Genomic DNA, 72089 nt, shown 5'->3' on the forward strand with positions numbered 1-72089 from the left:
GTTGGCCGAGGAACAACGCCATACTTTGGGGACAGAAAAGAAACAGCCAGGACATCGTGCAACGTGTCTGCATCAGCAGCCTATTGGAAGTCGGACACAATTGGGTAGCCTGAAGAATCGCCCGAAGGATGATTGGTTGTGCACGCAAGACTGTGCTGCCATCCAGCAAATTCAAGAGCGTCCCTCACTGCTCACACGAGAAGACGCAAACTCACCAAGTGCTGCAAGAATCGGACCCAAGATTACAGAACGGCCTTCCCAGCAAAGAAAACCTGAACGTCAGGACCACGGTGTTAGAAGTACAGGTGGAACGAAGCAGCACCGGCGCCATGCGCTCGCTGCGTCGAACTTCGGTTCCTCCGCGCCGTCACGCCGCGAGTTGGCAGGAGCGGTCGAGAGGCTCACAGCGGCGCGCGCCGGCCTCTCTTCCGACAAAGCCACGGTGACGAAGCAGTTGTCGCCACATTGCTTCCTCGTTTAATTCTTTTTGTGCGATGGCAGGTCATGCTATTCGAGTGAGAAAGCCGTGAAATGGGCAAAAAGTGTTTTGTGCCGCGGTGCAACTCTGTGTACAAGACCTGCATGAAAAGTCGAGTTTTCTGCACCCCGAGATGCGGAACGCCTGAATGTTAGGCGCCATGCGATTCCGCGCAAGGACCGCGTGCTGCAGTCGACTGATTACGTGTGCGAGAAGCACTTCGAGCCGAGGTACATAACGAAGACGTGGGAAGCAGTGAACAAAGGGCACGTTCTTGTAAGCACACCACGAAAGGCGGCTCTGGCTAATGACGCCGTGCCGACGAAGTTTTGAGTTCGTTTTGAGTTCATCGTCTTGAGTTCATCCACGCCGTGAGTTGGCCCGTTTTTATAACACCTATGTGCGTATGCAGTCTTTCTCTCTCCGTGCGAAAGCTACGCTTGTTAACAATGAGAATATCTGGGGTCTTACGTGCTGAAACCACGTTATGATTATGAGGCACGCCGTAGCATAGCTCCACAAATTTCGGCAATGTGGTGTTATTTAACATGCACTGACATCGTAGAGTACACGGGTCTCTAGCATGCCGCCTCCATGAAAATGCGACCGCCATGGCTGGGATCGAACTAGGGAACTTCGGTCAGCAGCCGAGTACCGTAACCGGTGTACCATCGCGGTTGACTGGCTACGGTCGTAAAGACTCCGCACACCGCGATCGACGTGTTCCTTGAAAGACGAAGTAGTAACGCTGTCTTCGGGTGACTATGCGAGACATAAACAGTGAAATATATTCCTCAGTTGGCAACAGAGAAGAATCGGAAACATATATCAACCATTCATAATGTCTCCCCTTCTGGCACTGCCAAACCAGGATGCTTTTTCATATCCTTCGTCGGTGCCTCAAACTTAGCTACTGGCATTCGCTAAAATTCAGTATTTTATGCACGACCAGCTAAAAAGTCGTATTCGTGACACATCTTTTTTATCCGCGATCAACGACCGCAAATTACTTCGAATGTTCGCGACAGCAAAGACTGTGTGCATTTTCTGTTGTAATACTACGGCTAATGCGGTATTTTTTCTAACTATCTAAACTATACTTCTACAAATAGAACTAATTTTTGTCATATTTCAGCGTGACGTCACTGTCATATCTTTAATTGTCCGAATGAGGAAAGCATATGTTGAATTTGCCACCGCCAACCTTCGCGGTGGCAAATTCAAATATTCAACAGGTAGCGGCTGTATCGTCCAAATTTCAATTTATTCGAAGCTGTTATCTATTTATTTATTTTTGCGCTCGTTATAGCGCGAACGCACAGTTTTTTATTCATTTCGAGGGGCGGTCGCGGCTCCGAAGCGACCACGCCTGATACCGCTCTTGAGCCACCAGTAGTGTAGCGCCATCTAGGGCTCTGTGAACAAGACGCCACAAACTGCGGACAGAAGTTCGCCGCTTCCGGAGGCGCCGTCGGTCCACCTATAATACTTCTAACACCGTGGTCAGGACATCGCTGGACCGTTTTGGCAACAGATGCCTGCTGCTGAAACCGTCGCAGCACCATGTGCTGAGAGCCCTGTGGACCTGCTCGCCTACATCCGCGAGCTGGCAGGAGAGGACGTCTTCAGTTTCCATGCCAAAGCACGAGAGAAGCTTCGGCAACTAAAGGAGGAGTCCGAAAATAGAAGGCTGACACCTTGAGGCCACGTCGAGGAAGCGGAAGGATCGACGCGTACGGAGGTGATACAGCAAGCGCCTGACCGTACAGACGAGACACCACTGCGCGGCCGGGAATGTGTTGAATTTCCCGCGTTCAGCTTGCTGGACGAAGAAGACGAGCTTTGGGCCAGCGAGCTCGTGCGCTCGTTCTACCAGGAACGAAGGAGCCATCTTGACGTTCTGCGCTCATGCGGACGCTAATAAACGTCTGTTTGAACTTGTAAGTCCGCGTCGGCAGGTTTTTGTGCCACATATTTTACATTAGCGTCCGCATGAGCCCAGAACGTCAAGATGGCTCCTTCTCTCCTGGTAGAACGCGCTCACGAGCCCAGGCGGATGTTGTTTTTCTTCTTCTTCTTGTGGGATGAGCGCGGGGAATTCAACACATTAATTAGACTTAATCTTCCTCGTCTGTAAATAACCATCATCAGTCATTGACTCGGCCATCTTCTTTGTCAGCGCCATCTTGCTTTTGGTGCAATGAAGCGTCGGCTGAACCGCTTTATTTCAATATAATTAACGGAAATATCCAACAAGTAATCGCAATTAATTAACTTAACGTCGTTAAAACATTTCGGATACATGCGGTCGACTCCGGAGTCGCGTAAGACAGGGCGCCATCACATCCCTCAGTGAGCGAATGCCCATCCCACTGCGTTCGCCGGCGCGGCAGCGCTACGTCTGATGGGTCAAAGCCTGACGGAACTCACTGCAGAGGACGCATATCTCAATCAAATATTCGTGGCGCAAGTGAGACAAGCAAGAAAACAAGCGAAGAGAGGATAGGACGCAAGACATTCAACTAGTTTTTTTCCTCACATCACCCAAATATATATGCTTCCGGAGATGCGCACAAAGAGGGGGCGCAGCACAAGCGACTATCACGTAGCACAACCAGAAAAAGCCCAAAAATAAAAAGCCCTATCTCACAGCGCTATTTAAAAATATGCATTCATTCTTGTACAGAGATATCGACGGGACACTGCCGCATTCATCCTCCTTCTTCGGTATGTGATACGCCTCAAGTACTTCACGTGCTAACGTGTGCCTCCTTCGTCCTATCACAAGAGTTCCTCCGAACAGTGGTGCGCAGCCACACGAAGCACAATAGAGCGGCAGGTGTGAACCCACACCATTCCTAACTTATAATATGCTTTAGGAGAGTGTGACCTTGGGAGAGATGATGCATAGCTGTGTAAAATATGTGTGGACCAACTGAGACAAGCTAGAAAACAATAGAAGACAGGATAGGGCGCCCGGCATTCAAACAGTTTATTTTTCTCACATCACCCAAATATACGTGCTTTCAGATACGCGCACAAACTATGCACCAACTCGCCCAACGTCCCGCTCTGCTAACGCACATCTCAACTGCGGTAACAAGCACGAAGTCGAGAAAGCGCAGAAAAGATAGCGCAATCTTGAACACCGAGTTTGCGACTATCCCTAACATTGTTCTCGTACCGGGACATTCCAGCATGCTTACATCAAACACTGGCGCCACCGACGCTTTGGTAAACCGAGCAGCGGGAACTCTACGAACGATAATCGGTGGGTACGCACTTCCTCAGGTTTCACAGCAATGGAGCTGCCATACGTTTTTTTTTATTATTCTACGTCCCGTTCTTATGCGCGCTGTAAGTTTGCCATAGCGACTATCACCATGCCAGCAGATGGCATATTAACGGAGTCCTGCAGCACCTTGAAGTCCTCACAGACGGCCCATACTTACCTGTGTCATGAATATCCTGGTGGAACAATTTCTTTCAAGTCATCAAATATAAGACGAGTTGTATACACTAAATGCGCTCTTAGCCTCTTTCGCTTGATGATATTCGTGGTAGGGAAGTGGCAAGAAAATGATGCTAGGCCCAAAAGGCATATTGCCTCGCGTCATGGCTTGTCATGGTCTTGAGCATAATATTTATTTCTACCAATCATCATGGGAATCGAACCCACGGCTAATGTGCGTACGTTAGGCTTATTTACATATTTCGGTCTATAAGGCCCGAATTCTGTAAGCTGAGCTGACGATTTACAGGCAGTGCAACATATGCCGAGTTCATGTTGACAGAAAAACGCAGACGGTGCATGCTAAGTGCTTACTTATGGCACATCTTGTTGTTCTCGTACCTACATTCTTATTTTCACTGACGCGGAAACTCATGCGTGTCTCTGGGACGCGTAAGTCGAGTACAATCAATACCGAGCTACATGGAAGAGACCCCGCAAGGAGCAGTCGGTTTTATAGTACCTCGGGTGGAATCATTGGGTCTCATCGCCTGACTACATAAATCCGAAGTATTGAGCAGCCTTCAGATTGTGGTAAAAACTCAAATTCTGGTAAAACTCGTCTAAAGAGTAAGCACGTTACGCATCTCAGGCATGTAGGTGCAAGAAAACGACAGTACTGGCGGCATCATCAAAAACTGAAGCAATCTAGCTCATCACATGAATAGGCAACAAGAGACAAGGGGTAAAATAAAAAAATTTATGCAAACTCGCGCAGCTATTTCTGTTCAGGAGAACCAGATATGCGCGCACAAAACTCGAATCAACACCGGGCGGAAAACAAGTAATGTACGGATTAATAACGCAAGCCTAAAAAGGAGCCACGGACTACCCATCAGGACGCTTAACGAGAAGATATTACAATTAGGAATACACAACACCTTGAACGAACTCGCGAAGGCCCACTCAGGCCCACGAGAGCTAGAATTAACCTGAACGGCTGCCGGTAGAGTTATGCTAAAATCTGCAGACAAAAAACACTGAAAACTTGGTGGGTGACGTGCTGAAACTCTCTTTAAAGATCGGGAAACACAGCTATCCTCTACGTCAAATTAAGCAAATCCAACGCATCTGGGATCAATTACATGCGATGTATTCAGTGAGTAGTACCTGTACGGGATTGTTTGCTTGGAGCAAGTGCTACAAGGTGTATTGGCGTCTTTATGTAAAATGAGTAGTTCTGCCCATTTTGTAAGCTCACCAGGCACGCCGTGTACACTGAGGTGTAAAGCGCAGCTCGTGGTCTGACACGACGTCAGCGCCCACGTTAGAGCATACACGCCAGTTTTATTGCCTAGAATTGCACGCAACGGTTCGATCATGTGCATTCAGGAGTAAGGGCCCATGTGCATTCGCGCTACGCTTGACGACAGCTTGCGGAGTTATAGGCAGGCATAAGTATTGTTATAAATTATTATCAAAGGGTATATCACACACTGTAATCAAGTTAAGCCTTGTTCTGAGATGACAATTGTACGTGATCTTTTAGAGCGCCGTTCTTAGCCACCCGTTCCTGCGTTGAGCGGCGTAGCCGTTGTCGTTGGCGTCGGTGGCGTAACCGATAGAGCGAACAAGGGCGAAACAGAACAAACACGGAGTCTGTCGATATCACGGAGTCTCTAACAGCGCTATCTTCCTCCGTCACGTGCGCTGGCCCCTCGGTCGGAGCTCGGGCGCATGCGGGGCTGGCACGAATACTACGGCTGCCTTAGCTAGTGACGGGGCTGTCGGCGTATCGCTTGTTTTGGGACGCCTGCTATGCAGAGGCTGGTGTGCGTAGCACTCGAGCGCTGTCGGCATTTCGCTTAATATGAGTAAAAGTTTGTGATGATCGAGTTTGAAGGTATGATCATATAAACACACGAGTCTTATGCATGGATTGCTGCAGAGTTCAGTAATTCGGCGTGTGTTTCCAACCGAGCCATCTTTTTACGAGCACCACCTTTGCCAAACCAACATGCAGTCGCGTTTGTGCAAAGGTAACAGGCTTGGCAGTGAACGCCGAGTTATTGACATCCGCACGAACATATGCATGGCGCCCTTTGTGACCACCAGAAGCTTCTGTTTCGGCCAATACACATGATGGGAAATGAATGGTGGACACCCTTCGATCACTAATACAGAAGGGTGTTAATACGGGCTAGCAGCCCAACACCCCATAAAATTTTTCTGAACACACTTTGTCTAGAATGCTGAATTAACACGCTAACATAAGGGTGTAGGCAACAACACCCTTATGGTGTTCGTCTGGAGAGAAAGCGATTGAAACCCTTAAGGGTGTACTATGTTTAGTGAGGACGCTCTGTGGACGCAGTCAAGTGTGTGAAACAGGAGCCTGTTTATTTTGTGAATGCCCACTTTAGGTGTCCCAACGATAAAGCTGACTTCGGCGATGTCAGGAAATAGTGTGGCAGCAGTATGTGAAATGGATATCTTGTCAGCAATGCCCGATGATGCAATATCAACAATTGCTGCAAGAGCAGTTATAGATTTTCTTAAGGGCACAGGAATGGACTACAGCCTGGTGCGAAGCCAGTATGTCATGTAGTTATTGCATATTCACACCGCTTATTCCTCCCACATCATGATCCTTCATCGCTATTTCTTTCCCCTTTGCCTCCTCCCCTCAACACAGTAGCAGGCTAAGGCGCTCAGGCTTCCGCTGGCCACTCTGTCTTCTAATATGTTCTCTGTCTCTCCATCAAGGAACCAGAAAAAGAACTCCCAGTATCTCACTGATTTAGATATTAGTTTGGTTGTCAATATAGATCATATTTGTCAAAAAAAAATTCGAGAAACATATACTTCAAACCACTGTAAAAACATGGGAACATAAAAAACAATGTGCTGCCTATTGCATTTGACATGGTGTTTTCTGTGCTAATTCGGCCCTAGTGAATATTGTAACGACGCGGGATCGACGATCAAAAGGAAAACGACCAACAAATACGCTTTATCAGTAGCTGAAATGACAACAACGTCTTCTTCGTCCCTGCACCGGGGCCAGTGTCCTCGCGCTGCTTCATTGTCGACGCTACTGGCACATACGCGCGGCATTATTCCCCCTTTAAAAAAACATCGTCCCGATGATGAAAGCCCAGAAAACAGGGTAAAAAACACTGCGCAGTTATTCACTGAAAGTATGGCTTCATCCGAAGCACGTGGACGATTTCTGGTGAATGTCTTCGGCGCTTGGAACACTGAGGGCCGCCCGGAACAACCTCGTAATTGACGTCACTGATGCGTCGGAGGCCTTCGTAAGGCCCGAAGTATCTCCGCAACAGCTTTTCAGAGAGCCCACGACGACGAATAGGTTCCAAACCCACACTTTGTCGCCCACGTTGTATGTGACGGGTCTGTGCCGGAGATTGTAGTGCCTAGCGTCGTAGTCCTGTTGTTCGGTGATTCGCAACCGGGCAAGTTGCCGAGCTTCTTCTGCTCGCTGCGTAAATTCTTCAGCGTCCGTCTCTGTGTCATCATTTTCATGAGGGAGCATCGCGTCTAACGTAGGTTTAACTTCACGGCCGTAAACGAGACTGAAGGGTGTCTTCCGAGTGGTCTCCTGACGAGTCGTGTTATACGCGAATGTGACGTAGGGTAGGATGTCGTCCCAGTTCTTGTGCTCTACATCTACGTACATGCTTATCATGTCAGCCAGGGTCCTGTTGAGACGTTCGGTAACCCTTTGGTCTGTGGATGATACGCCGTTGTCTTCCTGTGGGCGGTACCACTTAGTCGCAGAACGGTGTCCAAAAGCTCGGACATGAACGCAGTACCTCTGTCAGTGATAATAACTGCGGTGGCACCGTGCCTTAAAACGATGGCTTCGATAAAAAATCGCGCCACTTCAGCCGCTGTTGCCCGTCGCAGAGCTCCTGTCTCGGCGTATCGGGTGAGGTAATCGGTGGCGACGATTATCCATCTATTTCCAGTAGTAGACGTTGAGAAGGGGCCCAGAAAATCCATGCCGATTTGTGCAAATGGCGTCGTCGGCACATGAATAGGTTGCAACAGGCCGGCTGGCTTGATGGATGGCGGCTTGTGGCGCTGGCAATCTAGACATGTCTGCACGTAAGTTTTCACGACCGTGGCAAGTTTCGGCCAGAAATAGTTCTGCCTAATCCTTGCCAATGTCCGAGTGTAGCCCAAGTGACCTGCGGTCGGCTCGTTGTGGCAGGCGTGCAGGACCTCACGTCGAAGCGATGAGGGAACGACGAGTAAGTAGCTGCTGCCACAAGGTGAAAAGTTCTTTTTGTAAAGAACGTCGTTGCGCAAGCAGTACGACGCCAGCCCCCTTGCAAATAATTTCGGCACGCTATTGGTTCGTCCTTCAAGGTAATGAATGAGCGGCAGCAGTTTAGCGTCGTCCCGCTGCTGTCGTGAAAAAGCGGCAGTGTCCACGACTCCCAAAAAGGCCGTGTCGTCGTCGTCTCGGTCTGCTGTTTCAACGGGAGACCGAGAATGACAGTCGGCATCGGCGTGTCGTCTTCCCGATTTGTAGGCAACAGTGAAGTCGAACTCTTGGAGCCGAACACTCCAGCGTGCGAGACGGCCGGATGGATCTTTCAAATTAATTAACCAGCAGAGTGAATGGTGATCGCTGATAACGGTGAACGAGCGAACGTACAAATACGGGTGAAATTTGAGGACTGCCCATACCATTGCGAGGCATTCTTTCTCGGTCGTAGTGTAGTTGGCTTCTGTTCGGGACAGCGTCCTACTGGCGTAAGCGATCACCTTTTCGCTGTCGTCCTGCCACTGTATGAGTACTGCTCCAAGGCCCACATTACTAGCGTCTGTGTGCAATATCGTTGGCGCGTTTTCATCGAAGTGGGCGAGCACGGGAGGCGTTTGCATGCGTTGGCGAAGCTCGTCAAATGCCCGTTGCTGGTCTTCGCCCCATGCGAATGGGATATCTTCCCTGGTGAGCTGGGTCAATGGCCATGCGATGCGCGAAAAATTCGCAATAAATAGCCGGTAATAGGCACAAAGTCCCCAAAAACGTCGCACTGATTTTTTGTCCGATGGGGTCGGAAAATTCGCCACGGCAGCAACTTTATCCGGATCGGGCCGGACTCCTTGGCTGCTGACGACGTGACCTAGGAATTGAAGTTCGTGAAAGCCAAAGTGGCATTTTTCGGGTTTTAATGCGAGACCGGCCGAGCTTATTGCGTCAAAAACTGTTTCCAGTCTTCTTAAGTGCTCCTCGAACGTTGCAGAAAAGACAATCACGTCATCGAGGTACACCAGGCAGGTTTGCCACTTAAGTCCCGATAGTACAGTGTCCATGAGACGCTGAAACGTTGCTGGCGCCGAACACAAACCGAAGGGAAGCACCTGAAATTCATAAAGTCCGTCGGGCGTGACAAAGGCGGTCTTTTCACGGTCTCTCTCATCCACCTCAATTTGCCAGTAGCCGCTTTTTAAGTCCATTGACGAAAAGTAACGGGCGTTTCGTAGTCTATCCAGGGAATCATCAATACGCGGCAGAGGATAAACATCCTTTCTTGTGATCTGGTTGAGCTTCCTGTAGTCGACGCAGAAACGCAAGCTGCCGTCCTTCTTTTTCACGAGTACTACAGGCGATGCCCAAGGACTGTTAGATGGCCGAATAACGCCATCTTCCAGCATCGTTTTCACCTGTTTTTGAATTGCCTGACGCTCCTTTGGGGCAACGCGATAAGGGTTTTGCCGGATGGGTCGGGCATCGGAGTCTGTGATGATGCGGTGTTTCGTGAGTGGTGTTTGACCAACTCTGGAAGTGGATGAGGAGCAGCCGTGAAACTTGTGGATCAGCGCAAGAAGGTGGTCTCGCTTGATGGCCGATAATGTCGGACTAACGTCAACAGGTGTCGGTGTATTGATAGTAGACGGTGCCACCTTCTCCACCAGATGGCAATCTTCGATTTGCGCAAGTTCATCGAAATAGGCAATGGCAGTGCCACTAACGATGTGTCAGCGTTCCTTGCTGAAATTCGTCAACAAGAGTTCAGCGCATCCATCGCTGATATTGATGACGGCCCTGGCAATAGAAATGCCGCAAGTGAATGTTATCTCACTGATGTGTTCAGCGACGCCAGTGGCGCTCTGCAGGCTGTCGCAGCGCACGGGCACAAGGGAGCAACTGCGTGGCAGGAGCATAACGTCGTCACCAGCGATACGCAAACGAGGTCGCTGGTTTCCCTCATCGTTAGCAGTGCCCGAGTGTGGAGCAAATGTTACGCTCTTGTCGCGGATGTTAATCACAGCCCCGTATTCGCGCAAGCAATCCATTCCTAATATGAGCTCTTTACAGCATTCACGAAGAATCACAAGGGCGGTGACGAAGGTTGAACCCGCGATGATGAGTAGGGTCAGCAGTCGAGACCACCATCTGCCTAGCTAGCTTAGTTGGTTTGGCGTCGGGCGCTTACCGTCGAGGTAGCAGCGTCCTGGGTTCGATTCCCAGCGGCGGATTTTTTGTAGCGTTAGCTACAGTTGCCTAGCCGGCACCGATTTCGCGTGGATCCTCACGAGCCGTGCCTGGCATGCACGAGGATCAGTGATGTCACACAGCTGCCTCACCGGAGCCGGAATCTCACGAGCTCTCCGCCACCGCCGCGTGCAACTCGCCGCTGCTGGTCTGCGCGTTCGGGAGGAGTGGCGTCGTAGCTATGGCAGACACACTGGGGCCGGCGCGCGCACAGCTATTCGCCTTCGCTGTGCAGTCGCCGTCTGACACCGCGCTAGAGCCGCTTGATAGCGATTCTGACTAGCGTTTGCAGGTGGGTAACGCCATGGAGAAGGAGAGCGCAAATGCTGCTTAACGGCGCAGAAGAGCCGAGAAACTTATTTCATCGGATCCCGAAGTAGTTGCCTGGCAATTAGCGGTTCAGTGTACGAAGAACGAAGAGAAGAAGGCTAATAATCTTAGACAATCTCAAAAGCTAAGATTAATCAGCTGAACCTTTGCTAACGCTACGTATATCCTGGCATTCTCAGCCACTGCAAATATTTTCTTCGTTTTTTTTCTGTCTCACCCGTTGGCGTCCATTTTATGAACGTCATATCCGGTAACGGAAGTACTTGGTGGACCCCGGCATAAAAGTCTTTCGCGTTAAAAAATCAAGGTTCCGAGTTTTCTTTTTTCATTTAGACGAACTCCCACACCATCTGACCAAGCTAGAAATTAGTCTACAAGGTTTCCAATGAAGAAATTTTCCAGTAAAATAAACTTAGATAACCCTTAGGAAATACCCCTGGCAACCACAAAAGAATGTGCTGCACATTTGTCACTGTGCTTCTTGTGCTGCTTCCGCCCAAGTGAATATACTTTGTATGCAGCAGTTGAGCGAAATCTCTCATTGCTACGCACTGAACAAATACGAAGGTAATTTGAACAGCTCAGCTGTTTAGCAGACTGTTCGTTGTGAGTGGATCGTAGAAAGCCATCATCCTGACGGGTATGCACCACTGAGCGCTTACCTGAGAACGAGTACAGAGAGAGAGAAAGAGGGCCAGAAAGAAAGACAAACAGACAGAGAGATGGAAAGAGAGATATTAGGAATAAAGAACAATTCTTGTCGAAAAAATTCTTCACTAGGCGGGATGTGAACCCGCGTACCCTCGACCCAAATACGGTCGTTTTAGCCACTCGGGTATCCAGACACACTAGCAGAGCATAGCATAGTCTTGTATAGCTTAGCAAGGCGATGGGAAAGGGAGGTCAGCTTGATGAGAAATCTGAGGGCGAGGAGGAGCGAAAGGAGGAGGGGAGAGAGGAAAGCATGGCAAAGAAAGAATGATAAGAGAAATAGAGAGAAAGAAATGCTGAAAAGAATAGCAAGGGAGCCAGACAGAACATCGACGAAAGGGAGAGAAAAAAGTAAAGAAAGAGGAAACAAGCATCGCGTCGTCTAGCGACTAAGTACCGCACGACCTGGCACATGCGGAGTTGATAAGCCGCGCTTACCGACGGAGGCATCGCGCGCCGCCTCCGTTTCACGTTGAATTGAAGTCCCTGGATATTTTTGGGAAAGCACCCTCTTTCTTTCAACCAAGCCGCCACGCCGGGCACCCTCCTCTCCCACCTTCCACCACCCCGCTTCACGGGCCGTCGCCCGGGAAACGCTGGCGTTATCAGCGTGACATAGCATTCTTGAAAGTGGCGCGAGCCGGGTTATAGGGCCGGCGCCCGCACGGTGGCCGTTTGGGAGAGGATATAGATAATGTTTGGACACTTGGGAGAGGAGGGTTGGACACTTTGGAGAGGATATAGAGGAGAGTAACGCTACTTTCTATATATTAGGGATTTTACGTTGAAATAAAGTCCCTTGATATATAGAAAGTAGCGACGCTCTCCTCCATATCCTCTCCAAAATGTCCAACCCTCCTCTCCCAAGTGTCCAAATCGTATCTATCTCCTCTCCGAAACGACCACTGGGCGGGTGCCGGCCCTATAACCCGGCTCGCGCCACTTTCCTATCAAGAATGCTATGTCACGCAGATAACGCGCGCGTTTCCCAGGCGACGGCCCGTGAAGCGGGGAGGTGGAAGGCGGGAGAGAAGGGTGCTCGGCGTGGCGGCTCGGTTAAAAGAAAGACGGTACTTTCCCAAAAATATTCAGGGGCTTCACGTTGAATAGCCTCGTTGCGCACTCTCGAGGAGGGAGCTGCGGATCTCGAACCTCTACGTGTCGGTCGACGCGGAGTACGAATGGTGACGGGTCCGTCCTCCGCTGTACCAAGCTTTGCGCGACCTAATGCAAACTGCCCGCAATTTTAAGCAATCAAATAATTTTCCAATTTGTCCCTCAGTACGCACCCGTTATTGTATTTGTTCGCAATTTCCTGCACAGCACGTAGCCGCTTTGCAACTGCCACTTAGCACTGGTGGCGGTCAATTAGGAGCTGAAATACAGCGGCTCGTGAGCCTTCCAAAGTCTTGTCGCCCTGATGTCGGCTACAACATGGAATCTGCGTTAAAATGTGAGCACGCCTGTGAGGTTCAATGCAAGATATAGGCGCTGGAGAAGATATTCCAAAATCCTTGGCACACTGTGCGACAGAATCGCATCCGCAACTAGTATACACATAACATATATACGAGCGGGGTTATTATATTTTGTATGTTTTAATATAGAGGTTTCTAAAATCCCTCTCCTCGATATGAACACTGCGAAAATATTATCGGGTGCCATGACCGCCCCAGCCATCATGCCGCGGCACTTAGATCGACAACTTCAGTCCGGGCTGACGTTTGCAGTCTACAGCACCCACCAGTTTTCAGTTGGAGCGAACAACATAATGTAGATGACTGAAGTGCATCGCATGAGCGCTCAAGTTAGCCCGAACAAATGGGAACAACGAGGGCAAGCGGACAAACTTAATATCGCATTGTCAGCGACGTAATCATTTTTGTTTCGCAAACCACGAATCGAACCTATTGTGACGTAGGCGAGAGACCGATGTAATAATTATTTACACCCGTAATGCTGTTCGTCTCATTGTGAACAAGGCTCCTGTGTGGCAAATGAAATGTCACTCAATATTTTTCACCTTGGTCGGCGTCCACCAATGCTTTCACCAATAAGGTAAACAATTAAAGCGGCAGGAAGGCCACACGCGCAAGCGTTTTGCGTACACTACAGTGAAATAAACAGAGTTCTAGTTCGGCATAGCGCAGACCCATAATATTCATCGCTTAGGAAAGCCCCGTAGCAGCTCATGTCCGTACCGCTCGATACCATAACTCTCCTGCGCAGGAAGCGTCAACACGGCGCTTGCTATGACGACGCCGACCTAGCAGATCAATGTGGTTTGGGTCTGAAAAAACACAGACAGCTACGCTGTGAGAAAAAAATACTGACAGAGTTGCTAATGCTCTCGCCTAAGATGACTCGAAGGCGAATGCCACTTTGTTCTTCATTTTTTTTTCAGTTGATGCATGAATTCCCCACTCAGTCGCCTTCGGAAGCATTCGGCCCCAAACGTGGTTTTGCACTGCCTCAGTGATCAGAGCCATTGCAAGCTTTGCGCACCTCAACTGGCTCTGCACTGCATCTGTGTAAGCTCACCTTTGACCAAGTGACAATGTCAAGTGATGATAACATGGGCACATGACATATTTGGCTAATGTGGGCTAACGTGTGACGTCATCAGGTGGGAATGACTTTGGATCTGTGAGCTGACTCCGGCGACGCTTGCAGTCAGATTTCGCGTTTAGTGAGGCATACAGGGCTTCCGCCATAGGCTAAGATTACGAAACACTCGCCTAAATTATGCTGCCATTTTCCGCACAGGAGTTCGTAGCATGCTTTTCAGAACAAGAGCCTTAATATTTATATTGCTGTACGCGTTATCACATGTAAAAGCGACAGATGCGTCGCTACTTGAACACTGCAAGAACCTCCTAAGGAGGTTAAAAAAATTGCTGGAGTGACGCTTATTGCGCAAGAGTGAAGCCGTGCCCACGAAAAAATGGCGGCTGCGCCCGCCATCTTGATAGGGGCACGATTAATCATCGGCGTTTGGCGAAGGAAAGCGAACGTTTTCTTCGCACGCCAGACGAGTTTAGTATGGCAGCTTTTACAGGCGAGATACTGCTCCAAGTGTGTCTTTGTGTTACTAGTTTCCGTTAGTAAGCCTGAAAGTCACGGCAAACTTTATTGGAGATCTATCGCCAATACTCCACTTGGCGGGTTACGTTTGTCATCAACAACGATCTCTTATTTTATAAATCACGTGGTATTTACTCTAACAGATCAAAGCCTTTTGATCTCTAAGTAGGAAACACCGGAAAAATGCAAGTTTCCAAGTTCTTTGGTGGGCAAAAGCTGGCTTCACTTTGCTGGTAAGGCGTTGCGCGAGCTTCCACTCCACAATTTTCAGATGCGAAGTATCTTATGGCGGAGTTCAATCCGGTGGTGGTGGTGGTGGTGGTGTGCGACGTGACCACCCTTACTGCGCATGCGCATACCCTCTCCACTCACCCTCTCCCCTTCCCCTCTCCACTCACCCTTGCCCCTCTCCACTTTCCCTCTCCCCTCCCCCTTTCCACTCTTCCTCTGAAACGCGGGCTAGACATGCCGAAATTCTCTCCTGCGCCACGCCGCGATGAGCACCACCGCATGCGCGTCCCCTCCCCCTCTCTCTCCTCTCCTGCCGGCCGCGTTCCGCGCTCGCCCTCTGAGAATTAACGGACAGACTAGAGGGAAAACAAGAAGCGCGTAGCGTTCCTCTTCGCGTTCCACGACGCGAGGTCGGTAGCATGACCAAAGAACGCCAACGGAACGCATTGGTGCAAGTTCTCCGGCTTCGCATCGCCACATGGTCCCCTTTAGCGGGAAATGGTGTAAATTTTTTGTAAACCCCCTAGACGCCTTCGTATTGCCAATGGAGCCAAATCATTGCGCGAACGGTTACAATCAGCTATACCGAGAAGGCATCTCATGAAACGCAGGTATTGTCTGACTTTCAACGAACAAATTATGTGAGAAGATTTTGTTCAACAAAGCGAGGCTTTAGTAGTGGGATAGCAATTTGCAAGCGGAGTACATCTTCTAGTTTTTTATTTCAATATCTACCATTCTCTTATTACAAAGTCTATTTGATCTACTTTTATTAATGCAACTTCACCTTGAAGCAGTAGATTCACTTTGTTGTTGACTAAGGCGGACGGGACACGATTTCCTAAGATAATTCTTTACATAAAGCGTTGGTCCATGCTACCTAATTAACATCAGGAGACAATGGCAATTATCTTGCAAGGTGTTCTTTATCAACCAAGCATCATGATGATCGAACTGCGGGGTAATGTGGATAGTCTTGGCGTATTTACCATTTCGTTCTCAAAAGTTTCAATTCTGTAAGCTGAGCTGATGATTCCCTGCTACTGACTTGCGCCAACTTTAGGTTAGCAGGAAAACGCAGACGACGAAGGCTATGTGCTCCTCACTGCTGGGCGCATCTTATTACATGTCTTGGTGATTCGCATCAACTTTGTTATTTTCATTGACGCTGGTGCTCAGGTGTTCAATGTAAGTACATGCTTTATGTATTCATCACGAAAATGAAAGTGTGACTTAGAAGACATTTGTTTAATGTTTTCTTCATACTTTCGTTGATTCGGAATTTGCTTAATTCGGACATTTCTTCCGGTCTCGAGAAATCCGAATTACAGAGTTTTTACTGTATATCATTAAACAGCAAGACACTTTTTTCGTAAGAAAAATGCGATAGATAAAAGAGCAGCCTCTAAGCGCACTTATTCGCAAAAAATATACCTGGGGGACCCTTAAATTCCCGCTTTAAAAGTTTAACGCGTTAGCAATATCCGCACGCATGCACGCGCCTGCGTGTAGATATCGGCACATACACGCACGCACGCACGCACGCACACACACACACACACACACACACACACACACTCACACACACACACACACACACACTCACTCCAATAGTAAAGGTAATATTTCCGACCCTCTTCAACTGCACTTTTATGACAACAGTATTTTCTGTGTCCAAAGTAGAAGACAGTATTGTGCGTTGGTGCACTGTATGGGAAAATTATACACATAACGCTGCTCCTCTGTTCCCTCTGCATTCGTTCGCGTTCACTTCAGACACTGCACACAATGCACTGACAATTTCAGTCACTCCAGTGAAAGTCATTGCGAATGCACAGACTTCATCACAAGTGTGTCAACAACTAGGTGACGTGAGGGTAAGTCTACGCGCCTGACATTTTTCTCGCAGTATCAGGAAACATGTACAGGTCGGTCCACTGTTAAAGGGAACAATTGCGTTCAGGGCATGTCAGGATATCGCTCTCTTGCAACAGTACAGTGGCTTAGATTTACATAAGACTACTGGTGGTTGACAGTTCCGACTCCCTTTGACAGACCAGTACCTTGAACGAACAACGTTTCCACATCCATTTGGAATGAGGGGGCCAGCAAAATGAAGGGGGCTCATTCGAGTGTTCCCTTTAACAGTGGACCGACCTGTACGTGTGCTTAAGAGAATGCGCGTAGATATGTGTGTGCATTTCGTTATGGGTAACTAGCGATGCAGCCCACGTGTTTTAAAGCGAAAATCGGCGCGGCGTGGTCACGCCATCTCTTAGAACCTGCAGGAAAACCGCGGCGCACCATCGCAACACCTCCAAGAGGTGGTGCGACCCCACCGCGCGCCCTTCTCTTCGGGAGGCGGTGGCAACAATAGTAGAACGCGATAGCGCGATTGGATCGTGTTCCTATTACCTTCCCAATCGCTAGCCGGTCTTCACGTTTAGTCTGACGGCGAATGCTCATCTTTAGTATGTACGTACATGGCTGTTTCTTTCTTTTTATCGGTTATTCTTTCGTGCGGTTTTTTTTTCGTTCGTGCTATATTCATTTATGCGGTTATTTCATGTGTTGTATTGTTTGTTTTCCGATTCTTTATTCGTATTATATAACGAAATTTGGTTGCGCTTTACCGGAGCGCCATTGTAAAGCGTTACTTTTTGACACAACTAGCCTACGGCTATGGGACCCTCACAGTGTTTCCTAACTTTTTAAAAAAAGAGACAAATAAAATTCAATTGAATTTTTAAGCGAAAAAATAGCCCTGAGCCAGTCATGTATTGCGTAGGACAAACAACCCGTGGTTGGTTAGAACAAGGTAGTGGGTACCCAGGGAAAGAAAGAGAGGTCGAGGAGGCCAGCTGGTGCAAATTAAGCAGAATTAGGCAGGGGTAAAGTGGAATCGGCTCCAACAAGATGGGATGAACTGTGATCATTGGGAGATGTTTTTGGCCGGAAGTGAACACAAATAGGCTGATAATGATCATGATGATAAATAATAAGGCAAAAATATGATTCCTACAGCGCCAACCGGTATGTATTGCACCACTAGACTCCTGAGCAGCGCAGCTGCTCTAATAGGTGAGATTCGGGAGCCCACTGTACCGAAATGGCTCATATTGCACATTTTATTGCGATAGCAATTATATAGACACTCTCGGCTGATTTTTGCTGTCGCCGCCACCGTCATGCCCCGGATATATATATATATATATATATATATATATATATATATATATATATATATATACATATATATATAGAAAATACACAAAGAGTAATAAAGCAGAAGAAAAAGTTCCGAAGCAACCGACTGGGGATTCGAACCATCGACCCCTCGCTCCGTAGCCCGCTGCGTTATACAACTCAACCATGCCCCTTGCATGCGCGGGGGAAATAACGGCGAGCTATTTATATACACCATTTGCCGGTCGTGGTAAGCAAATCTTGAAGGAGCTTCAGCACGCAACGCTTCTAATTTCCTTTCAATTTGAAACTGCCCTTGAGATGCTTACAACAAAGTGGGCCTTTTCTGTACCCACTTACGATGTAGAAGAAAAAAAAAAGAACAACCGGTACAGCTTACATCAGGCTGCCTCGTGTACCAGGAGACGAAAGGGGTCACTCCACGCGCCGCAGTTTAAAAGAAAAAGAAATGTCTAAGCGCGTCTCATTCTCCATTGTTGACACTTGCAGACGCAATGCTTCTAATTTCATTCAAATTTCAAAACTGCCCTTGAGACGCGCACGACATAGTGGCGCTTTTCTGTGTCCGCTCGTCATGTCGAAGGAAAAAAATCGCAGCATATAGTCAAAGTGAATGATGATGAAGGAGCTTGCTCCAGAGGTTAAATCCGGTAAACATTGAATCCTCTGTACATCTGCTCAATCATCATCATATAAAGAAGTAACACAAGAGCTGTGGTGTGAATGTACATACACAACGTTTATAACACAAGTTTATTGCACATTGTTATGTGCACAATGTTTGTAATTTACACACCAATGCACGATATACATAAATATACATATTGCTGCAATATATATGTGGTGCTATGAATGAGAGACGTCCAGCGGCACAGACGCCACACTTTTATTCCATTGCACGCGCACTTCTTCGTCGGCTTCTACCAGCTCTCACTGCCTTCTTGCGTCACAGGATTCCCCCTCCCCCTGAAAGCATGCGTGAGTTACAATTAACAAGGAAATTAACGAGGAGAAGCTGATAAGTGAAAAAAATGTCAAAGTGTGCAGTAAGTCCCATGTCCAAGAGAAGTTTCTTAAACTCTCAAAAAGAAATGTTCTCAGTAGAGGGTGCAGTCCGGTGGCATCTACAAGAGCTCTGGCGGGAGAGGCTCGCTGTTGCGCTGTGGACAGCATAAGCATGCCTTGCGCATTAAGAGTGACGAGAACTCGGTTCGTGGACATGTCACAGCTGAGTAATAATGGAACACCTTGAAGCACAGGAAGCTTGAGCGTTGTAGGCGTCGGATTCCTTGTTGTGACTGGCACACAGGCTCTTTCAGTTTCCGTGCTTGTTGACGGAGACTGATGGGACGACTTCTATGCCCTTTGGAAATGCAAAAGATGCTTTGGTGCTCTTTTTGTCGTTTTCTGTGGTGTCTGACATGTGCACCAGTTGTGTCACAGGATTCCCCCTCCCCCTGAAAGCATGTGTGAGTTACAATTAACAAGGAAATTAAACAAGGAATCGAACGTGCAGTCCTGATCTCGGACGTTCAAAGTTCGACGCTCCTTTCTGGCGATGCTCTTTTCTGACAATATGCCTTGAATTTGATGTCTTGTTTATCTTGGCCGATACATCTGAAATTTGTTTTCGCTTCAGTTGGCTCGCATGCCAACGTCTTTCTTTAAGCCACGAATGTATTTCTGATATTTGTAGTTGTCCTTGTCGGAGTGCCTGTTGTCGCTTAATTTGGTCGATTTGCTTGTGCTGGCCTTGATGCTGATGCTGCAGAAATTGCTGAGGTGGTTGCACTTTGGGAAAATGACACTGATTTTCTTGGCAACTTGATGTAGTGTCAACTAGGTAGCTGGTGCTATGCTTTTCGGGCACTGAAGTTGGTGCGAGCTCTACAGAGGCTGCTTCGACGCCGTTAATTACAGACGCTTGTGGCAGCCGGCAACGTTTGAGGTTTGATGCACCTGAGCTTTCTGTGTTGTTTCGACTCTCAGGTATGTGTGACCTTGACGATGATGCCGTAACAGGAGTGGCTTGGTCAGTCTCCGATTGCAAATCTTTGTTTCTATGCGCACCTACCGAGCGAAGCTGTTCTGATGCATGAATCCGTACGGAAGGGACGTGGCTTGGTCGAGTATCTCTACAGTTCCTCAGCTCTAACCCGACCGTGTGAGGTGAGCGTTGAGAGCTACTGAAGATCCACATGATGCAAGACCAGGTGGTGGCCTACGTATGCAAGATGAATAATCAAGTCAATTGGGTGGGTGAATAATGGCTTGATCTTTGTGCTGCAGTGAAGAGACAAGCGATGGCGATATTAGCGTGGATGGGAGACCTGGTGGAAGGTTGGATCTTGTAGGGAAACGGCCGTGATGTCTTTCCGTAAGCAGATGGCTGACTTCATCTGGCAGGAGTTGTGGATTTATGCTCTGTGCCCGAATGCGCGAGGCTGCTTGTGACTGTCACGACTGAGTTCGAATGCATCGAGAAGGCGGGTTATAATCGAGTCTTCATTATATTTTTTAAATCGGACGATAATTTCCTCTTTGATTTTCTCTCATGATTCGTTGTTTTCGTATATGTGTGTCAGGTAAAAGTTGAATGCCTCACCGGTGACGTATTCGTTGAAGTTGGCGACCATCTCCCGTTCCGACCATGATGCAGCGGTAGCGTGGAGAGCTCGAATAGGTCGAAGCAGTCCTGTACGGTTCCATCGCCCGCTGATCCGGTGTACTTGGAGATGTCAAGGTCAGCCGATGGTTCTGCCATGATGCTGGTCGCTGTGTGCAGCAGGCTCTCCTTCGGTGGTCTGCATGTGGTCATGCTGTATTGCTGATGGCTTTGCTGGTGATGTGCGGCTGATGAGTCGGCTGCCAGGTCCTGTAGACTTGTGTGACGCTATGAATGAGAGACATCCAGCGGCACAGACGCCATACTTTTATTCCATTACACGCGCACTTCTTCCTCGTCGGCTTCTATCAGCTCTCACTGCCTTGCGTCACATATACATATTGTGCAAGAGCTTATTTACGGATCAGATAACCTCGGGGAAACGTCTTCCTTTTAGTATAATTGCTTCTTCTGCTTCGCGGGCTCAGCTCGGGGTCCGCTTGTGTTTGCGACAGCTTCGCTGCGGCCTCGTGGGGCACGTGCCGCCTCCGGGTCCGCTTGTCGACGAGCCCGTTTAGCTTCGGCATCGCGAGACATCGCTGCTGCCGCTGCCTCGATGCTGGTAGTCGCTTCTGCTTGCTGCCGGCGCTGGCGTCTCTGTTCGGCCTCGCGAGTTCTCGCTGCAAGGTCTCGGCGGTGAGCCCGCGCTGCTGCTGCATTGCGAGCCATCCGCGCTTCTGCCTTGGCTTCTTCGGCATCTTTTCCTCCTTCTCGGCGTGCTCCACCAAGAGCGGAGCACGTGCCTTTGAATCGTGCACTTGAGCGCGTGCTCCACTCTGAGAGAACTAGAGTACGCGGCAGTATGGACGAGAGACAAACCCCCAGCAAAAGGAGCAAGCTCCTAAAAAAACAAAGATAACTGGGGACACCTTGCATCACACGTCCCGGCAGGAAAAGCAGGGGGTCACTGCACGAGCCGCGGTTTAAAAGAGAAAGAAATATCTATGAGCATCTGGTTCTCCATTGTGGACACTTGCATTGCGTTCCTCAAGCACAAAGAATTAACTACTGCGACAGTTGTCAGTTCACGCTTGCCATGTGCATGCCTTTGCATTCTTTCCAGGCGTCCTTTGCTTTCAGCGGCGCGCTGCAAGTATAGAGCTGCTTCCCGTTCTTTTTGTGACCTTCCAATTTCTTTCTATCGCATTCATTGATTCGCCTTTGCGGCGAAACTGACTTTTTCTCACATAGGGCAAATGTCACATAAAAGCAGTTTAATTATTAAGTGTTTAATGCTACATTGTAAGGTATTGCGGAGATCAAGAGTGATATTTACTCGCCAAGGGTTTTTTATGAAACGTTAGCAAATTAATATATGAAACGGCGGACGGTAATCTCAAAAGCGACACTCATAGCCCCATGCTTTATCTACACAAACAGGATGGATTGTCATCATATGTTAGTATGGAAGGACTGCTTATGTGTTGCCAGTTCATTGCCCAAAATTGTCACCTTGCACATGCTACACGAACCAGTTGCCAATTTGGAGGAATCTCCACACGGAATGAATCTACGTGCAATTTCCTTTGTCATTTTCGTGTGCTCTCAATGTCCCTGTCTCGAAACAGCCCAGTTTCCTTCAATAAATGTGCCTGAGCGCTTTGTCTTGGGTGCGCCTATAGACCACTCACTCCTTGTGCAATTCACACGTCTCGACGCCTGGCCCGATTCTACGCTTCCCTAAAACAACATTGCAAGCGTTAAGGATACTTCTCGCATTACATGACATTGGTGGAAGTTTTTTTTTTCGATGTAGTACCAAGCAATGGCGTGGCTCTATGGTAGAACAGCTGCTTGCCACGCAGAAGGTCTGGGTTTGAGTGCCGCTCGAATCAAAGCGTTTTTATTTTACTTGATTCGCATCTATCTCAAATTTTCGCTGAAAACCAACGACGCCGATGTCGACACCGATGCCATCACCGGATGTTATGCATCAACGAGCTCTTTAACGCAAATACTGCTTGGCCGTATTTGCCGCAGAAATTTGGCAAGCCCCAACCTTCACGACTAGTCCACTGAAGATGAAGTCCTCCGTGGGCAAAAACGCTTGAGACACAGAAATTGACCAAATTCCACTACTCACCGTTGTTTCAATAAAAATGAAGAAAACTACACATGAGCGGCAAACGATAAAATTATTTTTAATAGACTTAGCCACTAATTGAGAAAGACATTGAGGAACCGTCGAGATTAACTAAGCGACAAACACCGAAGCCGCGCGTTTCCGCTTCGGAGTTTCCCCATCCGTGAGGATGGCTTTGGTGGTGATTTTTTAAATGTCGAGGTGTCACTTTAACTTGTATGTGGTAAGAAGCCTGCACATTGTGGGCACCTCTTTCATTATTATTTCGAGCATCTTGGTGTTATTTTGTTATGTGTGTTATAAAGAAAACAGCGTGTTCTGTGTCCTAGCAGATAAAAGCTACGAAGCCGCGGATTGTGTGTTCGAGCGTCACCGAATTCTTCTATACACCCGTCATCATTATACTAGCAAGTAGTACTATTATACGGTCCTTTACAAGTTTGTCCCTGCTCATTTATTAGCAACGCGGCCTATTCAAGATAATGATGCAAACGAGGTGCAAATACCACCTGGTTCTGACCGTTCCACAACGTCTCACGTTCTAGCAGCTGTGTACTAAGTGCTGAGAACATATTCCTTCTTAAATTATGCTTCATTAGGTGTGATGGGATACGTCACCACAGAGATATTCTTAGGTAGCAGACTGAAGAAACTTGCCTTCGTAAATCATTTTCTTATCTTAATGCATAAATATACCAGGTGTGCCGCTTTAACTTCCGGTCATGAAATAAGCTGGAGTCGCTCTTGAAGTAGGTGTCTTGTGGAAACACATGCGCCGCTAGCAGCCATGACGGTGAGTGTGGAACACTCTTTTTTTGCCTGCTAGCGTCACGAAGCACGTGGCTACTAGTGGCGCTGATTACCACTTCCGAGTTTAAAAATGCACATGCGCACTGTGTACCCCATAAAATGGACGGGGTATGACCGCCGCCGAAGCTCATTTGGTATAGCATCGGACGATTTATTAGAAGCTCGCCGGTTCGGTCTCTGCCAGAGGCAAGTTATCTTTTCTTCCACTTTAATTTGCTGACATTTACATCATAATTACTACAAAACAGCCTACCCTAAGCTTTCCTTGGCTGTCTGGTCTGTAAGTTCTACTTAGAGTATCAGGGGCGTAGCCAGGGGGGGGGATTCGGGGTTCAACCCCCCCCCCCCCGAAAATTTTGAATTTTGCTTGCTTATTATACACGCACACATAAAAACGCACGCACGAACATACAAAAAGTTTGGTTGAACCCCCCCCCCCCCCGAAAAAATTTCTGGCTACGTCCCTGTAACTGTGTATAGTTCCCTACAGCGCCCGACCATGATCTTCGTTAAGGACAGCCTCGTAACAAATAATCTCCGCACCACTCGATAGCATAACTGCTGCGGTGCAAGCGTCATCACGGCGGTTGCTATGATGACGAGGACCTATGAGACGAATGTTGTCTGAGACTGAAAAAATCACAGACAGCTTCGCTCTGACAAAAAAAAGCTGACAGGGTTGAATATGGACTCGCCTAAGATGACTATAATGCGAAAGCGACTTTGTTATTCTTTTTTTTTCTTTTCAGTCGATGTATGGATTCCCCACCCTGACGCCTTCGGAAGCTTTTGGCAATCCAATGTTGTTTTGCACAATCTCAGTCATCGGAGCCATTGCAAGCTTTCCGCACCTCTACTGGTTTTGCAGTGCATCCGTGATAGGGCCGCCTTTGACCATGTGACAATGTCATGGGATGATATCGTGGAGACATCAGAAATTGCGGGCATGTGTGATATCATGGGACGTCATCAGGTGGTGACTATTTCTTGCGTCGTCGAGATGACGCCGGTACTCAATTTTTGCTTTTGGCGGGGCATTAAAGGCGTTCACCGTGGCATGGCTTAGATATAAAACACTTCACCAAAGGCGAATGGTAAGGTGCCATTTTTCGCATAGGAGTTCATAGCAAGCTTTTCAGAAAAGTCTAAAATTTAGAATTTTGTTTGCGATATCATAGAGAAAGAAAAAAAAGTTAAGAGTGGACACTCCCATAGACCCCAGCGGCCCAATCGACCCTAGCGCACCTGGTGGTTGGTGAGAGCAAGTGGCCTGCGCTTCCTGTTTCGGTTTCACTGCCGCGATTTTTGAATTACTGTGCATAACCACGTTTCGCTATGTCGAAAGTTACTTATTTCTTCGCCCAAATGGCAAAGCTATTATTTGTCGTTTTCAATTTACGATTCCCTATTTTGTATAGTTCAATGATTCGTGCGAATTGATGTCGTGACGTAATTTTTTTTATTAAGTTATAATAAAAGAGATGCAGGAAATCATAATTCACTACGGCTTCATTTATCGCGCTCGTGTTTTCTATTAGAACAAGCGCTCAGTCTACATATCAATCAGAGACACAGAGTATCCACAATGTTTTTATTACAAGGCAAGGTAGAGGCTGAGCATATAAAAGCACACAATGAGAACAGCACCGCACAGACATGCAAGGTAGACAACAAATGCCTCTCGGCTTACAAATAAATTGTAACAAATACAGAGAGAACACAGACAAGGCACACATCGCTAGAGTTCGCAGAAGCTGGTGAAGTATGACACACTGGGCCGTAAGGATCTCTGGCAAAAACACAGCGCACAAAGTTGAAGAAGGAAGAAGTTAAATACACATAACAATGAAGTCGCGAGTCGCGACTGCGTTTCACCGAAATAATGCACTGAAAAAAAAAGCGTACAGAAACCACACGACCAGGATTTATTCGTGGTCCGAGGCTTCGGGAAACGCACCGTGAAGCATGCGAGGACCAGCGAACGCTCCTCAATATTTAGCACCGAGCTCAGCGCACAGACGCTCGCATCGGTGGCAGACGCAGCACGCGTCGCCTCGGCTTGACGCATACATTGCACAATGTTCACGTCTAGCTGCCGCATAGAGCCGCAAACTGAATTTTAGCGAACCTCGCCGTGTTTACAATCTTCAGAAAAAGGTTGAAACTGCGCGAATAAGACACCAGGCAAGAAACAGAAACACGCACACACACGAAGAGCAACGCGCGTGTGTGTGCGGGTTTCTATGTTACATGGTGTCTTATTTGCACAGTTGTCACCTCTTTCTGAATAAATGACCCAACTAGCCCAACAAGAACGTCATTCTACAAGCTTTTCTTGCAGACGTGCCTCACCTGTTGTCTCACACACGAAAACACCGACGCAGCCGACGTGGACGAAACCTTCCCGCTGTCATGCATGGGTTTGTCGCTTTGAGATGGTTTTTATGACAGTACGGCTGAATAAAAATAACCAAGTAAGGTGTGCTGAGTAAATTGTTTTTATGTATAAAGAACCTGTCAACTTTGGGCGCATAATTATTATTTTGCAAAAACAATTTTGTTGGATTGATGACAACTTTTTCTTTTTTCGCGCTTGCGTCCATTGGCGTTTGGTGAGAGCACTAGTTCGTTACGTAGTCCTGACGTACTTCCTGAGGCCAGATTTCGCGGAGTGTCCTCTCTTAACTTCTTTCTTTCCCTATGGCGATATCGTATGCAAGAGGGGCAGATGCATCGCTGTTTCACTTGCAAAAGGTCACGGCAGTACACATTGTCGACTGTCAATGGAGCCGTCACTCAACTACAACCTACGATGACCTATGCTGATAAGGCATAGCATGAAGCACAGGTATTGCCTAACTTTCAACGAATAAATTATGTGACAGAAATTTGTTCAAGAAAGCAAGGCTTTGATAACAACTTTACCATGGAGTACGGCTTTTATGTTTTTATTTTCATAGCTGCAATTCTCTAATAATAAAGGTGAACTGCTCTATTCTTAATCATGAAACTTCATCTTGAACAGCAGAATAACCTTGTAGTTTGCTAAAGCGCAGGAGAACATGCTTTCTCAAGATTATTAGCTTGTTGAATTAGCTTGCTGATATTTAGCTAATTATCTTTCTCAAGATAAGTAGTGTTGTTTCCTGCTGCTTATTCGCATCACAAGATAATGATAATTGTCTTCCAGACTGTACTTCTGAGTGCGTAGCACAAGGGGGACAGCCTGTCGTCCATCTATGCATCTCAAGTGGCGTGTTTATTTTTGCAGTAATGCGCCCAATACAGGCCATAACAAGGCTAGAAATGCTCAATGTCGGGTTATAATGCACGATAAGGCCTAAAGTAACAAAACATCAGGCCTTCTTCTACGCCCATGCTTCGTCACTCGGACAGACCACAGTTGCGTCTCATCGTATCAACTGTGATGGTCACAATATTGTACGCTGTCGTCCCTATCGAGTCTGCTTGGCCGAACGCAAAACCATCGAGGAGAACGTGGCCGAAATGCTAAAAAGCAACATCATACCACCCTCTGCCAGTTCTTGGCTATTACCCGTTGTATTGGTACAAAAAAAAGGATGGATTGGTACGATTTTGTGGGGATTACCGCGCGCTCAACAAGACCACCCGAAAGGATGTATATCTGATGCCCCGTATAGATGATGCACTTGACTCTTTGCAAGGCGCGCAGTACTTCTCCATCCTTGACCTTCGTTCCGGATATTGGCAAATTCCAATGGACGAAGCGGACAACGAAAAGACCGCCTTTTCTACGCCGGATGGTCTTTACGAGTTTAACGTAATGCCCTTCGGCCTATGTAATGCCCCCGCCACATTTGAAAGGATGATCGACGCAGTTCTTCACAGCCTCAAGCAGAAAACTTGCCTATGCTGTTTGGACGATATCGTCGTGTTTTCCTCCACTTTCGATGACCATATGCAACGCCTCGACGAAGTGCTCACATGGCTCTCCAATGCTGGCCTTCAACTAATAAAGAAGTGCCACTTCGGTAACACAACGATCAAAGTTCTCGGACATCTCGTTAACAAAGATGGCATGCAGCCTGATCCGGACAATATTTCTGCAGTGCTCAACTTCCCGCGCCCATGTCGTGCAAAAGAACTGCGCATCTTCCTTGGGCTCGCATACTTCCGACGCATCATCCGGAACTTTGCCGCCATTGCCTCGCCTCTCCACAAGCTCCTTGCTAGTACCGCTTCCTTTGATTGGAATGATCAGTGCGAAGCCGCATTCTAAGAGCTCAAGTGCGCACTGACATCCCCACCGGTTCTTTGTTTTTTCGATGACAAGGTACCTACGGTACTACATAATGACGCTAGTGGACAGGGAATTTGTGCTGTACTGCTACAGCGCGACCGTGAATTTCACGAGAAAATTGTCGCGTATGCAAGCCGCACTCTGACCTCTGCAGAGAAATACTTGATAACCGAACAAGAGTGCTTGTTGTCTGGTCCATCCAAAAATTTCGTACGTACCTCCATGGTCGACATTTCACTGTTGTGACAGACCACCATGCGCTATGCTGGCTGTCGACAATCAAAAACTTGTCGGACGCCTTGGCCGGTGGATTCTCCGATTACAAGCATATGGCTTTGATGTCATTTACAAGACCAGAAGGAAACATCAAGATACCGATGCTCTATCACGATGCCCATTGCCGCGATCATCGGAGCACATCACGTGATCTTGTCAAATTGACCGCACTGAGGACGCATCGTAGATTACATCGATTTCTTCCCTGTCTTCATCCATCCGCACTTCTGTGCTTTCCACTCACCAGCGTGCCGATTCTTATTGCAGTGACATCATCAGTCGCCTAAGTGGCACTTCGTCCTCTCCTAATGCCTGGCTACCGAAACAGCTCAAGCTATTCAAGTTTGAAGACGGTGTACTCCATCGGTACAATTTTCACCCGGAAGGCCATCGATGGGTTCCCATTGTACCGTGCACTCTTCGCGGTGAAGTTCTGTGTGCTTCACACCACGGCCCAACGTCCGGCCTCTTTGGCTGCCACAAAAGCCACGAGCGCATCCGCAGCCGATTCTTCTGGCCAGGTCTTTTCACGAACGCAGCTGAATATATTGCCTCGTGCGTGCTTTTCCAACACCGCAAGCGGCCTACTACTGTCCCAGTCGGGACCCTACAACCACTTCCTTGCCCAGCAGAGCCGTTCTCTGTCGTCAAAATTGACCTCTTACGACCCCTCCCAACTACCCCAGGCGGCAAGAGATGGATCGTCACCGCTGTGATCACTTGACCCGGGACGCTGAGACGGCCTCGATCACTTCAGGAACTGCTTCCGAAGTAGCAACCTTCTTCTTCAAAGCTATCTGCCTATGGCACGGGGCATCTCAGTTCTTTTGAGCGACCGAGGCAAGGCATTTATCTCAAGCACGCTCAGTGAAGTTCTCCAAGCGTCAAACAAAGTACGCTAGACAACGTCTAGCTACCACCCACAAACAAATTGTTTGACGGAGAGAATTCATCGCACGCTGTGCGACATGTTGTCCATGTATATCCAACCTGACCATCACAACTGGTATGCGGTTCTCCCGTTTGAAACATTTGCGTATAATACATTTGTTCAACGGACCACAGACTACTCTCTGTTTTTCTCAGTATACGGACGCCAGCCAACCTCATCACTCGACGTTTCTTTCTTCTCTGGACCCGTCAACTCTTCACCATTCATTTGCGACCAGTTTCTGTACCGGGTTGCCCAATGCAGTCGTCGCACCCTTATAAACACCGAATCTAGCCAAGAAGATCGCAAAAATTGCTACGATGCCACTCACCGCGTCGTTTTCTATCGCCCTGGCGACGCTGTACTCCTATAGACGCCTGCACGCACACCTGGTTTATGCGAAAAGCTTGAGCCTCGCTATATTGGTCCCTACGAAGTTATAGACCACACCTCGCCGGTGAACTACGGTGTCACACCTGTTCATGCCTCCACTGACCAACGCTGCTGTGGCTCAGAGGTCGCGCACGTTTCGCGTCTCAAACCCTTTCATCTGCGTTCCACAATATATTTCGCGGCCAGGCTGGCCGTTTTCGTCAACGGGGGAAATTAGCGTAGGCACTAATTAGACTTAACCTGCCTCGTCTGTAAATAACCATCATCAGTCATTGACTCGGCCATCTTCTTTGTCAGCGCCATCTTGCTTTTGGTGCAATGAAGCGTCGGCTGAACCGCTTTATTTCAATATAATTAACGGAAATATCCAACAAGTAATCGCAATTAATTAACTTAACGTCGTTAAAACATTTCGGATACATGCGGTCGACTCCGGAGTCGCGTAAGACAGGGCGCCATCACATCCCTCAGTGAGCGAATGCCCATCCCACTGCGTTCGCCGGCGCGGCAGCGCTACGTCTGATGGGTCAAAGCCTGACGGAACTCACTGCAGAGGACGCATATCTCAATCAAATATTCGTGGCGCAAGTGAGACAAGCAAGGAAACAAGCGAAGACAGGACAGGACGCAAGACATTCAACTAGTTTTTTTCCTCACATCAACCAAATATATATGCTTCCGGAGATGCGCACAAGGAGGGGGCGCAGCACAAGCGACTATCACGTAGCACAATCAGAAAAAGCCCAAAAATAAAAAGCCCTATCTCACAGCGCTATTTAAAAATAGGCATTTGTTCTTGTACAGAGATATCGACGGGACACTGCCGCATTCATCCTCCTTCTTCGGTATGTGATACGCCTCAAGTACTTCACGTGCTAACGTGTGCCTCCTTCGTCCTATCACAAGAGTTCCTCCGAACAGTGGTGCGCAGCCACACGAAGCACAATAGAGCGGCAGGTGTGAACCGACACCATTCCTAACTGATAATATGCTTTAGGAGAGTGTGACCTTGGGAGAGATGATGCATAGCTGTATAAAATATGTGTGGACCAACTGAGACAAGCTTGAAAACAATAGAAGACAGAATAGGGCGCCCGGCATTCAAACAGTTTATTTTTCTCACATCACACAAATATACGTGCTTTCAGATACGCGCACAAACTATGCACCAACTCGCCCAACGTCCCGCTCTGCTAACGCACATCTCAACTGTGGTAACAAGCACGAAGTCGAGAAAGCGCAGAAAAGATAGCGCAATCTTGCACACCGAGTTTGCGACTATCCCTAACATTGTTCTCGTACCGGGACATCCCAGCATGCTTACATCAAACACTGGCGCCACCGACGCTTTGGTAAACCGAGCAGCGGGAACTCTACGAACGATAATCGGTGGGTACGCACTTCCTCAGGTTTCACAGCAATGGAGCTGCCATACGTTTTTTTTATTATTCTACGTCCCGTTCTTATGCGCGCTGTAAGTTTGCCATAGCGACTATCACCATGCCAGCAGATGGCATATTAATGGAGTCCTGCAGCACCTTGAAGTCCTCACAGACGGCCCATACTTTCCTGTGTCATGAATATCCTGTTGGAACAATTTCTTTCAAGTCATCAAATATAAGACGAGTTGTATACACTAAATGCGCTCTTAGCCTCTTTCGCTTGATGATATTCGTGGTAGGGAAGTGGCAAGAAAATGATGCTAGGCCCAAAAGGCATATTGCCTCGCGTCATGGCTTGTCATGGTCTTGAGCATAATATTTATTTCTACCAATCATCATGGGAATCGAACCCACGGCTAATGTGCGCACGTTAGGCTTATTTACATATTTCGGTCTATAAGGCCCGAATTCTGTAAGCTGAGCTGACGATTTACAGGCAGTGCAACATATGCCGAGTTCATGTTGACAGAAAAACGCAGACGGTGCATGCTAAGTACTTACTTATGGCACATCTTGTTGTTCTCGTACCTACATTCTTATTTTCACTGACGCGGAAACTCATGCGTGTCTCTGGGACGCGTAAATCGAGTACAATCAATACCGAGCTACTTGGAAGAGACCCCGCAAGGAGCAGTCGGTTTTATAGTACCTCGGTTGGAATCATTGGGTCTCATCGCCTGACTACATAAATCCGAAGTATTAAGCAGCCTTCACATTGTGGTAAAAACTCAAATGCTGGTAAAACTCGTCTAAAGAGTAAGCACGTTACGCATCTCAGGCATGTAGGTGCAAGAAAACGACAGTAATGGCGTCACTATCAAAAACTGAAGCAATCTAGCTCATCACATGAATAGGCAACAAGAGACAAGGGGTAAAATAAAAAGATTTATGCAAACTCGCGCAGCTATTTGTGTTCAGGAGAACCAGATATGCGCGCACAAAACTCGAATCAACACCGGGGGAAAAACAAGTAATGTACGGATTAATTACGGAAGCCTAAAAAGGAGCCTCGGACTACCCATCAGGACGCTTAACGAGAAGATATTACAATTAGGAATACACAACACCTTGAACGAACTCGCCAAGGCCCACTCAGGCCCACGAGAGCTAGAATTAACCTGAACGGCTGCCGGTAGTGTTATGCTAAAATCTGCAGACAAAAAACACTGAAACCTTGGTGGGTCACCTGCTGAAACTCTCTTTAAAGATCGGGAAACACAGCTATCCTCTACGTCAAATTAAGCAAATCCAACGCATTCTGGGATCAATTACATGCGATGTATTCAGTGCGATGTATTCAATACCTGTACGGGATTGTTTGCTTGGAGCAAGTGTTACAAAGTGTTTTGGCGTCTTTATGTAATTGAGTAGTTGTGCCCATTTGTAAGCTCACCAGGCACGCCGTGTACACTGACATGTAAAGCGCAGCTCGTGGTCTGACACGACGTCAGCGCTCACGTTAGAGCATACACGCCAGTTTTATTGCCTAGAAGTGCACGCAACGGTTCGATCATATGCATTCAGGAGTAGCGGCCCTGGTGCATTCGCACTACGCTTGACGACAGTTTTGCGGAGTTATAGGCAGGCATAAGTATTGTTATAAATTATTATCAAAAGGTATAGCACACACTGTAATCAAGTTAAGCCTTGTTCTGAGATGACAATTGTACGTGATCATTTAGAGCGCCGTTCTTAGCCATCCGTTTCTGCGTTGAGCGGCGTCGCCGTTGTCGTTGGCGTCGGCGGCGTAACCGATAGAGCGAACAAGGGCGAAAGAGAACAAACACGGAGTCTGTCGATATCACGAGCCATTAGTCTCTAACAGCGCTATCTTCCTCCGTCACGTGCGCTGGCCCCTCGGTCGGAGCTAGGGCGCATGTAGGGCTGGCACGAACACTACGGCTGGCTTAGCTAGTGACGGGGCTGTCGGCGTATCGCTTGTTTTGCGACGCCTGCTATGCAGAGTGTGGTGTGCGTAGCACTCGAGCGCTGTAGGCATTTCGCTTAATATGAGTAAAAGTTTGTGATGATCGAGTTTGAAGGTATGATCATATAAACACACGAGTCTTATGCATGGATTGCTGCAGAGTTCAGTAATTCGGCGTGTGTTTCCAACCGAGCCATCTTTTTACGAGCACCACCTTTGCCAAACCAACATGCAGTCGCGTTTGTGCAAAGGTAACAGGCTTGGCAGTGAACGCCGAGTTATTGACATCCGCACGAACATATGCATGGCGCCCTTTGTGACCACCAGAAGCTTCTGTTTCGGCCAATACACATGATGGGAAATGAATGGTGGACACCCTTCGATCACTAATACAGAAGGGTGTTAATACGGGCTAGCAGCCCAACACCCCATAAAATTTTTCTGAACACACTTTGTCTAGAATGCTGAATTAACACGCTAACATAAGGGTGTACGCAACAACACCCTTATGGTGTTCGTCTGGAGAGAAAGCGATTGAAACCCTTAAGGGTGTACTATGTTTAGTGAGGACGCTCTGTGGACGCAGTAAAGTGTGTGAAACAGGAGCCTGTTTATTTTGTGAATGCCCACTTTAGGTGTCCCAACGATAAAGCTGACTTCGGCGATGTCAGGAAATAGTGTGGCAGCAGTATGTGAAATGGATATCTTGTCAGCAATGTCCGATGATGCAATATCAACAATTGCTGCAAGAGCAGTTATAGATTTTCTTAAGGGCACAGGAATGGACTCCAGCCTGGTGCGAAGCCAGTATGTCATGTAGTTATTGCATATTCACACCGCTTATTCCTCCCACATCATGATCCTTCATCGCTATTTCTTTCCCCTTTGCCTCCTCCCCTCAACACAGTAGCAGGCTAAGGCGCTCAGGCTTCCGCTGGCCACTCTGTCTTCTAATATGTTCTCTGTCTCTCCATCAGGGAACCAGAAAAAGAACTCCCAGTATCTCACTGATTTAGATATTAGTTTGGTTGTCAATATAGATCATATTTGTCAAAAAAAAATTCGAGAAACATATACTTCAAACCACTGTAAAAACATGGGAACATAAAAAACAATGTGCTGCCTATTGCATTTGACATGGTGTTTTCTGTGCTAATTCGGCCCTAGTGAATATTGTAACGACGCGGGATCGACGATCAAAAGGAGAACGACCAACAAATACGCTTTATCAGTAGCTGAAATGACAACAACGTCTTCTTCGTCCCTGCACCGGGGCCAGTGTCCTCGCGCTGCTTCATGGTCGACGCTACTGGCACATACGCGCGGCATTATTCCCCCTTTAAAAAAAACATCGTCCCGATGATGAAAGCCCAGAAAACAGGGTAAAAAACACTGCGCAGTTATTCACTGAAAGTATGGCTTCATCCGAAGCACGTGGACGATTTCTGGTGAATGTCTTCGGCGCTTGGAACACTGAGGGCCGCCCGGAACAACCTCGTAATTGACGTCACTGATGCGTCGGAGGACTTCGTAAGGCCCGAAGTATCTCCGCAACAGCTTTTCAGAGAGCCCACGACGACGAATAGGTGTCCAAACCCACACTTTGTCGCCCACGTTGTATGTGACGGGTCTGTGCCGGAGATTGTAGTGCCTGGCGTCGTAGTCCTGTTGTTCGGTGATTCGCAACCGGGCAAGTTGGCGAGCTTCTTCTGCTCGCTGCGTAAATTCTTCAGCGTCCGTCTCTGTGTCATCATTTTCATGAGGGAGCATCGCGTCTAACGTAGGTTTAACTTCACGGCCGTAAACGAGACTGAAGGGTGTCTTCCGAGTGGTCTCCTGACGAGCCGTGTTATACGCGAATGTGACGTAGGGTAGGATGTCGTCCCAGTTCTTGTGCTCTACATCTACGTACATGCTTATCATGTCAGCCAGGGTCCTGTTGAGACGTTCGGTAACCCTTTGGTCTGTGGATGATACGCCGTTGTCTTCCTGTGGGCGGTACCACTTAGTCGCAGAACGGTGTCCAAAAGCTCGGCCATGAACGCAGTACCTCTGTCAGTGATAATAACTGCGGTGGCACCGTGCCTTAAAACGATGGCTTCGATAAAAAATCGCGCCACTTCAGCCGCTGTTGCCCGTCGCAGAGCTCCTGTCTCGGCGTATCGGGTGAGGTAATCGGTGGCGACGATTATCCATCTATTTCCAGTAGTAGACGTTGAGAAGGGGCCCAGAAAATCCATGCCGATTTGTGCAAATGGCGTCGTCGGCACATGAATAGGTTGCAACAGGCCGGCTGGCTTGATGGATGGCGGCTTGTGGCGCTGGCAATCTAGACATGTCTGCACGTAAGTTTTCACGACCGTGGCAAGTTTCGGCCAGAAATAGTTCTGCCTAATCCTTGCCAATGTCCGAGTGTAGCCCAAGTGACCTGCGGTCGGCTCGTTGTGGCAGGCGTGCAGGACCTCACGTCGAAGCGATGAGGGAACGACGAGTAAGTAGCTGCTGCCACAAGGTGAAAAGTTCTTTTTGTAAAGACGTCGTTGCGCAAGCAGTACGACGCCAGCCCCCTTGCAAATAATTTCGGCACGCTATTGGTTCGTCCTTCAAGGTAATGAATGAGCGGCAGCAGTTTAGCGTCGTCCCCGCTGCTGTCGTGAAAAAGCGGCAGTGTCCACGACTCCCAAAAAGGCCGTGTCGTCGTCGTCTCGGTCTGCTGTTTCAACGGGAGACCGAGAATGACAGTCGGCATCGGCGTGTCGTCTTCCCGATTTGTAGGCAACAGTGAAGTCGAACTCTTGGAGCCGAACACTCCAGCGTGCGAGACGGCCGGATGGATCTTTCAAATTAATTAACCAGCAGAGCGAATGGTGATCGCTGATAACGGTGAACGAGCGAACGTACAAATACGGGTGAAATTTGAGGACTGCCCATACCATTGCGAGGCATTCTTTCTCGGTCGTAGTGTAGTTGGCTTCTGTTCGGGACAGCGTCCTACTGGCGTAAGCGATCACCTTTTCGCTGTCGTCCTGCCACTGTACTAGTACTGCTCCAAGGCCCACATTACTAGCGTCTGTGTGCAATATCGTTGGCGCGTTTTCATCGAAGTGGGCGAGCACGGGAGGCGTTTGCATGCGTTGGCGAAGCTCGTCAAATGCTTGTTGCTGGTCTTCGCCCCATGCGAATGGGATATCTTCCCTGGTGAGCTGGGTCAATGGCCATGCGATGCGCGAAAATTCGCAATAAATCGCCGGTAATAGGCACAAAGTCCCCAAAAACGTCGCACTGATTTTTTGTCCGATGGGGTCGGAAAATTCGCCACGGCAGCAACTTTATCCGGATCGGGCCGGACTCCTTGGCTGCTGACGACGTGACCTAGGAATTGAAGTTCGTGAAAGCCAAAGTGGCATTTTTCGGGTTTTAATGCGAGACCGACCGAGCTTATTGCGTCAAAAACTGTTTCCAGTCTTCTTAAGTGCTCCTCGAACGTTGCAGAAAAGACAATCACGTCATCGAGGTACACCAGGCAGGTTTGCCACTTAAGTCCCGATAGTGCAGTGTCCATGAGACGCTGAAACGTTGCTGGCGCCGAACACAAACCGAAGGGAAGCACCTGAAATTCATAAAGTCCGTCGGGCGTGACAAAGGCGGTCCTTTCACGGTCTCTCTCATCCACCTCAATTTGCCAGTAGCCGCTTTTAAGTCCATTGACGAAAAGTAACGGGCGTTTCGTAGTCTATCCAGGGAATCATCAATACGCGGCAGAGGATAAACATCCTTTCTTGTGATCTGGTTGAGCTTCCTGTAGTCGACGCAGAAACGCAAGCTGCCGTCCTTCTTTTTCACGAGTACTACAGGCGATGCCCAAGGACTGTTAGATGGCCGAATAACGCCATCTTCCAGCATCGTTTTCACCTGTTTTTGAATTGCCTGACGCTCCTTTGGGGCAACGCGATAAGGGTTTTGCCGGATGGGTCGGGCATCGGAGTCTGTGATGATGCGGTGTTTCGTGAGTGTGTTTGACCAACTCTGGAAGTGGATGAGGAGCAGCCGTGAAACTTGTGGATCAGCGCAAGAAGGTGGTCTCGCTTGATGGCCGATAATGTCGGACTAACGTCCACAGGTGTCGGTGTATTGATAGTAGACGGTGCCACCTTCTCCACCAGATGGCAATCTTCGATTTGCGCAAGTTCATCGAAATAGGCAATGGCAGTTGCCACTAACGATGTGTCAGCGTTCCTTGCTGAAATTCGTCAACAAGAGTTCAGCGCATCCATCGCTGATATTGATGACGGCCCTGGCAATAGAAATGCCGCAAGTGAATGTTATCTCACTGATGTGTTCAGCGACGCCAAGTGGCGCTCTGCAGGCTGTCGCAGCGCACGGGCACAAGGGAGCAACTGCGGTGGCAGGAGTATAACGTCGTCACCGGCGATACGCAAACGAGGTCGCTGGTTTCCCTCATCGTTAGCAGTGCCCGAGTGTGGAGCAAATGTTACGCTCTTGTCGCGATGTTAATCACAGCCCCGTATTCGCGCAAGCAATCCATTCCTAATATGAGCTCTTTACAGCATTCACGAAGAATCACAAGGGCGGTGACGAAGGTTGAACCCGCGATGATGAGTCGGGTCAGCAGTCGAGACCACCATCTGCCTAGCTAGCTTAGTTGGTTTGGCGTCGGGCGCTTACCGTCGAGGTAGCAGCGTCCTGGGTTCGATTCCCAGCGGCGGATTTTTTGTAGCGTTAGCTACAGTTGCCTAGCCGGCACCGATTTCGCGTGGATCTCACGAGCCGTGCCTGGCATGCACGAGGATCAGTGATGTCACACAGCTGCCTCACCGGAGCCGGAATCTCACGAGCTCTCCGCCACCGCCGCGTGCAACTCGCCGCTGCTGGTCTGCGCGTTCGGGAGGAGTGGCGTCGTAACCGCGGCAGACACACTGTCGCCAGCGCGCGCGCAGACTCTGCCACCGCCGCGCGACTCGCCGCTGCTGGTCTGCGCATTCGAGAGGACTGACGTCGTAGCTATGGCAGACACACTGGGGCCGGCGCGCGCACAGCTATTCGCCTTCGCTGTGCAGTCGCCGTCTGACACCGTCGCTAGAGCCGCTTGATAGCGATTCTGACTGGCGTTTGCAGGTGGGTAACGCCATGGAGAAGGAGAGCGCAAATGCTGCTTAACGGCGCAGAAGAGCCGAGAAACTTATTTCATCGGATCCCGAAGTAGTTGCCTGGCAATTAGCGGTTCAGTGTACGAAGAATGAAGAGAAGAAGGCTAATAATCTTAGACAATCTCAAAAGCTAAGATTAATCAGCTGAACCTTTGCTAACGCTACGTATATCCTGGCATTCTCAGCCACTGCAAATATTTCTTCGTTTTTTTCTGTCTCACCCGTTGGCGTCCATTTTATGAACGTCATATCCGGTAACGGAAGTACTTGGTGGACCCCGGCATAAAAGTCTTTCGCGTTAAAAAATCAAGGTTCCGGGTTTTCTTTTTTCATTTAGACGAACTCCACACCATCTGACCAAGCTAGAAATTAGTCTACAAGGTTTCCAATGAAGAAATTTTCCAGTAAAATAAACTTAGATAACCCTTAGGAAATACCCCTGGCACCACAAAAGAATGTGCTGCACATTTGTCACTGTGCTTCTTGTGCTGCTTCCGCCCAAGTGAAATATAACTTTGTATGCAGCAGTTGAGCGAAATCTGCTCATTGCTACGCACTGAACAAATAGGAAGGTAATTTGAACAGCTCAGCTGTTTAGCAGATTGTTCGTTGTGAGTGGATCGTAGAAAGCCATCATCCTGACGGTATGTACCACTGAGCGCTTACCTGAGAACGAGTACAGAGAGAGAGAAAGAGGGCCAGAAAGAAAGACAAACAGACAGAGAGATGGAAAGAGAGATATTAGGAATAAAGAACAATTCTTGTCGAAAACATTCTTCACTAGGCGGGATGTGGAACCCGCGTACCCTCGACCCAAATACGGTCGTTTTAGCCACTCGGTATCCAGACACACTAGCAGAGCATAGCATAGTCTTGTATAGCTTAGCAAGGCGATGGGAAAGGGAGGTGAGCTTGATGAGAAATCTGAGGGCGAGGAGGAGCGAAAGGAGGAGGGGAGAAAGGAAAGCATGGCAAAGAAAGAATGATAAGAGAAATAGAGAGAAAGAAATGCTGAAAAGAATAGCAAGGGAGCCAGACAGAACATCGACGAAAGGGAGAGAAAAAGTAAAGAAAGAGGAAACAAGCATCGCGTCGTCTAGCGACTAAGTACCGCACGACCTGGCGAAGCCTGCGGAGTTGATAGCCGCGCTTACCGACGGAGGCATCGCGCGCCGCCTCCGCTTCACGTTGAATTGAAGTCCCTGGATATTTTGGGAAAGCACCCTCTTTCTTTCAACCAAGCCGCCACGCCGGGCACCCTCCTCTCCCACCTTCCACCACCCCGCTTCACGGGCCGTCGCCCGGAAACGCTGGCGTTATCAGCGTGACATAGCATTCTTGAAAGTGGCGCGAGCCGGGTTATAGGGCCGGCGCCCGCACGGTGTCCGTTTGGGAGAGGATATAGATAATGTTTGGACACTTGGGAGAGGAGGGTTGGACACTTTGGAGAGGATATAGAGGAGAGTAACGCTACTTTCTATATATTAGGGATTTTACGTTGAATTAAAGTCCCTTGATATATAGAAAGTAGCGGACGCTCTCCTCCATATCCTCTCCAAAATGTCCAACCCTCCTCTCCCAAGTGTCCAAATCGTATCTATCTCCTCTCCGAAACGACCACTGGGCGGGTGCCGGCCCTATAAACCGGCTCGCGCCACTTTCCTATCAAGATGCTATGTCATGCAGATAACGCGCGCGTTTCCCAGGCGACGGCCCGTGAAGCGGGGAGGTGGAAGGCGGGAGAGAAGGGTGCTCGGCGTGGCGGCTCGGTTAAAAGAAAGACGGTACTTTCGCCAAAAACTATTCAGGGGCTTCACGTTGAATAGCCTCGTTGCGCACCGTCTCGAGGAGGGAGCTGCGGATCTCGAACCTCTACGTGTCGGTCGACGCGGAGTACGAATGGTGACGGGTCCGTCCTCCGCTGTACCAAGCTTTGCGCGACCTAATGCAACTGCCCGCAATTTTAAGCAATCAAATAATTTTCCAATTTTGTCCCTCAGTACGCACCCGTTATTGTATTTGTTCGCAATTTCCTGCACAGCACGTAGCCGCTTTGCAACTGCCACTTAGCACTGGTGGCGGTCAATTAGGAGCTGAATACAGCGGCTCGTGAGCCTTCCAAAGTCTTGTCGCCCTGATGTCGGCTACAACATGGAATCTGCGTTAAAATGTGAGCACGCCTGTGAGGTTCAATGCAAGATATAGGCGCTGGAGAAGATATTCCAAAATCCTTGGCACACTGTGCGACAGAATCGCATCCGCAACTAGTATACAATAACATATATACGAGCGGGGTTATTATATTTTGTATGTTTTAATATAGAGGTTTCTAAAATCCCTCTCCTCAATATGAACACTGCGAAAATATTATCGGGTGCCATGACCGCCCCAGCCATCATGCCGCGGCACTTAAGTCGACAACTTCAGTCCGGGCTGACGTTTGCAGTCTACAGCACCCACCAGTTTTCAGTTGGAGCGAACACCATAATGTAGATGACTGAAGTGCATCGCATGAGCGCTCAAGTTAGCCCGAACAAATGGGAACAACGAGGGCAAGCGGACAAACTTAATATCGCATTGTCAGCGACGTAATCATTTTTGTTTCGCAAACCACGAATCGAACCTATTGTGACGTAGGCGAGAGACCGATGTAATAATTATTTACACCCGTAATGCTGTTCGTCTCATTGTGAACAAGGCTCCTGTGTGGCAAATGAAATGTCACTCAATATTTTTCACCTTGGTCGGCGTCCACCAATGCTTTCACCAATAAGGTAAACAATTAAAGCGGCAGGAAGGCCACACGCGCAAGCGTTTTGCGTACACTACAGTGAAATAAACAGAGTTCTAGTTCGGCATAGCGCAGACCCATAATATTCATCGCTTAGGAAAGCCCCGTAGCAGCTCATGTCCGTACCGCTCGATACCATAACTCTCCTGCGCAGGAAGCGTCAACGCGGCGCTTGCTATGACGACGCCGACCTAGCAGGTCAATGTGGTTTGGGTCTGAAAAAACACAGACAGCTACGCTGTGAGAAAAAAATACTGACAGAGTTGCTAATGCTCTCGCCTAAGATGACTCGAAGGCGAATGCCACTTTGTTCTTCATTTTTTTTCAGTTGATGCATGAATTCCCCACTCAGTCGCCTTCGGAAGCATTCGGGCCCCAACGTGGTTTTGCACTGCCTCAGTGATCGGAGCCATTGCAAGCTTTGCGCACCTCAACTGGCTCTGCACTGCATCTGTGTAAGCTCACCTTTGACCAAGTGACAATGTCAAGTGATGATAACATGGGCACATGACATATTTGGCTAATGTGGGCTAACGTGTGACGTCATCAGGTGGGAATGACTTTGGATCTGTGAGCTGACTCCGGCGACGCTTGCAGTCAGATTTCGCGTTTAGTGAGGCATATAGGGCTTCCGCCATAGGCTAAGATTACGAAACACTCGCCTAAATTATGCTGCCATTTTCCGCACAGGAGTTCGTAGCATGCTTTTCAGAACAAGAGCCTTAATATTTATATTGCTGTACGCGTTATCACGTGTAAAAGCGACAGATGCGTCGCTACTTGAACACTGCAAGAACCTCCTAAGGAGGTTAAAAAAATTGCTGGAGTGACGCTTATTGCGCAAGAGTGAAGCCGTGCCCACGAAAAAATGGCGGCTGCGCCCGCCATCTTGATAGGGGCACGATTAATCATCGGCGTTTGGCGAAGGAAAGCGAACGTTTTCTTCGCACGCCAGACGAGTTTAGTATGGCAGCTTTTACAGGTGAGATACTGCTCCAAGTGTGTCTTTGTGTTACTAGTTTCCGTTAGTAAGCCTGAAAGTCACGGCAAACTTTATTGGAGATCTATCGCCAATACTCCACTTGGTGGGTTACGTTTGTCATCAACAACGATCTCTTATTTTATAAATCACGTGGTATTTACTCTAACAGATCAAAGCCTTTTGATCTCTAAGTAGGAAACACCGGAAAAGTGCAAGTTTCCAAGTTCTTTGGTGGGCAAAAGCTGGCTTCACTTTGCTGGTAAGGCGTTGCGCGAGCTTCCACTCCGCAATTTTCAGATGCGAAGTATCTTATGGCGGAGTTCAATCCGGTGGTGGTGGTGGTGGTGGTGTGCGACGTGACCACCCTTACTGCGCCTACCCATACCCTCTCCACTCACCCTCTCCCCTTCCCCTCTCCACTCACCCTAGCCCCTCTCCATTTTCCCTCTCCCCTCCCCCTTTCCACTCTTCCTCTGAAACGCGGGCTTAGACATGCCGAAATTCTCTCCTGCGCCACGCCGCGATGAGCACCACCGCATGCGCGTCCCCTCCCCTCTCTCTCCCTCTCCTGCCGACCGCGTTCCGCGCTCGCCCTCTGAGAATTAACGGCCAGGCTAGAGGGAAAACAAGAAGCGCGTAGCGTTCCTCTTCGCGTTCCACGACGCGAGGTCGGTAGCATGCCCAAAGAACGCCAACGGAGCGCATTGGTGCAAGTGCTCCGGCTTCGCATCGCCACATGGTCCCCTTTAGCGGGAAATGGTGTAAATTTTTTGTAAACCTCCTAGACGCCTTCGTATTGCAATGGAGCCAAATCATTGCGCGAACGGTTACAATCAGCTATACCGAGAAGGCATCTCATGAAACGCAGGTATTGTCTGACTTTCAACGAACAAATTATGTGAGAAGATTTTGTTCAACAAAGCGAGGCTTTAGTAGTGGGATAGCAATTTGCAAGCGGAGTACATCTTCTAGTTTTTTATTTCAATATCTACCATTCTCTTATTACAAAGTCTATTTGATCTACTTTTATTAATGCAACTTCACCTTGAAGCAGTAGATTCACTTGTTGTTGACTAAGGCGGACGGGACACGATTTCCTAAGATAATTCTTTACATAAAGCGTTGGTCCATGCTACCTAATTAACATCAGGAGACAATGGCAATTATCTTGCAAGGTGTTCTTTATCAACCAAGCATCATGATGATCGAACTGCGGGGTAATGTGGATAGTCTTGGCGTATTTACCATTTCGTTCTCAAAAGTTTCAATTCTGTAAGCTGAGCGGATGATTCCCTGCTACTGATTTGCGCCAACTTTAGGTTAGCAGGAAAACGCAGACGACGAAGGCTATGTGCTCCTCACTGCTCGGCGCATCTTATTACATGTCTTGGTGATTCGCACCAACTTTGTTATTTTCATGGACGCTGGTGCTCAGGTGTTCAATGTAAGTACATGATTTATGTATTCATCACGAAAATGAAAGTGTGACTTAGAAGACATTTGTTTAATGTTTTCTTCATACTTTCGTTGATTCGGAATTTGCTTAATTCGGACATTTCTTCCGGTCTCGAGAAATCCGAATTACAGAGTTTTTACTGTATATCATTAAACAGCAAGACACTTTTTTCGTAAGAAAAATGCGATAGATAAAAGAGCAGCCTCTAAGCGCACTTATTCGCAAAAAACGCCAGGCCTGCGCGGAAAGCGCAGCACAGTCACAGCGAAAGCTGGAGAGCGGCATTTCTAGAGCCCGTTATAAACTCTCCTGTGGCTACTAATACCGGTACATTAGCAACGTACCCACTACGCCACAAAGCGCAATTTTTGGGAAGTTGGGAAGCACCCAGCACGACATTATTCGTTGTTCTGCGGAGAAGCGAGGTACCATATGTAAGCGATTATGTGCAGTTTGTTGATGCGGCGGTTGATGACGATGAATATTATGGTTGCGCCCTTTGTAATGGGCTGGAAGCTTTAAACGACCCACTAGTTACGTAATGCATATTGTGTGACGCCCGCTCGTTATTTAACTGTCCCACCACGCTTTATAACACACTTTAACCGGAGAAACGTAGAGCGAGAGAGAGAGAGAATTGACTTTATTGAGACCCTGAGGAAATGAATCATGGGAGCCTTATGGGCTTCCTTGGCAACCAACAGAAGTGCACTTGCGAGGAACCCACTACGCTATAAATCATTGTAATTTTTGAGAAGTAGGGCAGTAGGCACTGTGCCATTTTTCGTCATTCTACAGACAGCCGTGGTACCTGCTAAACGCATGTAAGGCATTATGCTCACTTTGTTGATGCTGTGCGTGATGACGATGAAGAATTATGGCAGAGCTCTTTGTAATGGGTTGGAAGCATTCAACAACCTACTCGTTGCGCAATTCGCATTGTGTGACACCTGGTTACAAAATTCGCGTTGTGCGACGCTTGGTGCTTATTCTACTCTTTTACCACGCTATATTGCATATGCTAATGTGGTTTCCTTCCCGACATGAAGCCTGTATAGGACCTTTTTGCATAGCAGTTCAAGCACCGGCATGGCTCAGAGGTTGAACACCGGGCTCCCACGCAGAGGGCCCAGGTTCGAACCTCGTTCCATCCTGGAATTTTTTTCTTTAGTTTTTTTTCTTATTTCGAGCGATACTGTTACGGACACCGGCGGCGGCGGCGGCGGCGGCGGCGGCGGCGGCGGCGGCGGCAGCGGCGGCGGCGGCGGCGGCGGGCGGCGGACAACTACGGCACCAAAAAACGTCCGGTGAAATGATCTCATAACAGCTTTCGCTGTAAAAATATACTGGGGGGACCCTTAATATTCCCACTTTAAAAGTTTAACGCGTTAGCAATATCCACACGCATGCACGCGCCTGCGTGTAGATATCGGCACATACACGCACGCACGCACGCACACACACACACACACACACACACACACACACTCACACACACACACTCACTCCAATAGTAAAGGTAATATTTCCGACCCTCTTCAACTGCACTTTTATGACAACAGTATTTTCTGTGTCCAAAGTAGAAGACAGTATTGTGCGTTGGTGCACTGTATGGGAAAATTATACACATAACGCTGCTCCTCTGTTCCCTCTGCATTCGTTCGCGTTCACTTCAGACACTGCACACAATGCACTGACAATTTCAGTCACTCCAGTGAAAGTCATTGCGAATGCACAGACTTCATCACAAGTGTGTCAACAACTAGGTGACGTGAGGGTAAGTCTAGGCGCCTGACATTTTACAGCGAAAGCTGTTATGAGATCATTTCACCGGCCGTTTTTGGTGCCGTAGTTGTCCGCCGCCGCCGCCGCCGCCGCCGCCGCTGCCGCCGCCGCCGCCGCCGCCGCCGCCGCCGCCGCCGCCGGTGTCCGTAACCAGTATCGCTCGAAATAAGAAAAAAAACTAAGAAAAAAATTCCAGGATGGAACGAGGTTCGAACCTGGGCCCTCTGCGTGGGAGCCCGGTGTTCAACCTCTGAGCCCTGCCGGTGCTTGAAACTGCTATGCAAAAAGGTCCTATACAGGCTTCATGTCGGGAAGGAACCACATTAGCATATGCAATTATAGCGTGGTAAAAGAGTAGAATAAGCACCAAGCGTCGCACAACGCGAATTTTGTAACCAGGTGTCACACAATGCGAATTGCGCAACGAGTAGGTTGTTGAATGCTTCCAACCCATTACAAAGAGCTCTGCCATAATTCTTCATCGTCATCACGCACAGCATCAACAAAGTGAGCATAATGCCTTACATGCGTTTTAGCAGGTACCACGGCTGTCTGTAGAATGACGAAAAATGGCACAGTGCCTACTGCCCTACTTCTCAAAAATTACAATGATTTATAGCGTAGTGGGTTCCTCGCAAGTGCACTTCTGTTGGTTGCCAAGGAAGCCCATAAGGCTCCCATGATTCATTTCCTCAGGGTCTCAATAAAGTCAATTCTCTCTCTCTCTCGCTCTACGTTTCTCCGGTTAAAGTGTGTTATAAAGCGTGGTGGGACAGTTAAATAACGAGGGGCGTCACACAATATGCATTACGTAACTAGTGGGTCGTTTAAAGCTTCCAGCCCATTACAAAGGGCGCAACCATAATTATTCATCGTCATCAACCGCCGCATCAACAAACTGCACATAATCGCTTACATATGGTACCTCGCTTCTCCGCAGAACAACGAATAATGTCGTGCTGGGTGCTTCCCAACTTCCCAAAATGCGCTTTGTGGCGTAGTGGGTACGTTGCTAATGTACCGGTATTAGTAGCCACAGGAGAGTTTATAACGGCTCTAGAAATGCCGCTCTCCAGCTTTCGCTGTGACTGTGCTGCGCTTTCCGCGCAGGCCTGGCGTTTTTTCTCGCAGTATCAGGAAACATGTACGTGTGCTTAAGAGAATGCGCGTAGATATGTGTGTGCATTTCGTTATGGGTACTAGCGATGCAGCCCCCACGTGTTTTAAAGCGAAAATCGGCGCGGCGTGGTCACGCCATCTCTTAGACCTGCAGGAAAACCGCGGCGCACCATCGCAACACCTCCAAGAGGTGGTGCGACCCCACCGCGCGCCCTTCTCTTCGGGAGGCGGTGGCAACAATAGTAGAACGCGATGGCGCGATTGGATCGTGTTCCTATTACCTTCCCAAACGCTAGCCGGTCTTCACGTTTAGTCTGACGGCGAATGCTCATCTTTAGTATGTACGTACATGGCTGTTCTTTCTTTTTATCGGTTATTCTTTCGTGCGGTTTTTTTTTTCGTTCGTGCTATATTCATTTATGCGGTTATTTCATGTGTTGTATTGTTTGTTTTCCGATTCTTTATTCGTATTATATAACGAAATTTGGTTGCGCTTTACCGGAGCGCCATTGTAAAGCGTTACTTTTTGACCCAACTAGCCTACGGCTATGGGACCCTCACAGTGTTTACTAACTTTTAAAAAAAAGAGACAAATAAAATTCAATTGAATTTTTAAGCGAAAAAAATTAGCCCTGAGCCAGTCATGTATTGCGTAGGACAACAACCCGTGGTTGGTTAGAACAAGGTAGTGGGTACCCAGGGAAAGAAAGAGAGGTCGAGGAGGCCAGCTGGTGCAAATTAAGCAGAATTAGGCAGGGGTAAAGTGGAATCGGCTCCAACAAGATGGGATGAACTGTGATCATGTGGGAGATGTTTTTGGCCGGAAGTGAACACAATAGGCTGATAATGATCATGATGATAAATAATAAGGCAAAAATATGATTCCTACAGCGCCAACCGGTATGTATTGCACCACTAGGCTCCTGAGCAGCACAGCTGCTCTAATAGGTGAGATTCGGGAGCCCACTGTACCGAAATGGCTCATATTGCACATTTATTGCGATAGCAATATATAGACACTCTCGGCTGTTTTTTGCTGTCGCCGCCACAGTCATGCCCCGGATATATATATATATATATATATATATATATATATATATATATATATATATAGAAAGTACACAAAGAGTAATAAAGCAGACGAAAAACTTCCGAAGCAACCGACTGGGGATTCGAACCATCGACCCCTCGCTCCGTAGCCCGCTGCGTTATACAACTCAACCATGCCCCTTGCATGCGCGGGGGAAATAACGGCGAGCTATTTATATACACCATTTGCCGGTCGTGGTAAGCAAATCTTGAAGGAGCTTCAGCACGCAACGCTTCTAATTTCCTTTCAATTTGAAACTGCCCTTGAGATGCTCACAACAAAGTGGGCCTTTTCTGTACCCACTTACGATGTAGAAGAAAAAAAAAGAACAACGGGCACAGCTTACATCAGACGGCCTCGTGTACCAGGAGACGAAAGGGGTCACTCCACGCGCCGCAGTTTAAAAGAAAAAGAAATGTCTAAGCGCGTCTCATTCTCCATTGTTGACACTTGTAGACGCAATGCTTCTAATTTCATTCAAATTTCAAAACTGCCCTTGAGACGCGCACGACATAGTGGCGCTTTTCTCTATCCACTCGTCATGTCGAAGGAAAAAAATCACAGCATATAGTCGAAGTGAATGATGATGGAGCTTGCTCCAGAGGTTAAATCCGGTAAACATTGAATCCTCTGTACATCTGCTCAATCATCATCATATAAAGAAGTGACACAAGAGCTGTGGTGTGAATGTACAGGTCGGTCCACTGTTAAAGGGAACACTCGAATGAGCCCCCTTCATTTTGCTGGCCCCCTCATTCCAAGTGGATGTGGAAACGTTGTTTGTTCAAGGTACTGGTCTGTCAAAGGGAGTCGGAACTGTCAACCACCAGTAGTCTTATGTAATTCTAAGCCACTGTACTGTTGCAAGAGAGCGATATCCTGACATGCCCTGAACGCAATTGTTCCCTTTAACAGTGGACCGACCTGTACATACACAACGTTTATAACACAAGTATATTGCACATTGTTATGTGCACAATGTTTCTAATTTACACACCAATGCACGATATACATAAATATACATATTGCTACAATATATATGTGGTGCTATGAATGAGAGACGTGCAGCGGCACAGACGCCACACTTTTATTCCATTGCACGCGCACTTCTTCGTCGGCTTCTACCAGCTCTCACTGCCTTCTTGCGTCACAGGATTCCCCCTCCCCCTGAAAGCATGTGTGAGTTACAATTAACAAGGAAATTAACGAGGAGAAGCTGGTAAGTGAAAAAAATGTCAAAGTATGCAGTAAGTCCCATGTCCAAGAGAAGTTTCTTAAACTCTCAAAAAAGAAATGTTCTCAGTAGAGGGTGCAGTCCGGTGGCATCTACAAGAGCTCTGGCGGGCGAGGCTCGCTGTTGCGCTGTGGACAGCATAAGCATGCCTTGCGCATTAAGAGTGACGATAACTCGGTTCGTGGAGATGTCACAGCTGAGTAATAATGGAACACCTTGAAGCACAGGAAGCTTGAGCGTTGTAGGCGTCGGATTCCTTGTTGTGACTGGCACACAGGCTCTTCTTTCAGTTTCCGTGCTTGTTGACGGAGACTGATGGGACGACTTCTATGCCCTTTGGAAATGCAAAAGATGCTTTGGTTCTCTTTTTGTCGTTTTCTGTGGTGTCTGACATGTGCACCAGTTGTGTCACAGGATTCCCCCTCCCCCTGAAAGCATGTGTGAGTTACAATTAACAAGGAAATTAAACAAGGAATCGAACGTGCAGTCCTGATCTCGGACGTGGAAAGTTCGATGCTCCTTTCTGGCGAGGCTCTTTTCTGACAATATGCCTTGAATTTGATGTGTTGTTTATCTTGGCCGATACATCTGAAATTTGTTTTCGCTTCAGTTGGCTCGCATTCCAACGTCTTTCTTTAAGCCACGAATGTATTTCTGATATTTGTAGTTGTCCTTGTCGGAGTGCCTGTTGTCGCTTAATTTGGTCGATTTGCTTGTGCTGACCTTGATGCTGATGCTGCAGAAATTGCTGAGGTGGTTGCACTTTGGGAAAATGACGCTGATTTTCTTGGCAACTTGATGTAGTGTCAACTAGGTAGCTGGTGCTATGCTTTTCGGGCAGTGAAGTTAGTGCGAGCTCTACAGAGGCTGCTTCGACGCCGTTAAATACAGACGCTTGTGGCAGCCGGCAACGTTTGAGGTTTGATGCACCTGAGCTTTCTGTATTGTATCGACTCTCAGGTATGTGTGACCTTGACGGTGATGCCGTAACAGGAGTGGCTTGGTCAGTCTCCGATTGCAAATCTTCGTTTCTATGCGCACCTACCGAGTGAAGCTGTTCTGATGCATGAATCCGTACGGAAGGGACGTGGCTTGGTCGAGTATCTTTACAGTTCCTCAGCTCTAACCCGACCGTGTGAGGTGAGCGTTGAGAGCTACTGAAGATCCACATGATGCAAAACCAGGAGGTGGCCTACGCAAGCAAGATGAATAATCAAGTCAATTGGGTGGGTGAATAATGGCTTGATCTTTGTGCTGCAGTGAAGAGACAAGCGATGGCGATATTAGCGTGGATGGGAAACCTGGTGGAAGGTTGGATCTTGTAGGGAAACGGCCGTGATGTCTTTCCGTAAGCAGATGGCTGACTTCATCTGGCAGGAGTTGTGGATTTATGCTCTGTACCCGAATGCGCGAGGCTGCTTGTGGCTGTCACGACTGAGTTCGAATGTATCGAGATGGAGGGTTATAATCGAGTCTTCATTATATTTTTTTTAAATCGGACGATAATTTCCTCTTTGATTTTCTCCCATGATTCGTTGTTTTCGAATATGTGTGTCAGGTAAAAAATGAATGCCTCACCGGTTACGTATTCGTTGCAGTTGGCGACCATCTCCCGTTCCGACCATGATGCAGCGGTAGCGTGGAGAGCTCGAATAGGTCGAAGCAGTCCTGTACGGTTCCATCGCCCGCTGACCCGGTGTACTAGGGGATGTCAAGGTCAGCCGATGGTTCTGCCATGATGCTGGTCGCTGTGTGCAGCAGGCTGTCCTTCGGTGGTCTGCATGTGGTCATGCTGTATTGCTGATGGCTTTGCTGGTGATGTCCGGCTGATGAGTCGGCTGCCAGGTCCTGTAGACTTGTGTGACGCTATGAATGAGAGACATCCAGCGGCACAGACGCCATACTTTTATTCCACTGCACGCGCACTTCTTCCTCGTCGGCTTCTACCACCTCTCACTGCCTTGCGTCACATATACATATTGTGCAAGAACTTATTTACCGATCAGATAACCTCGGGGAAACGTCTTCCTTTTAGTATAATTGCTTCTTCTGCTTCGCGGGCTCAGCTCGGGGTCCGCTTTTGTTTGCGACAGCTTCGCTGCGGCCTCGTGGGGCACGTGCCGCCTCCGGGTCCGCTTGTCGACGAGCCCGTTTAGCTTCGGCATCGCGAGACATCGCTGCTGCCGCTGCCTCGATGTTGGTAGTCGCTTGTGCTTGCTGCCGTCACTGGACGAGCCGCGGTTTAAAAGAGAAAGAAATATCTATGAGCATCTGGTTCTCCATTGTCGACACTTGCATCGCGTTCCTCAAGCACAAAGAATTAACTACTGCGACAGTTGTCAGTTCACGCTTGCCCTGTGCATGCCCTTGCATTCTTTCCAGGCGTCCTTTGCTTTCAGCGGCGCGCTGCAAGTATCGAGCTGCTTCCCGTTCTTTTTGTGACCTTCCAATTTCTTTCTATCGCATTCATTGATTGCCTTTGCGGCGAAACTGACTTTTTCTCACATAGCGCAAATGTCACATAAAAGCAGTTTAATTATTAAGTGTTTAATGCTACATTGTAAGGTATTGCAGAGATCAAGAGTGATATTTTACTCGCCAAGGGTTTTTTATGAAAAGTTAGCAAATTAATATATGAAACGGCGGACCGTAATCTCAAAAGCGACACTCATAGCCCCATGCTTTATCTACATAAAGAGGATGGATTGTCATCATATGTTAGTATGGAAGGACTGCTTATATGTTGCCAGTTCATTGCCCAAAATTGTCACCTTGCACATGCTACACGAACCAGTTGCCAATTTGCAGGAATCTCCACACGGAATGAATCTACGTGCAATTTCCTTTGTCATTTTCGTGTGCTCTCAATGTCCCTGTCTCGAAACAGCCCAGTTTCCTTCAATAAAACGATCGTTAGACGGATAATCAAGAGCGCTGTGAGCACCAACTATTTATGTCACCAACTATTTATGAGCATCAGCCCTGTCATTAGCCGAACCACAAGAAAGCGTGAGGGCACGAAGCGATAACCTTGATCCCAAAGCTCACCGACACTAGGCCAACAAGTGCGTGGCACATTTGTTATTATCAACGGGAAGAAGGAATCGGACAATCTATCATCTCCACCTTATCATTGATGGACAATTGTCGCACATGTAAATGACAAATTCAATATTGGTGAAAATAAATGTGGGCCTTCTCTTTCCCTTTGTGTTTTCTGTCTTAATCTGCAAGTAAGCAAAGTGTCCGAGTGCATTATCAGGAAAAGAGCAAACAGTCCACGGAAAAACTGCACTATCAGGTAGACTTTATAGCGCAGACTATACGAAAGCCTGCGCAACAAAACGCCCCAGAAATCTATGCTAACGTCCACTTTAAAGGGTAGGTACGCCTAAATTGTAGCTTGCAGAAATAAAGTTTACCTTGTTACATTTATAAAGAGGGCCACAAAATGCGAAAACGCGTTCCTTTATAAAAACACTACATGAGTAGACCTTCTCGCGTAACTCTTAGTGCTTTGATTAACAACAATGTGAAAATGTTGATTGCTGGGTGGAAGTCGCAGACCTGGCCCGCCCACTCCGATTCACGTCTCATAGGTGAGGCATTTCTATTCTATTCTTCCTTGTGACACTGCGCCAAGCTACTTGGGCTGCGGAACATAGTGCACTGTTTATTAAGCGTAGGCCCGCCAACTCCTTCCCTTTATGTCACTGAAGGATTAGGTGGTCGCTGACAGTGCGCGGAGCCTATTTTTCATTCTCGAATTACTTGAGCGCATAGCTTTCGCTGTAAATACTATCGAAACGCGGCTGAGCAACGGCTTCTCAGTAGATCTGGGAGGGCTGATTCGATACACTGATGGAGAGCGTCGTGTCAAGGCCCATTAAAGCGGATGATCGAACGAAAGAGGGGCTCACCACTTCAGTCGAAGTTCTTGCACTTTCTGCCGTCCATCCCCTTTGACGCATCCCGCATCAGCCGCTCGTATTCCCTGGCAGCCTCTCACGAGCAGAATGACAACGTGTGATATTCCTTTTACCTTTTTTCTGGGTTGTAAAGCGTTGCGTTACCATAATGTGTCCCTTGTGACGTGTCTGTTCTTGTCGGTTTCTTCATAAAGTTAACGCAGAAAACAACCTGTTCAATTTCTCCAGAACGCTGTTCTCATCTACCCCACATATTTTATCTCTGATTTTTGCTGATATTCCCATCACTGCCACCATATGAAATGAAATAGGTGCACAGATCGCTCAAGGAACATGAGTCATTGTGGTCAAAGCCCCACAAAGCAAAGAGCGAAGGTTGGTGCACTGTACGTCAACCTCACCAACGTCATTGATGACGTCGCTCATTCCCCAAAGTACATAGAATATGTGTACTTTGAAGCTTAGCATTTTATTGCATTTCTACTACGCAGTAGTATTGTTTGTTGTTGTTCCTGAGCGTCAATGGTGTTATATATTTTGTAGATAAGTCCCGACATTAAAGGCTTCAGATATTTTCAAAATGTTTCTTTTTTCGTTCTTTACAGCTAGGAATAATATAGGTCATGCTCGTCAACAGGAATATTGTTTGAATAGCTTGTGAACATTTCAGTATGTCAACTGCATAAGCTGATGCCAAGCTACAATGAACTTCATTGGCATGGGCAGAGTATGGGCCTAAAGCGTAATAAATTACGTTTATTGTATCAGTTTCACTCTAGGGACGAGAAGTGACTTACTCTACAAGAAAAATGCGCGCTATATGCCACTTTCCTTGAACACACGCGCAATGTTGAACGTTTCCAGCGCTAATTAATTCATGTCTCATTGCCACTTTGCATTCTGTGATTCTTGATTTCATTAGCTTGATTGTTGTATCACGTCGTGCGGTATTATTACTGGAACGTTATGACGCAGCATTGTCGAGCACGTCCAGTAGGCTAGTTTTCGACTGACTTTTCACGCGAGTGTAATATGAGCACTATTTCGCGTTTCCGTGCAGCGAAGTTGTATATGTAAATGCGAAACATGTCGGAGGACGCTTGAGCTTCGCCTTCAAGAGTAGAACGCGATAGCGTAATCGGATCCCGTTCGCATTGTCTTGGCCTCGCTTCGCTTCTCGGTGGACACCTCAACCATGTCGCGAGGAAAGCAACGTCTGTAGGCGCAACATTAGAGATATAAATCTGCTGTAAAACGCCCACTGCGAGTGCAGTTGCGAAGTGCCCACTATGCCACAATTCTCCCTTTTGCGAATCGGCGAAATGCTCACTACGCATCCATAAGGCAAAACGAAAACCTACACAGCTGCTCACTTCGTTCATGCTTTTGCTGCTGTTGATGAATAAATACGCCTGAGTGCTTTGTCTTCACTATAAGAAAAAGTTGAGTATTTAGGGAGTATTTCTGCTACACAACAATAATCGTCATCCACCGCGCGTACCTTCCTCGCGTTATCACCGCGGTCACGGTACTTCCCGGTCACGAACGACACGCGCGTTATCAGCGTGACATAGCGTTCTTGACAGGAAAGTGACGAGAGCCGGATTTTCAAGAAAGGAAACACGAGCAAGCCGAATGACAATTATTGTTGTGTAGCAGAAATACTTCCCAAATACTCGACTTTTTCATGAGTGTTGGGTGCGCCTATACACCACTCACCCGTTGTGCAATTCACACGTCTTGACGCCTGGCCCGATTCTACGCTTCGCTAAAACGACATAAAGCGTTAAGGGTACTCCTCGCATTACATGACATTGGTAGAAGGTTTTTTTTAGGAGTAGTACCAAGCAATGGCGTGGCTCTGTGGTAGAACAGCTGCTTGCCACGCAGAAGGCCTGGGTTTGAGTCCCACTCGAACCAAAGCGTTTTTATATTACTTGATTCGCATCTATCTCAAATTTTCGCTGAAAAGCAACGACGCCGACGTCGACACCGACGCCAACACCGGATGTTATGCATCAAAGAGCTCTTTAACGCAAATACTGCTAGCGCGTATTTGCCGCAGTAGTTTGGCAAGCCACGACCTTCACGACTTGTCCACTGAAGATGAAGTCCTCCGTGGGCAAAAACGCATGATCCACAGAAATGGACCAAATTCCACTACTCATCGCTGTTTCAATAAAAATGAAGAAAACTACACATGGGCGGCAAACAGTAAAAAAATATTTCTAATAGACCTAGCCACTAATTGAGAAAGACATTGAGGAACCGTCGAGATTAACTAAGCGACAAACACCGAAGCCGCGCGTTTCCGCTTCGCAGTTTCCCCATCCGTGAGGATGGCTTTGGTGGTGATTTTTTAAATGTCTAGTGTCACTTTAAATTGTATGTGGTAAGAATCCTGCACATTGTCGGCACCTCTTTCAATATTATTTCGAGCATCTTGCCCGTGAGGCGGCGTTGAGGCAAGCCCTTGACGTCCCCTCATGGGAGGCCTAGGCCCGGCCACTTAAACCTGCTGGTTTCCCTTAATAAAGTTTATTCCTCCTCCTCTTGGTGTTATTTTGTTATGTGTGTGATAAAGAAAACAGCGTGTTCTGTGTCCTAGCAGATAAAAGCTACGAAGCCGCGGAGTGGGTGAGCATCACCGCATTCTTCTATACACCCGTCATTATTATACTAGCAATTAGTACTATTATGCGGTCCTTTACAAGTTTGTCCCTGCTCATTTGCTAGCAACGCGGCTTATTCAAGATAATGATGCAAACGAGGTGCAAATACCACCTCGTTCTGACCGTTCCACAACGTCTCACGTTCTAGCAGCTGTGTACTAAGAGCTGAGAACATATTCCTTCTTAAATTATGCTTCATTAGGTGTGATGGGATACGTCACCACACAGATATTGTTAGATAGCAGACTGAAGAAACTTGCCTTCGTAAATCATTTTCTTGTCCTAATGCATAAATATACCAGGTGTGCCGCTTTAACTTCCGGTCATGAAATAACCTGGAGTCGCTTTTGAAGTAGGTGTCTTGTGGAAACGCACACGCCGCTAGTAGCCATGACGGTGAGTGTGGAACACTCTTTTTTTGCCTGCTAGCGTTAGGAAGCACGTGGCCACTAGCGGCGCTGATTACCACTTCCGAGTTTAAAAATGCACATGCGCACTGTGTACCCCATAAAATGGACGGGGTATGACCGCCGCCGAAGTTCAGTTGGTATAGCACCGGACGATTTATTAGAAGCTCGCCGGTTCGGTCTCTGCCAGAGGCAAGTTATCTTTTCTTCCACTTTACTTTGTTGGCATTTACATCATAATTACTACAAAACAGCATACCCTAAGCTTTCCTTGGCTGTCTGGTCTGCAAGTTCTAATTATACTGTCAGGGGCGTAGCCGAGGGGGTGGAGTGTTTGGGGGGTTCAAACCCCCCCCCCCCCCGAAAATTTTCAATTTTGCTTGCTTATATATACACGCACACATACAAACGCACGCACGAACATACAAAAAGTATGGTTGAACCCTCCCCCCCCCCGAAAAAAATTTCTGGCTACGCCCCTGTGTACTGTGAATAGTTCCCTACAGCGCCCGACCATGATCTTCGTTTAGGACAGCCCCGTAACAAACTCCCTACCGTTCGATAGCATAACTATGCTGCGGTGGAAGCGTCATCACGGCGTTTGCTATGATGACGAGGACCTATGAGACGAATGTTGTCTGAGACTGAAAAAAAACACAAAGACAGCTTCGCTTTGACAAAAGAAACTCGCAGGGTTGAATATGAACTCGCCTAAGATGAGTCTAATGCGAAAGCCACTTTATTATTCTTTTTTTTCTTTTCAGTCGATGCATGGATTCCCCACCCTGACGCCTTCGGAAGCTTTCGGCACCCAACGTGGTTTTGCACAGCCTCAGTCATCGGAGCCATTGCAAGCTTTCCGCACCTCTACTGGTTTTGCAGTGCATCCGTGATAGGCCCGCCTTTGACCATGTGACAATGACATGGGATGATATCGTGGAGACATCAGAAATTGCGGGCATGTGTGATATCATCGGACGCCATCAGGTGGTGATTATTTCTTGCATCGTCGAGATGACGCCGGTAATCAATTTTTGCTTTTGACGGGGCATTAAAGGCTTTCGCCATAGGCATGGCTTAGTTATGAAACACTCCACCAAAGGGGAATGGTAAGGTGTCATTTTCCGCATAGGAGTTCGTAGCAAGCTTCTGAGAGGAAAAGTCTAAAATTTAGAATTTTGTTTGCGATACCATATGCAAGAGGGACAGATGCATCGCTGTTTCACTTGCGAAAGGTCACAGCACTGGGCATTGCTGACTGTCACTGGAGCCGTCACTCAACTACAACCTACGATGACTTATACTGATTAGGCATTGCATGAAGCACAGGTATTGCCTAACTTTCAACGAACCACTTATGTTACAGAAATTTGTTAAAGAAAGTAAGGCTTCGATAACAACTTTACCATGGAGTACGCCTTTTATGTTTTTATTCGGATAGCTGTCATTCTCTAATAATAAAGGGGAATTGCTCTATTCTTAATCATGAAACTTAATCTTGAAGCCGTAGAATAACCTTGTAGTTTGCTAAAGCGCAGGAGAACATGCTTTCTAAAGATTATTAGCTTGTGTAAGTAGCTTGTTAATATTTAGCTAATTATCTTTCTCAAGATAATTAGTGTTTTTTCCTGCTGCTTATTCGCATCACAAGATAATGATAATTGTCGTCCAAACTCTACTTTTGAGTGCGTAGCACTTAAGGAGGACAGCCTGTCGACATCCATACATCTCAAGTGGCGTGTTCATTCTCGCAGTAATGCGCCCAATACAGGCCATAACAAGGCTAGAAATGCTCAATGCCGGGTTATAATGAACGATCAGGCCTAAAGTAACAAAACATCAGGCCTTCTTCGACGCCAGTGCTTCGTCACTCCGACAGACCACAATTGCGTCTCATCGTATCAACACTGATGGTCAGAATATTGTACGCCGTCGTCCCTATCGAGTCTGCTTGGCCGAACGCAGAACCATCGAGGAGAACGTGGCCGAAATGCTAAAAAGCAACATCATACGACCCTCTGTCAGTTCTTGGTTATCACCCGTTGCATTGTTACAAGAAAGGATGGATTGGCACGATTTTGCTTTGATTACCGCGCGCTCAACAAGATCACCCGGAAGTATGTATATCCGATGCCCCGTATAGATGATGCACTTGACTCTTTGCAAGGCGCGCAGTACTTCTCCATCCTTGACCTTCGTTCCGGATATTGGCAAATTTCAATGGACGAAGCGGACAAACAAAAGACCGCCTTTTCTACGCCGGACGGTCTTTACGAGTTTAACGTAATGTCCTTCGGTCTATGTAATTCCCCCGCCGCATTTGAAAGGATGATCGACACAGTTCTTCGCGGCCTCAAGCGGAAAACTTTTCTATGCTATTTGGAGGATATCGTCGTGTTTTCCTCCACTTTCGATGACCATATCCAGCGCCTCGACGAAGTGCTCACATGACTCTCCAATGCTGGCCTTCAACTAAACACAAAGAAGTGCCACTTCAGTAGCACAGCGATCAAAGTTCTTGGACATCTCGTTAACAAAGATGGCATGCAGCCCGATCCGGACAAAATTTTCGCAGTGCTCAACTCTGCGCGCCCGTATCGTGCAAAAGAACTGCGCATCTTCCTTGGGTTCGCATAATACTTCCGATGCTTCATCCGGAACGTTGTCACCATTGCCTCGCCTCTCCACAAGCTCCTTGATGGTACCGCTTCCTTTGATTGGAATGATCAGTGCGAAGCCGCATTCCAAGAGCTCAAGTGCACACTCACATCCCCACCTGTTATTTGTTTTTTCGATGACAAGGCACCTACGGTACTACACACTGACGCTAGTGGACGGGGAATTGGTGCCGTACTGCTACAGCGCGACCGTGAATTTCACGATAAAGTTGTCGCCTATGCAAGCAGCGCTCTGACCTCTGCAGAGAAGTACTCGATAACCGAACAAGAGTGCTTGGCTGTTGTCTGGTCCATCCAAAAATTTCGTCCGTACCTCCATGGTCGACATTTCACTGTTGTGACAGACCACCATGCGCTATGCTGGCTGTCGACATTCAAGAACTTGTCGGCACGCCTTGGCCGCTGGATTCTCCGATTACAAGCATATGGCTTTGATGTCACTTAAAAGACCAGAAGGAAGCATCAAAATGCCGATTCTCTATCACGATGCACATTGCCGCCATCATCGGAGCACGTCACGTCACCTTGTCCAATTGGCCGCACTGAGGACGCATCGTAGATTACATCGATTTCTTCCCTGTCTTCATCCATCCGCACTTCGGTGTTTTCCAATCACCGGTGTGCCGATTCTTATTGCAGTGACATCATCAGTCGCCTAAGTGGCGCTTCGTCTTCTCCTAATGCCAGGCTACCGAAACAGCTCAAGCTATTCAAGTTTGAAGACGGTGTACTCCATCGGTACAATTTTCACCCGGAAGGCCATCGATGGGTTCCCGTCGTACCGCGCACTCTTCGCGGTGAAGTTCTGCGTGCTTCACACCACGGCCCAACGTCAGGCCACTTCGGCTGCCACAAAACCCACGAGCGCATCCGCAGGCGATTCTTCTGGCCAGGTCTTTTCACGAACGTAGCTAGATATATTGCCTCGTGCGTGCTTTGCCAACACCGCAAGCGGCCTACTACTGTCCCAGTCGGAACCCTACAACCACTTCCTTGCCCAGCAGAGCCGTTCTCTGTCGTCAAAATTGACTTCTTCGGACCCCTCCCAACTACCCCAGACGGCAAGGGATGGATCGTCACCGCTGTTGATCACTTGACCCGGTACGCTGAGACGGCCTCGATCACTTCAGGAACTGCTTCCGAAGTAGCAACCTTCTTCATGAAAGCTATCTACCTACGACACGGGGCCCCTCAGTTTTTTTGAGCGACCGAGTCAAGGCATTTATCTCAAGCACGCTCCGTGATATTCTCCAAGCGTCAAACACAGTACACTAGACAACGTCTAGCTACCACCCACAAACAAATGGTTCGACGGAGAGAATTCATCGGACGCTGTGCGACATGTTGTCCATGTATATCCAACCTGACCATCACAACTGGTATGCGGTTCTCCCGTTTGTAACATTTGCGTATAATACATCTGTTCAACGGACCACAGACTACTCTCCGTTTTTCTCAGTATACGGACGCTAGCCAACCTTACCACTCGACGTTTCTTTCTTCTCTGGACCCGTCAACTCTTCACCATTCATTTGCGGCCAGTTTCTGTACCGGGTTGCCCAATGCCGTCGTCGCACCCCTATAAACACCGAATCTAGCCAAGAAGATCGCAAAAATCGCTACGATGCCACTCACCACGTCGTTTTCTATCGACCTGGCGACGCTGTACTCCTATGAACGCCTGCACGCACACCCGGTTTATGCGAAAAGCTTTAGTCTCGCTATAACCCTACAAGGTATAGACCAGACCTCGCTGGTGAACTACCGTGTCACACCTGTTCATGCCTCCACTGACCAACGCTGCCATGGCACAGAGGTCGCGCACGTTTCGCGTCTCAAACCCTTTCATCTGCGTTCCACAATATAATTCGCGGCCAGGCTGGCCGTTTTCGTCAACGGGGGAAATTAGTGTAGGCATTAATTAGACTTAATCTTCCTCGTCTGTAAATAACCATGGCTTGTCATGGTCTTGAGCATAATATTTATTTCTACCAATCATTATGGGAATCGAACCCACGGCTAATGTGCGTACGTTAGGCTTATTTACATATTTCGGTCCATAAGGCCCGAATTTTGTAAGCTGAGCTGACGATTTCCAGCCAGTGCAATTATGCCGAGTTCATGTTGACAGAAAAACACAGACGGTGCATGCTAAGTGCTTACTTATGACACATCTTGTTTTTCTCGTACCTAGTTTCTTATTTTCACTGACGCGGAAACTCATGTGTGTCTCAGGGACGCGTAAATCGAGTACAATCAATACCGAGATACTTGGAAAAGACCCTGCAAGGAGCAGTCGGTTTTATAGTACCTCGGGTAGAATCATTGGGTCTCATCGGCTGACTACATAAATCCGAAGTATTGAGCAGCCTTCACATTGTGGTAAAAACTCAAATTCTGGTAAAACTCGTCTAAAGAGTGAGCACGTTACGCATCTCAGGCATGTAGGTGCAAGAAAACAACAGTAATGGCGTCACCATCAAAAACTGAAGCAATCTAGCTCATCACATGAATAGGCAACAAGAGACAAGGGGTAAAATAAAAAGATTTATGCAAACTCGCGCAGCTATTTGTGTTCAGGAGAACCAGATATGCGCGCACAAAACTCGAATCAACAACGGGGGAAAAAGAAGTAATGTACGGATTAATTACGCACGCCTAAAAAGGAGCCTCGGACTACCCATCAGGACGCTTAATGAGAAGATATTACAATTAGGAATACACAACACCTTGAACTAACTCACCAAGGCCCACTCAGGCCCACGAGAGCTAGAATTAACCTGAACGGCTGCAGGTAGAGTTATGCTAAAATCTGCAGACAAAAAACACTGAAAACTTGGTGGGTGACGTGCTGAAACTCTCTTTAAAGATCGGGAAACACAGCTATCCTCTACGTCAAATTAAGCAAATCCAACGCATTCTGGGATCAATTACATGCGATGTATTCAGTGAGTAGTACCTGTACGGGATTGTTTCCTTGGAGCAAGTGTTACAAAGTGTTTTGGCGTCTTTATGTAAAATGAGTAGTTCTGCCCATTTTGTAAGCTCACCAGGCACGCCGTGTACACTGACGTGTAAAGCGCAGCTCGTGGTCTGACACGACGTCAGCGCTCACGTTAGAGCATACACGCCAGTTTTATTGCCTAGAAGTGCACGCAACGGTTCGATCATGTGCATTCAGGAGTAGCGGCCCTGGTGCATTCGCGCTACGCTTGACGACAGCTTGCGGAGTTATACGCAGGCATAAGTATTGTTATAAATTATTATCAAAGGGTATAGCACACACTGTAATCAAGTTAAGCCTTGTTCTGACATGACGATTGCACGTGATCTTTTAGAGCGCCGTTCTTAGCCACCCGTTCCTGCGTTGAGCGGCGTAGCCGTTGTCGTTCGCGTCGGCGGCGTAACCGATACAGCGAACAAGGGCGAAAGAGAACAAACACGGAATCTGTCGATATCGCGAGCCATTAGTCTCTAACAGCGCTTTCTTCCTCCGTCACGTGCGCTGGCCCCTCGGTCGGAGCTCGGGCGCATGCGGGGCTGCCACGAACACTACGGCTGCCTTAGCTAGTGACGGGGCTGTCGGCGTATCGCTTGTTTTGGGACGCCTGCTATGCAGAGTGTGGTGTGCGTAGCACTCGAGCGCTGTCGGCATTTCGCTTAATATGCAGGAAAAGTTTGTGATGACCGAGTTTGAAGGTATGATCATATGAACACACGAGTCTTATGCATGGATTGCTGCAGAGTTCAGTAATTCGGCGTGTGTTTCCAACCGAGCCATCTTTTTACGAGCACCACCTTTGCCAAACCAATATGCAGTCGCGTTTGTGCAAAGGTAACAGGCTTGGCAGTGAACGCCGAGTTATTGACATCCGCACGAACATATGCATGGCGCCCTTTGTGACCACCAGAAGCTTCTGTTTCGGCCAATACACATGATGGGAAATGAATGGTGGACACCCTTCGATCACTAATACAGAAGGGTGTTAATACGGGCTAGCAGCCCAACACCCCATGAAATTTTTCCTGAACACACTTTGTCTAGAATGCTGAATTAACACGCTAACATAAGGGTGTAGGCAACAACACCCTTATGGTGTTCGTCTGGACAGAAAGCGATAGAAACCCTTAAAGGTGTACTATATTTAGTGAGGACGCTCTGTGGACGCAGTCAAGTGTGTGAAACAGGAGCACGTTTATTTTGTGAATGCCCACTTTAGGCCTCCCAACGAAAAAGCTGGCTTCGGCGATGTCAGGAATTAGTGTGGCAGCAGTATGTGAAACGGATATCTTGTAAGCAATGTCCGATGATGCAATATCAACAATTGCTGCAAGAGCAGTTATAGATTTTCTTAAGGCACACGAATGGACTCCAGCCTGGTGCGAAGCCAGTATGCCATGTAGTTATTGCATATTCGCACCACGTATTCCTCCCACATCATCACCCTTCATAGCTATTTCTTTCCTCTTTGCCTCCTCCCCTCAATTCAGTAGCAGACTAAGGCGCTCAAGCTTCCGCTGACCACTCTGCATTTTTATAAGTTCTCTGTCTCTCCCTCAGGGAACGAGAAAAGAGATAAATGTTCCCGGTTTTTATTAAAGCGAACTCCTAGTGTATCTCATTGATTCAGACATTAGTTTGGTTCTCACCATAGATCATATTTGTCAAAATAATTCGAGAAACATATTCTTCAATCACTGTAAAAAAGATTGGAAAATAAAAACAAAATGTGCTTCTTATTGCATTTGACATGGTGCTTTCTGTGCTAATTCGGCCCTAGTGAATATACTTTGCACGTGGTAGTTGTGGAAAGCCTTCATTGATACACAGTGAACAAATATTAGGGTAGTTTTTTAAGCACGTAACTAATTTTACAGTGTGTCTCTCAGAACACACCTGGCTTATTTAAAAGTAAGTGTTTTATGCCGGGGTCCACCAAGATTTGCATGACGTATTTTCGTCACGGAAATACGTCAGCAAAATGAACGCCATCAAATGGCAAAAAAAAAGAAACTATTAAGAAAAAGTTGACAGGAGTCGAACCCATGAGCTCGTGGTCCGCGACAATGGTTGGTGGGCGTTTAGCCCACTGAGCAACCGCCAAACAGATAACGGAGGCTACATGAAAGCGCCTTTATCTTTCACACTTTCCTCTCACAATGCTGTTGCATGGATGGATGGATGGATGGATGCTATGTCCCCTTTATAACGGAGTAGTGACATGTGTGCTACCAGGCTCGAAAAACAAAACAAAAAATTGGCCGCGTATCTGCGTGCTTCGCTGCAAATGTCATCTAAAGGCGATAGAAGAGGCGCTGCGTGAGATATGGACGCCATCTGGCAATACGTCGGGAAACATGAGTGCTGTGTTGCGGGCTGGTATAGTCCTGGCGCAGCAGCAGGCGAAGACCGGCGGTGACCAACGCGACCGGCGGGGCGCCAGCCAGCCCGAACACGCGATTTGGCACGCGGCGACAAAGCAGAAGTAACGTCCGCACTCAACGAGTACTCTCCACACACTCTTTTATTTACACGTCGCCTGCGTAAAACAGGAATGCCAGAGCGGCGACCCATGGCATTCATACAGTGCAATACAGAACCGAAACCGAAACACCACAATGAGCTCGTGCAGAGGGCACGGAGGGAGGAAAGTTTCAGTGCTGTCGCATTTTCAGCGCAGCTTAAGAAACTAGGGTCTTTAGAATTACGTATGTATGCATTTTCCACTAAAGGAACACACCACCTAATACTTACCTAGTGATGTTGCGCCTCAGGTATGCGTGATATTTACTTTTTGATCGACAACGTTCACAAGCATGAACAGCCGTACCAGTTCAAGAGGCCTCGCCCTTGGGCAAGTGGTTCAACTTCGGCCGAGTCGCTGAATCGAGGGTCGTGCCGACAAACAGAAAGGCAGAAAGGCAGACCAAAATTTCCCCGTTTAAGTATCCCAAGAAAGACTATCGTCTTTAAAAAACGAGCCGTTGCTGCGACCGTCCCATTCGGCGCGTTTCTAATAGAAATGTAATTTGGTTTAACACACCGTGAGGCGGTGGCTTCAGCCCAAGCCTCGCTCATAGCGTCCATCCAATAGTCGCACCACGTTCCCCGCACGCCCCGTGATAATTTACTGCCAGGCTAGAGGGAAGACACAACGCGCGTAGCGTTTATCTTCGCGTTTCACGACGCTTTGGAGGAGTGGATACCAAGCACGAGTGTTTGTGCTTGTTGATATCATATTTGCGCGGGATTCACCATATGCGGTGTCCACGTATATGTTAAGAACTTCAGCAATCGCAAGGGTTAAATCATGAACATGGGCATCAGTCGTCGGTACGGAGATGTGTCACTAGGCGTCCACGTGAGTGCATCCACATCAGGCGGTGCTACATCTGCTAAACAACAATAAACATTCTACAAGCGCTGATATACTAATGCACTAAAGCCATCAACTATTTCTGTGACGACACGTTTCACTTTCGTGTTATACCGATTCCTATGACAGAAGGATCAACCATCTTTTTTTTATTTCCACTATCCTGCACAGCACGTAGTCGTTTTTCCAACTGTCACTTAGCACAGGCAGCGGCAAAATGCGAGGTGTAGGTTAGCGGCTTGTGCGCGCTAGAAAGTCTTGTCCTAACGTCGCGGTTATAATGACTGAATCTGCATTAAAATGTGAGCATGCTTCGCAGGTGCAGTGGAAGATATCCGGGGGGACAGGCCTCGTTCATAAGCTGCTTCGCATTTAAAACCCCTATAAAATCGACAAGTCAGGCAATGACTCCTTTGATCAGATGTAATATTGCGTGGTAGAAGCGTAGAATCGCTCCAGGCATCACGCCATGTGAATTGCGACACGAGTTGGTGGGTGGTAGAAAGTTGCCATCCTATAAGAAGGGACCCACCATAATTCATCATCATCGTCATCAGCCACAAAATCAACAAAGTGTGCATGCAGCTACGTGGGTGTGCCTATAGGTTTACATAGGCATAGTGGGTGCTCCACCACTGTGATTGCAGCAGGTGGTCTAGGAGAGTTCACAACAGTCAAATATTTCGCGGAGTAGCAGGCGCAAGTGACAGACAGTCTCTCGGCGACGTGACTGGCCTAGCGAACAAGGTTCTTGTCTTGGACCGGGCTACCACCTTCACTAGATACCACAACCCCAACAATCACCTCAGGCTCGCCGCTATCAACGTACAGTCTTTGCAGGCGCACGTGCACGACATCCAAAAAGACGCTCTGCTCACAGAAACTGGCGTGTTAGCACTATCTGAAACCTGGAGCGATGAGCCCCCTCTGTAGTCCACAGCAAGTGGCTTCACTGCAGCTGCCACAGAAGACATCCAAACATGTGGCAGAATCGGCGAGGTCTGCGTTGCGCACATCTATTACAATAACAAAGACACTTTGCTTGCCCCATTCACAAGAGAACTTTTAAGAGCCCCTTCCATACATGCACACTAGTTCGTCAAACGTGCGTGCGTTCTAGAACACTGAACGGGCCCGGACCGAGCCGTCCGAAGCGTTTTCTGGCGGGCCTGGGCTGGGCTCGGGCCCCCCCAATAAAAGGCCTAACTCGAGGCTTCGAGCACACGCGAACGTTATGCATTGCATGGTCTAAGGCATTCTGTGCCAAGCTGAAGTGACACGTGGAAAGAGCTGGCTCTTAGTAAAGCTTAGCAAAGAAAATGTAAAAACCGTTGAAGTTCTATTTTTTTTTTTCTTTTCCACAAAAACGTACATGGGTTCCGCGTGAGGAAAAATGAGTTATATAAAAAACCGTTCTACAAGCAATTTCCCCGTTACTATTTTTGCGCTTACACTCGATACTATTACATTGTTATAACGCTAATGCGAAAAGTATGTATCTATACTGGTGCGTTTATTTTACGCTGTATGCATTTCGCCCCCATCAAAATGCGGCCGCCGTGGCCGCGGGAATCGCACCCACGTCCTACGACTTCACAGCGAAGCAGCCTAACCGCTGCGCTACCACAGAGGGCAAAGCAACGTTTCGATGCATGCACACACCAGATTTTCCGTCCCATCGCCCGCTACAAAGCGCAAGGCATCATTAATAATCATCATCAACGACTAATATCCTCCAGCGGGCCCGGGCCGGTGCCTGGTCATGAACACGCGCACTCTGGTACGCGCGGGCCCGGGCCGGGCCCGGGCTCAGGCTGGCTTCGGTCATGTACGCCCGGGCCTGGGCCGGGCCCGGGCTTGCAACCACGGGCCCGGTCTGGGCTCGGGCTTCATAAGACGGGCGCGGGCCGGGCCCGGACCAAAAAATCAGGCCCGTGCAGTGCTCTCGTGCGTTCTCCATCATAACGAACACATATAAGCACTACATATCAGTGTTCCGCGTCTGGTTTTGGTAATACCCATGTTGCTGTTGGCGTCGTTACGCAACTGTGAACACCTGGTTATACAACACATGTGCGACTCTTCAACATGTGTGTGTGTATACCATTTGCACATATTGCCACGCCCGCTTCCTCTTTTATTTTGATATGTTCGGGTTTGACCAGCAAGGACGGTTATCAACGCTCGACGCTGGCCGGGAAGAAGTGTTTTCGTAACGTTTCGCTCAATGTAAAGAATTACGCCATGGTCAGTTTCCCGCCGCATGCATCCCATAACATTCATTCCCATGGCATGTGGGACCTGCTGATTTTTTTCCGTTTTGTGTTTATGTATAAGTTCTCCACCACTGCCACCTTCCGAAGGTGGCAGTGGTAGTGAGGTCTACGTTGCGACACCCAACGTGGTTTGCCACACCCTCAGTGATCGGAGTCATTGCAAGCTTTTCACACCTCAAGTGGTTTTGCGCTGCATCCATAATAAGCTCACCTTTGACCAAGTGAAAATGTCATGTGATCATATCGTGGAGACATTGTAAATTTCGGTGATATTTAATACCATGTAACGTCATCAGACGGTGATAATTTCTTGGACCTCCGAGCTGACGCCAGCTACGCCGGCAGGAAATGATAGCTTTTCATGGGCCTCTCGCCATAGGCATGGTTTTGACTACGAAGCACTCCACTTACGCCGATGTTACAGGGTGCACAAGCGTTCTCGGTTAAGGCGCACTTGCTTTGGCGTGAATGGCTTTGCGTCTGGCGGCAGTCTGGCGTTCAACTCGGCTGTTATTGCCGCGTCCACTTTGGCATTCCTTGAGGTGCTCCGTAGATGACGCAAATTGTTTCCCAAAGCCATTCTTTCCGCGGTTCGTGAAGTCCAATTCGTTCGTTTTTCACGAACGCTCGCCGGCGTGCACAAGTCCTCCATGGAGGCCGCAATTTTCTCGGTTAACTGCCAAACCGAGGTCGCCATGCTCGATTTGGTACAACCGCGGTTAGCGGCATAACTGCGGTTTTGCATACCGTGTAACATAAGCGAACCGCGGTTATGCGTAACCGCGGTCACACTAACTGAGGTCTAGGCTGTCTGTGTACCAAGGGTATTAAGGAGTATGGCAAGTTTCCCTTTTCCGCACAAGAGTTCATCAAATGCTTTTCAGGACGAAAGTCTAAACATACAGAATTACACAGAAATGGAGCCGAAGAGTAAGAACGGTTACGATGAGCTGTACTGAGAAGGCATCGCATGAAGCACAGGTACTGTCCAAGTTTCAGCGAAAAAAATATGTCAGAAAAAATTGTTCAACGAAGCAAACCTTCAGCAGTTGCATAACAACTTTACCACGGAGTACATCTTTTAGGTGCTTATTTTTATAACTACCATCCTCTTAGAATACAGACTGATGTATCTATTCTTGATAACGTAACATCTCCTTGAAGCTATAGATTCACTTTGTATTTGGCAAAGGCTGAGAACACGCTTAATTACCTGCCTAAAGCTCTGTTTCATGCTCCTTAATTTATCATCGGGAGATTATGATAATTCCCCTGCAAAATATTGTTTTTCAACTAAGCATCATGGCAACCAAGTTCAGGGCTAATGTGGATAGGCTTCGCTTATTTACACATTTCGGTATGTAAGGTAATGATTATGTCCGCTAATCTGATGACCCCTGGCTACTTCAGCGTATGCAATCTTTATGTCTGCAGGAAAACGCAGACCGTGCCCGTCAAAGAAAAAACCGCCAAAAAGAAGGGGAGCTGCTTCTTCTGGGAGAGAGTGACCTGCCCGAGCAGCACAGGCGTATCCTCCAGCTCGAACCCAAACGCTGCATTGACCCTTCACAAAGCGCCCCGGAAATGCTGGTCCTGTCTCGTTCCGTCTCTGACAGAGTGACGGAAGACGAAGTTTGACAGTGCCGAAAGGACTGCTTAAATGTTTTACCATGAGCAAAAACAGGTAAGAGCTCAAAACAGCGTTTGTGCCCTCTCGCGCACTTCTGCTTAACGGCACGCCTCCGGCTAGTTGTTTCGGATAAACAGGGCTTATTTGTATGTATACCGCAAGGCATGTTTGCAATTAAGGCTTCAAGTGTTGTCGAAAACAGTTTTGTAAAGGTGTCCGATGATACAGTAGCCGTTAAGAAGAAGGCTGTTGAGCTGTTGAAGAACCTTAATCTTGATCGGCTGGCCGCCTCTGTTTGTGCTGCTAAGAACGACGAGTTGAATGTGTTCTTTTCTGCGAAAACACATAAAGTGTAAATCCCCTTCAGGAGTGTTCTGTCTGAACGTGGCACTTGGAAGAATGAGGTCTCCGGCTTTCTGCAAAAATATTTCACTTCGCTAAATCTTGAGGACCCTTTTAGGATTCCAAACTCGGATGAGCTAGTTCGTTATTTGAGGCAGGAGAATACTGCACGCTGTGGGGGCTTCAGCATAGATGTCCAGGGTTTTTTTATTCTCCCCTCATCATCACCTCTTGCCAATCGTAAAAGAGTGTATTACTGTTTATAACGACCCGGTTGTCTTCAATAACTCCTGCTCTGTGTCTGTGGAAGGGTTTGTGGAACTCTTGGCCTCTTACTTAAAATCTACAGTTGTTGCCTGGGACAGAGATGTCTACGTCCCAAAATCAGGCATATGCATCGGCTCGAAGGTTGCTTCTATTCTAAGGGACATGTTCTTGAGCCACGTGGGCAGGTTGATTCGTCATGATCTGGAAGGGCAGGATCTAAGAATTTTCCGTTATGTGGATAATTTTCTTGCGCATTGCCGTGAACTTCACCCCGCACGGGTCATGATAGATGTTCTGAAGGTTTTTAAGGAGAGGGGTCTTGGTTTGAAGTTCACATGTGAAATCCCTCAGAACAAGTTTCTTCAGTTTGTGTATTTGGGTTTAACCTTCGCTCCAGACCATGTCTGTTGGATTTACTCGTCCAGAACAAGAAAATCGCTGTTGCAGCTTTCATCGGCTCATTCGCGTTTGGTAAAAAGTGGTATATCCACTAATTGTCTATACGCGGCTGTCACAAAATCGTGCTTTCACCAAGTAGAGTGCAGTTTCCTTAGGCAGGTGAACCGGCTGCGTGAAGCCGGGTTTCTGGATGAAGTTCTAGTTTCGCGTCAAGCAGAATTTTGCGCAAGATAAAAATGGAGCTGGCTGGCGGTGCACCTGTCATTGAGGAAGAGGTGACCGACAAGTTTGTGGTTATTCCATATTTGCATGGAGTGTTACACCGGTTAATGAAAGTCGCGGCGAGATATGGTGTACGCATGCTGTATTCATCAAAAAATAGGGTTGGTAAGGTGTGTGCAGCCAAGTGACGAAAAAGTGAAGGAAAATGAAACAAGATTAAAAAACAGGTGTGGCGTAAATCACCGGAAAAAGTTCGTTGAGTGTGAGTCGGGGGTGGTGTACCGCGTGCCCTTGTCATGTGGTGCTTCATAAATTGAACAGATGGGGCGCTGTCTGAATGTACGTCTCAGAGAGCACCTGAGCTCCTTAAAAGGCACTCCGTACACACACTTGGTGATGTATTGCAAAAGTTGTAATGGATGTTCGCCGCTTTTTGAGGCGACGCAGGTCTTGTTCGCTCACAAGCACCAGAAGGCAAGAGAAATGGTTGAGGCTGCCTCGATAAAACAGGAGAACGACACGTGTGTTAACCACCCACCGATACATCTAATATAGGCGGAGTACGCTTACCTTCAAAATAACATGTGAGAGAACTTCGGGCCGTAGTTGTGTAGATAATTCATGTTTTCTGGTTTTACGCAGGTGGTTACAGACTGTTTAATTCTGCTTTGGTTTTGTTTCTTTGGTTTTTCGAGGACGTTCACGTGATATCACATCGGTGGTGTCTGTGCCAACAATAAGATGCGAATTTTTTTCCCATTAAGTTTTAGTTCCCAGTTAGCGCCGCTCCTGTGTGTTCTTTGCTTCGTCCTGTTTTCCTCGCGCTTCGCTTCGACAAAAATGTATGTTCTGAGAAAATCAACAAAAAACGCCAAGCCTGCGCGGAAAGCGCAGCACAATCGCAGCGAGAGCTCGAAGAGCGGCATTTCTTGAGCCCGTTATAAACTATATTGTGCCTACTAATACAAGTACACTAGCAACGTACCCACTACGCCACAAATCGTAATTTTTGTGACGTTGGGAAGCACCCACCACAACATTACTCGTCATTCTGAGGAGAAGCGAGGTACCATCTCTAAGGCATTATGTGCAGTTTCTCGATGCGACGGCTGATGACGATGAAGCATTATGACTGAGCTTTTGTAATGGGTTGGAAGCTTTAAAGAACGCACTAGTTACGTAATTCACATTGTGTGACGCCCGGTCGTTATTTCACTCTCCCACTACGCTTTATAACATACTCTAACGTGAGAAACAGATACAGAGAGGAAAACTAACTTTATTGAGACCCCGAGGAAATTAATCATGGGAGCTTTATGGGCCTCCTTCGCAACCAATAGAAGAGCAGTTGCGAGGAACCCACTACGCTATAAATCATATTAATATTTGTGATGTAGGGAAGCAGCCACTATGCAATTTTTCGTCATTCTGCGGAGAACCGTGGTATCTGTTAAACACTTGTAAGGCATTAGGCGCACTTTGTGGATGCTGCGGCTGATGACGATGAAGATTTGTGGCAGAGCCTTTTGTAATGGGTTGGAAGCATTCAACAACCCATTCGTTGTGCAATCCGCATTGTGTGACGCCTGGTTACAGAATTCGCGTTGTGTGACACTTGGTTGTTATTTTACTCTTTTACCACGCTACATTACATATGTTAATGTGGTTCCTTCCCGACATAAAGCCTGTATAGGGTCTTTTTGCAAAGCAGTTTCAAGCGCCGGCATGGCTCTGAGGTAAAATACTGGGCTCCCACGCAGAGGGCCCAGGTTAGAACCTCGTTCCATCCTGGATTTTTTTTCTTATTTCCATCTTCTTATTTCGAGCGATAGTGGTTACGGACACCAGCGGCGGCGGCGGACAACTACGGCGCCAAAACGGCCCATGTTGTGATCTTGTAACAGCTTTCGCTGTAAAAAAGATTTGAAACAGGTGCAGCGCTTACACAAGCTGATCAGGAGCGCTAAAATCTGCGATCTTTGTAGCTAGTTCCATCCTGGACCTTACTCTTGTGTGCCTTGAGTGACAACTTCCTTTTTACCACGAAAGTGCTTTATGCCGGGGTCCACCTCGGCTCCGCTGACGCATTTCAGTCAAGGATATGACGTAAAATATAAAGGCTAACATAGCCCCACCACGGTGGTCTAGTGGTTATGGCGCTCGACTGCTCACCCGAAGGTCGCGGGAACAAATCCCGGCCACGGCGGCTGCATTTTCGATGGAGGCGAAAATGTTTGAGGCCCGTGTACTTAGATTTAGGTGCACGTTAAAGAACCCGAGGTGGTCGAAATTTCCGGAGCCCTCCACTGCGGCGTCTCTCATAATCATATCGTAGTTCTGGGAAGTTAAACCCCAGATAATATTATTATTATTATTATTAAAGACTAACATATGGCAAACAAAAAACTAGAAGTTCCGTCACCCGGAGTCGA

The sequence above is a fragment of the Rhipicephalus sanguineus genome, chromosome 7 (genome assembly GCF_013339695.2).
Source record: "Rhipicephalus sanguineus isolate Rsan-2018 chromosome 7, BIME_Rsan_1.4, whole genome shotgun sequence".
Classification (NCBI taxonomy): domain Eukaryota; kingdom Metazoa; phylum Arthropoda; class Arachnida; order Ixodida; family Ixodidae; genus Rhipicephalus; species Rhipicephalus sanguineus.